This window comes from Vidua chalybeata, chromosome 3 (genome assembly GCF_026979565.1).
Source record: "Vidua chalybeata isolate OUT-0048 chromosome 3, bVidCha1 merged haplotype, whole genome shotgun sequence".
NCBI classification, from domain to species: Eukaryota; Metazoa; Chordata; class Aves; order Passeriformes; family Viduidae; genus Vidua; species Vidua chalybeata.
The window spans coordinates 97512404-97584492 of NC_071532.1; positions in this window are offsets into that span (position 1 = coordinate 97512404).

A 72089-nucleotide genomic window follows, 5' to 3' on the forward strand; every position below is an offset into this window, starting at 1 on the left:
TAATCTGGGGATATTGGAGGCTCCAGTAAAAATCACACACACAGATGAAGCCACATTCTTTATTTTGTCCTCTATTTTAATTGCAATGAACTTCAGGTGGCTAAGAGTTTGCAACTTTGAAGATTGTTTCCTTCTGGAAGCCAAACTGATATAAGGGTGACTAAAGGCACTCTAGTAGATCGATTTTTCCTAAGCAACTCTCCCTACTAGGCCTGCAAATTAAGACAAAAATTGAGAAAGCTGGTCTACTAGAAAGTGTCCTTGCCCATGGCAGAGGGGTTGGAACTAGATGATTTTTAAGGTCTCTTTGAATCCAAACTATTTTATGATTCTACAAAAAATGAAGCTTCATTGTGTGCTACATTGTGATTAACTGACATCTCCTAGAGTAAAATAAGAAACCTCTACAATTTCCATCTCTAAAGTCTTGCAGAGTATAACAGCTATAGTCTTTAGTAATTCAGTTTTAAGTCATACTGATAGACTTGTCTCTTTCAAGAGAGCATTTTTTCACAGGACTGTTCTACAAAATAGCTGAAATTCTTCCAGGAAATACCTTTCTCTCAGTTCCCCATCAACTTTCTTTCTGTTTTGCTTAAGTCTTCATGTCATCTGTCCACAGGAACAACTTCATTACATAGCAACTGAAATTCATCTTTATAAAAAGAAAAATATAATTCATTTGCACAAGGAATGTCATGGAATTTTGGTTAAAGATTAGCAGAGAAAATGACATGGAAATTGCAAGCCCGGCCATTTAGCAACTGACTAGCCTGACCAGGCTTGACACCCAAAAGTGATCTGGCTGTAATCTGTGAATATGTTATGTCTTGCACAATGCTCCTTCTGCCTTTGGTAATCATTTCTGTATTGTGATCAAGAAACTTTGATAGAAGCTGGACACTCTTGTGCTAGGCCTATGTGCGATCATCCAGACTCCTGAACTGCTACATAGATGCAGAAAAAACAATAAAATATTAGACCAATGTAAGTTTTTGTTCCAAAGGGATGTATTCCAAAGTGTGATCATTTGTCAGACTGAGTGGTCTCCAGCTTGCCATTTTCTACAGCAGTACTACATCCAGCACAGAGACTGCCTTCTAAATGAAATTTGAAAGTGTTTTAAACAGATTTCAATGAGGCAAGGATGACTCTAGCTCACTGAATTGTCACTTCCATTGAGTAGTATCTGGAGAATTCATTCATATGCATAAGTACAGTAAAAAAGCACCAATCACTTCCTGTTCCACAAGTTTATAGTTAGCAGTGAATAACTGATATGAATTACTAAGCATTCAAAATCGTAGTTAGAAGAAGTAGAACTTCGTATTTGGGAAAAAAAGAAATCCACCATGTGTTCAAGGCTATTTCACAAAAAATGGACTAATTTCCAGTCAAGCATGATTAAAAGCCCTAAAATGTTACATCCATTTTATGAAGACAAGTTTCTTCGGTCACATAAAGCTTCTGGTAGTAAATGTAACTTCTGTTTCAGACTAATATAAAATTGGATCTGCAAAATAATTCTCTGTATAAGGAGAACTTCGCTGTCACTCTTTTTCCATTAAACCATTTGTAATAGAGATCAGATAAAGTGTAGTCTTATGGAGGACAACGCTTTATTCTTTTTTACTGAAAATAACACTGAAGCACTAAAGCACTATCTTCCACATGATGTGCATTCATTGGAATAATTTGATACAGATTCATTGATTCAAAACACATGCAAACCCATTTCACATCCAGTACGTTGTTGCAAACAACCCACCAACAGACCTAACATCTGGTTTTGCAACCTGTATTTTGGTCTAGTTTTGTGCATAATGCATCATTAACAAATCTACGATATCAGTTTCCTGATCTGTGTACTGTTAAACACTTCAGAAGAGCTTTTACTTTGAAATTTGCAATTGCAAAAACTATCATTTCCAGAAGCCCATAGGCAAAAACTCTGTTCCTCTATGGCTTTACAGACTGAACATTTCCTGCTACATTCAAGAAACACCGAGTCCAGTAGGGTGTGGTACACAGGCACATTGTTTTGTTAAAATAATTTTCTAGTGTCCATCAAATAAAGCATAAAAGTAAAATCATGCCTTGAGACCTAATGGAACCAGTGGTTTTTATAGTAATAAATACATTTACCAAAAAAAAAATCAAAACTGATTTTCTGGGGTTTTTTCTTTGTTGATTTTTTTGTTTTACTTTGGTGGTTTTGGGTTTGGGAGGGTTTTGTTGCTGTTGTTGGTTTGGTTTGGGGTTTCTTTTGTTAATCCTTCCTTTCCCAATCTATTGAAGAGAATGGAAGGATTGATTACTACATAAAAGTATCTGCTAAAAATCTGAGGTCTCCAAAAACATAGGCAATCTCTAAATCCTTAAGGTCTGTCTCACAGTTTCTTCAATACTTTCCTGGTTTTTTTTGTTTTGTTTTTTTTTTTTTTATTTAACTGAGACTTGGAACAGAACTTCTTTGGAGTGTAGAACAAGTCAATTCATGCAAACCTGTGCAGGTTTACACCTCCTATTTTTCTGTGCAGAGCTTAGAGTAAAATCCTTACTATCTTAGAGTAAAATCCATATGCATTACTTTTTCCTCTGTTAGTAGTTTTGATAGTCATGCAGCCACAGTACATCAACACAAATTTCTACATAGGCATCAAGAAAAACTGGAATTGCACCACCCAGGGAAACTGTATAACCCACACACTCACTTTTCCCGTTATGCAAATTTTCAAATTATTGAATGAGGTATAAATTTTGAGGTAACAGGGATCAAAGACAAAATATACTACCCAAAGTGGAAAGGCTAAAGGTCAAAGTGGAAAGAGAGAATTGTTTTCTTGGGGACACACCCATTTTTTCTTTGAGGAAGTCTTTTCCATATTAGTAAGATTTGCAATGCTGACCATGCTACTACAGATACTACTAAGACAAATCATTATGAAAGGTCTCCAGCCCTAATATGCCTTATATTTTAACACTGGTTGTGACAGTCACTCTATGATTAGTTTTTATCACAGGTGCACTTCTATCTGTTGAAAGAAAGCTGCAATTCAGCTTGCAATAAATATAACCCTCTAATAGGTTGATTTTCTAATTTTCACTTTAGATGTAATTTATAAGGATTAGATGCTATACATCATGGTTCATAGAAACAATATAGAAAAGGCAATTATTAGAACTAATTAAAAATTCACACATCTGGGACTATGGAAAAACACTTCAAAATAACTATTTATCTACCCAAATTGATATTAGACACAGTGAGAATGCAAGAAAGACAGATGGATTTTATGTTTCTGGGAACATATATATTGCTAGTGGGTAAAATTATTTTGCTCATATCTCTGTGTATAGTTGTAAAAAAACCAGCCCTCGGGTTCCAGTAGAGAATGACACAAAATGCGACTTGTGCAAATGTAACATGTTGGTGCAATTGAGAAGACCTCACATATGTTGAATTGACTACAACACGGCGTAAGCCACTGGGGGCATTTGGTTAACACACTTAATTTAGCACAGTAATTGCTGTATGAGAACAAACAAATTGCCAAGCTATTTCTTATACTGTGTTTAAGAATAGTTATTTTCCTTTCTTTTACCATGTCCTATTTACTATTTTTTTTCTCTCTTATCTTTATTTTAAGGAAGTTTTCTGTGACTGTAGTAAAAACTTAGGCTCTGCGCTACACTCAGACATAGGAAAGCGTTCTTTTCTGACTATGGTTTCTCAGGTCCATGAAATTGACTGCATTGTAGTTTGAGTAATCCAGCAGTTTTCCCGCGTAATTTTTTTCTGACATAACTTTATGTTTATTTGTTAGAATTAAATCAGCAGATACAATCTCCTACCACATTAGTCAAGTCAAAAGGAATGCTCGGAAGTAACAACAATTTGTTTCATTAATATTTATCTCATGAAAACATTTTTCTAACAGCTGAAAGTACTAAGTAATTCTGCACATGCTTCATAAGGATGAATGTGTCAAGTCCCCTGTTTGAGCTCCTTGGCTGCTTTGTATATTATCACTGTGAAAAACTATGAAAATAAGCCATGAGATATGGCTTATGGTTTAACCATGATGGGAAAATAGAAAGTTCCTACTCTAGAGTTGACAACCAAGGAAAAATAATACTAATAGCTGAACTGAAATAACAGAAAATAGGGGGATAAATAGAATTAGTATAATAAGCTAATCCTATGTATACTTAATGGGTTTCATATATCTGTGATGTCTGCACAGGAACCATCTGCTTACTTCTCTTTACCATCAGTGTAGAGAGATGCATGTGAACTTTAGAATAAATCCATGATTCCCATCTGACTTGACTACTGAGTGTGCTGGGACTAGCTCAGACATAGCTTCCATGTGAGAAACACTAACATTTGAGCAGGTGTATCCCACTCAGGCTGCCAAATCATTCCTATGGTTTTTGTAGGTTTCTCAGCAGAGGAAGGTGGTTTCTTTTTAGAGAGAAGATTTGGAGGAGGACAAGGACATTTTACTGATGAGGATTATGTTTTTTTCCTCCATGTACAAAGAAGTCTTTAGGAAAAAAAGCACACAAAAAATTCAAACATGGACAGTACAAAGATTGACATCAACTGCTAAGGCCAGAAATCAACTTCTCTCCAGCAAATATGAATCAAGCAGGGAGAATCTGGGAAGGGCTTTAAAGATCAAGTAAGTGATTTAAAAGAAAAAGAGAAACCACTGAATTGATGTAATTTCCTTAGCACAGTTAAAATGAAATGCAGAATCTATGTACCTTTTCAACAGAAGAGAGGGGATAGAAACAAAAGGGCAAAACCGTAACTCTGAAGTAAAAATATTAATTGAGATTAAAGATGCTGGTATTAATTAGGAATGAGGATGTAAGCAAAAGTGCTTGTAAAAGGTTTTCACAGCGAGGAACAATGAACAAGAATATAGCTTACACACCTTCCAGATGTTCCGGGAAAGCATTCACAAGACCTGGTGATACTCAAGATGGTAGAACATGGAGAGAGGGCCAAGTGAAGAACAACACTGAATTATATCAGAGACAAACAGGATGACGTCACAGTGATGAAGAAAAGAAATATTGTGGACAGTTAAGGAGTTAGAATTCTTTTTTTTAGTCAGATTGACCTTTAAAAAAATATAGTGTAATAGTTGAGTATTTTCTTCTGTTTGTAGAATAGGAGAGAAATCTGAAGGAGAGCTCTGTCTGTGAGTCATCTGAAAAGAAACAGCAGCTGATTTTGCATGTGTTATTCAGAGGTACAACATAGAAGGAAAGAAAAATAGGAACAAAGAGTCTTATTAATAGATAATCAGTAACAAGAAACTATAAAAGAAAATACTCGAGGAATTATCAGAAATGGAAGAGGGAAAACCAACATATGTTGATACCTCAAAAGCCAATGAATGATAGAATTTTAAGAAGAGCATACCTGATATATCTATGACATCTGATGAAAATTGATAGCACAGGGTATTGAGTATGAGATTTGGCTAACAAGAAGGTGTTTGAAATTTTGCAAGAGTAATTTCAGCTGAATGAGACTGGTCTGTGCTGGGCTTGGGTGTAGCAACGTGGGAGTTTAGATGGTGGTTGCTGCTACCTATTTCCAAATAAGCATCTCCTGTGAAAAAGCTGCTTGGGTAAACATTCAGACAAGGTAGTCAACACACCACACTCACCATGTCTAGCTCCGTGAAGAGAGGCAGAAAGGCCTTTTGTATGTGGTCAGTTCCAGCAAGGTTTATTTCAACACACCAAAGAGGAAGCAGAGACAAAAGACAAACTGTGTGTTTTGCACAAGGTTTAAGTAGGGCCAGGTACGGGGGCCATACCAAGGGGCAGGGCAAAGGGAATTTGCCTTTGGGGAAGAAGGGGCCAGCCACCAGGGGCACCACAACCAATGAGGCAGCAGAGAAAGGAGAGACCAGGGGAAGTTAGGACATATGGGGAAAGGAACTGGGATGGATCAGTGTTGTGCAAGACTCCATGGGCAAGTCTTTTCTGTCTGCCCAGGTAGGGAGAACTCTATGGTAAGTCTCTCCAAGAGAGGGCTCTGGGGAATTCCCTGAGGGGGACAGATCCTAAGGATTCCACACTTGGGGAACAAAAATGGAGTGACAGGACACAGCATACACAGAAGTGAAGTATAAAGCAGTGCAGTAACTGGAAAAGGAAATGGGGACAAAAATGAATTTTTTTGATTAGGACATATTAGCACAGTTCACAAGACGAATAGGAGAGGAACCATCCCTACCTTTGTTTCTTCAAGAGAAGAGAGAAATTTCTGTCCCTCTATTCCTGTCTGGTCACTTGGTACCAAATTTCTTTAGAAAAAAAACTATTTTTTTAGCCAAGCTACTTTATTACACTAACATAGCAAAGGGACATCCCAGTACTTTGCTATTGATTTTTAGCCCCTTCCTCCCAGAGGAAGTTCATGGCAGTAAGGTGCTTTTGCACACAGATTGCCCACTAGCAGTTGCTGATAGTCAAATATGCCCCTCTTTGGGTGGTTATATGAATATAACCTGTCCCTGTCCTGTCAGCAGTGTCTATCCCGGTCAGCAAGCTTCTGGCTCTCTAGCCACAGATGGTCTCTCTGGTAGCATAGCTACTGACTCTGATTTTTATTGATCAGCAGCAAACAAACCTCGCTGTGCACACAAGCTCAACAGCTGCTATTTCTTGAGCAGTTCATAATTCATGCTTTCTAACTTACTTTACCTGTAGCAAGCTAACAGATCTGCACTTAGATTTTGTTGAAAGCAGAAGAGAGGGCAACAACACTGATGGCACTGGAAATGATGACAGGCAGATTTACAATATACAAGTGGAAAGCTGGCAAAGTCATGCTGAGGTAAGACCAGGAGAGGGTCAAATTCAATGAATGTTGAAATAGCCCCTTGTACATGACCAGAGGCCAAAAAGGGAACATCACTTGAAGATTGAGTTATGTAAACAACCCTTTGACATGTGGGAGAGTTGTACCAAAGCTGGGGGTTGAACAAAGAGCTGAAAGAAGCAGCAAATATTTGAGGCCTTAGGTGGGTCATGAGTATGAAATAATGTCAGCGATGGTGCAGAGAAAAAGACTACAAAGGAAGAAAGAACAAAATTGAGTTGGCATGTAGATGAGTAGAATGAGGTAAAGAACAAAAGGCATCAACATGTTACAACAGTGGAAACTAGAGTCAAACACAGAGGAGTACGAGGGAGGGAACTTGGTGATATAAACCAATAATGGATATCCTTCAGCACTGTGCTTGAGCTCTGGGGTTTGTTTCATACCATATTAAAACATAGTACTTTGCATGATGGTGCTTTATGTTATTTGCATGATCTCAGTTCCCCTTCCTGGATATCAAGAAATAACATATAATAACAATAACATTGTTTTCTGCCCTTCCACCATACACCAGCATGACTGCAAGTTCACTCCCTCTTTTTTGTTAGGCTCTTTGTGGGTCAAACTTCTCTTTTTCTTTTTTCTTTTTCTTTCTTTATTTTAAATAAAGATAATAGATTTGTTACATTTTTCTGTCCTTGTATTTGTTTCCATGTTACCTCTCTGATGTCATTCTCTGCACAGTGTTAACCTCAGTACTCTTAAGAGTGTCTGTTCTATTAAATTGAGTCTGAATCTGTCCCAGTCCAAGAGTGGTTGAAAATTATTACCATTCTGAAGGCTGCTCAGTGTCCTTTTTGAAATGAACTGTGATCATGGTCCAACTCCTAGTGGATGGTCCACATCTCCCAAGCACTGTTACAGTTGGCACTAATTGGCACCCTCAGTCTTAGTAGGCAGGTTAAGCACCAGATTGTGCAATGAATTATTTTCTCACTCCTGGGTGTGATCTACCTGTGTCCAAATTGAAGCAGAATACAGAAACAGCAAAGGAAAGCCCAAGTAATTACTGCTTTTGCTGTGCCATCTCTGTGACTCACACTGACAGGGCTTTTCACATTTTGCAATCTTGGAGTCAAATGTGAAACAAAGTCATTTATGAGATGCCCTTGAAAAACTATTTCTATTTTTATAATTCTTCAGTGAAAGATAGAAATCTGAATGCTAACACAATAACAGGTTGGCAGAAATATTTTATTACCTTGATTGTGGATGGGAAGTAATTCTCCAAAAAAAGAAAGAGGGAACTTATCATCCCACGCTTCAGTGGGATTCTCAGACATATTCCGTTAGAAGCTGAGTGCTATAATGTCAGATGGTGGGTCCCCCAGGCTCCCTGGCAACCTGCATGCGACTAAGAAAGAGGCAACAGCTTGCTTCAAGTATCCTTCCTAGAGATGACATAGTTAGATAAACCCAACAGGGAGTATAGCACGTGGAGGGAGCAGTCTGGTAAGAGGAAACCATTCCCTGTGGGACTGGCTCCATATTGCCACATGAAATGTTCAAAACACTGCTAGCCAGGAAAGTTGAATTTATTGCTTAATGAGCAGAGGACCCGGAAAAGATCATTGACAACTGCAGTGTAAACACAGCTACTTAATAGGGTGTTACTGAATGCCAAGAGGAAATTAAAAAAATCTGTCCTACAAGCAGCACTTTCTACCATATAGAATATGATTGGAATAAATAGAGAACACAGAAAGCAGCTGTAGAGAACAGATGAGATATTGGATGTGGTGGAAAGAAGAGAAGAACTTATATCTAGAGGGCATTTTTTAGACTGCATTGAGTATAAGAGTTGTGTAAAAGAAAAGATGAAGGAAGACAAGTTAGCCTAACGGCAGCAGTGACAGAAGTAACGCAAAATGACACTGTGACATTATTAAGAAGCTCAGCAACACACTCAACCTCCATCACAATGTCATCAGGACAGATGGCAACAATTGGCAAAGACAAGGCACAGCATGTCTGGAAAGCAATAAGAGCCTATAGAAGAAAAGAAATCATGTGAGCAGCTATTCTCTAACAAGAGAATACTATGGATTTTTGTAGAGGTAAAACAACAATTTACCATCCACCCTATGTGTATTTGTCACAACTGCCTAGTATATATGACATAATTTCCCAATTTGTCAAAGATTTGCAAAGAATCGGGGCTTTCAAAGAACTCATTACTATAATTTATTTTTCTTTTTAGTACCTGTGAGACTGATTGTGAAGGACTGCATCATGCTAGGTACTTATTTAAATAGGAATTTAAAAATAATCTCTGCAAAATGAGCTTACAATCAAAATCAGCATGAAATAAAGTATTTGGGTGCAGATGCAAGGAGGTGCAGATGCAAAGAGATATAATGAAAAAGGTTGGTCTTCTAGGAGTGTCAGCAAAGGTCAGAGAGAAATGACAAGAGGAAAGTAAATCTACGGAGAATGTGGCAGCATTGGGTCATAAAGATCTCACTTTTAAAATTAATTGAAAAAAAACACCAGGACAGCAACAACATACATGAAGGACAAAAATAATAAACCTCAGATAGGAAGTAGAAACTTTAGGAAAATAATGTCAAAGGTACAATTATAGCTGTATTATCTAATACTGCAACATCTGAGACCAGGAAAGAACTAAATAAACAAATTTTTGAGAAACAGACCAGTTCAGCCAGAGTGGTGTATGCCAAGCAAGACACATGAAGCTTGTTCTTCCTGCACCAGGGTCATCTGTCAATGAAGTTCCCTCAGTATCGCTGGGCATTATCACAAAAAATTGAGCCTCCATATGTTGAGCTCCCACTGGAGGAGAAAGTTAAACTCATCTGGCCAATTGAGCTCCTGGAAAAAAGTTCAAAAAAATCTTCACATGTTTGGGCAGTGGGTGCAAGAGGGTTGAAGAAAGAATATTTTACTAGCCGGTAGAATTGCATGGGCTTTGGCTGGACACCTTTTGTCTGACAAGGGCTATCCACATTTTATTATTAGTAGAATTTCATATTATTTATTTTTCCTCTATTTTTGCTCAAAGACACATTTTGAACATGAGTTAGGAAAAATTTACAGAAAGGTTGAGAGTGGCAATAGATAAAAAAGGAATGTGAGAAGCCGTATGTGGCACTAAGCCCTGCTGTTCCATTCCCTGTGTGTTGGGTATTTGTTTGACCCTTCCCAGCTGTTGTGTACTTCCTGATCCCCCGGATAATATGAGCCCCTTGCCTGATCAGCTTCCAGATGCTATACTGTTCCCAGTTCCTCCTGATCATAAGTCTCAACACCAACTCAGTTCCAGCTGCCATAACTCTCATCCTTCCTCACCGAAGAGCTCCCTACTCAATAGTTCCCCCAAATGTCATAACCTGCCTGACCCTCCCCAGCTGTTGCAATCCTCCTGATCCCACACTGTAAAACCTCTTTGATTTGTCCCTTCCCAGCTGCTCTGCCCATTACCACTGAAGGCTGTGGTCCAGATCCCATCTCCTTGAAGTGTCCTACAAGTGCAAAAATTTACTATTATAGCTCACAGATTCTTTACAGGATATAACTTTTCAGCCAGATTTCAGAAAAAAATTCCTGCTGCAGTAGATTTACAGGGATAAAAAATCTTGACTTAATGTAGATTTATCAGCACCTGGCATATGATAAAATTACATGCTATAATACATATTTTGAATAATACAATATCAATATTATATTAATTGCATGTGATATAGCCAATATAAAATGTTGTTATTGGAAGATTACATAGGCTACACACATAAATATATGAAATTTAATAATGAGCATAGTATAATGCAATCAACATCCTTAAAATTTAGTTACCATTTATGTATTATATACCATTATGTATGGTAACTAAAATTTAGTTACCATTTATGTATGGTAACTAAAATGAAACTGCACAGAAAACTGAAGCTCCCTTTACTTTACTTAAGAGCTGACCACCAAACCTAGGCCTCAGACATCTTTATCCCATTCTAGCAGCATAATCAAAATCTTCTTAACTTGTTTCAATTTCACATTGTAAAACTGATCCAAAGAAATACTGGCATAAAGGGAATTCAGAGGTCCTCACAATTTAGTACTGGAATACAGAATTATTTTTTAATACAGATTGTTACAAGTCAAGAAAAAGATCACTGATTTTTCAAACAAAACTATTAAACACATTAAGGGAATAAGCTCATTTTTTAAAAGATTTTGGTATCTCTTGAATATACATTTAAAGGATCACAAGTCACATTTTGATACTGTTTCACTTGAATAGTTCTCTCCAGAATTGCTAAAGAGTTTTCTATATATCAGTTGTTATGGTCTTCTTCTAAAAGATTCAATTATGTGTTTGGAAGAAGAGGGGTAAAAACAAAACAAGACAAAATGTGTAACTCCGATCACCTCTCCTCTAACTCAAATAATCTGTATTGAGTATATGGAGAAAGGATCTGTGCTTCAATATCTATCCAAGTCAGCCATACCAAGGTAAATAGCAGCCAACATAATAATGTCTTCAGCTTTTCAGCAGTGGGGCTATTCCACCTTTACCCACAATTTCTCTGTGGTCCCATATACACTGTTAAAGGTGCTTTGGTAGTTCTATTAGCTGTCCTACCACGTTTCCTGTCATTTCACATCTACTTCATGACCCTTAACCACATGTTGACTAAGTAAACCCTTGTACCAGCTATGGTATTCCCAGCTGGGGATGTGATGATTCAATGCAATGTACAAGCCACAATAGTAGCTACAGGTATCAGGAACACCAGTTTAGATAAAAGAATAATGGATCAGTGCATAGTCTTAAAAGCATGCCTATGCTATCCTCTAGACTTTATAGAGATCATAGATTTGGCTACATGGAGTCAACTGAGAGACTGATGCCTGAAATAATTACTCTAAGTAGCTCTAGACATGAGGAACTTATAGATATGAAAAACTGATTTTCGATGATACAGAGGAAATACAACAATGTAACCTTTCAGGATTTTGAAGAGATTCTTGCTTTTTTAAATTATTTTTAAAAGCATGGATTTGCTAATGATGCTGCACAGAAGTCCCTAGTAATCTAAAACCCATGCCTTCATGCTCTTCTGTATATACTGGGAAGAAATAAAATAAATTTCTCTCAGAATCACTAAGAGTAATTGTATTGTCTAATTTCACACATTTGCAAAACTGTGCTGTTAATCTCATGATAGACATTTCTGAAACACTTCCATTTCAGTACAGTCATCAGTATGACAAAGGCAAAAATACAAAACAGGAAACTGTAAAACAAAAATGACAGCAAAATATTTTAAGTCAGACACACTTAGGTCTTCTTCAAAACTGACAAATTAATTTGTTGCCCTATAATTCTGAATTTGTAGCAAAGTACAAAATAACTTTAACAAGGTTTTCTGTGTTTGCTTTTTTCCCAGTAACAAGATATCCTAAAACAAATAATATTAATGATATAGCAAAGTGGACAAGCTAGTAAAGACAGAATGCCTCCGTGTCAATTTAGAGAGGCAACTATGGGGAAGTGTGAAAAACAGGTAACATTTCTTTTTCAGGGAAAGATACTTTCAGATACTTTTCCTCTATGCCAAATTCAAATGGAATGCTTTCTACCTTATTCCCTAATAAGGACAAGGGTTAGTCATTAAATGGTTTCTTTCAGTTAGTAGCCAGAGTAGCATTTTAACATCTTCATTGTATAAGGACACAATTTCCAGTAGAAGTTCTCAAAAGAAAATGTCTGACAAGGACAATGAAGAGCAGGCAAAAGGTGAGGGTAGAGATGCAAAGGAGATGCACACTCACAGCTGGTAGGTTAAATGTCTGCTTCAGACTTGACAGTTTCTATTAGCAGCAGTCCTGTGGATGGCAGTTTTATATATATAGGAGTCTCAAGACAAGTGCAGTTCACAAATTTGGAACAAATGCAGGAAAAATAAACACCCATTTTCCTTTGTGTGTGTAAGAGAGAAAAAGAGAAATCTCTAGTAAATCATATCTCTATGCCTCAGTTTCCCATTCATAAAAGAAACAGTTGGGTAATTTTCTTCCTATCATAGCATGTATAATTCCTGATGCACAAATATTTGTCATCACCTTTCTTAATGCATTTGTTCTGCATAAAATTGAAAATAATTGTTCATTTCATTAATAGAATGTGTTTTGTAGCATCAGGTACTCCATTAATTTTAATCTCAATTCCTGCATTTGAGTTACTGCTGATTACTTCTTTTCTAGATAAATTACTTCATTTCTATCTTTTCCTATCCCATTTGTGTAGACTAGTTACACAGAATCCCTGGGGTCAGAAGAGACCAGAAAGACAGCCTGATTTGTTTGGCCCCAAGGCCTGGCCTCAGGCACAAGTATTTACGGTCTGAGAGGTTCATTCTCATCCTGAGCACATATATAATGTTTTTTATTGCTAACGGAAGTGATGCACTTACACTGAAAGACCTGATATTCTGTTGTTTCTCCATTAAGAATATAAGAAATAGAGAGCAGAATTATCCAACCAGGCAAGGAAATCTCTCCCCAGGGTTTGCTCCTCCTCTGCAGAGGAGTAACCTGGTATCCAACTTTTGAAATGAGAACTGTGATGTGTTCTTAAACTGAAATATGCTTGAAATATATTAGTGGTGAAAGCTTCTCCCAAAACCTGGAGCCGTGCCAATGGACCATTGAAAGAGAACCACACCAGCCAGGTTCTGGCACAGTAGGTGTAGTTGACATTGACACAGTAAAGTTGTTCACAAATGAGAGCAGGAAGTATAGATATTACATCTCAAGAGGAGTTGCTCTGAACTGGATTTTGCTCTATTATGCTTAAGGATCTATTTCCTGCAAAGCAGATATATTCTCAATTTCTGTTCATCCAGGTGAGGCTACCTTAAGTTTGCCACCCAAGTGAGGGAGTAAAAGGAATTACTACAGGCTACACAAAGTTATATTCAAAACCTGATACACAACCCTTTAAAATCACTGTGTTCCTTTTAGATCAAATCCCTGATGTCTCATGGTACAAACACTCATTTTCCACTTCTGTAAACTTTAGTCAGAGGCCTATGTATATGTTTGAAAAATATCCACAGCAGAGATATCAGGATTGCTACTGGCTCAGTTCAAATCATCCTTAAGTGTTTTCTGCTTCACACTCGCCTCACTTATTTTAAGGCAGCCCAGTTCCATACTTCATTGTTCATTCATGCAGTCTGAGACAAGGAAGAGGAAGATGAGCAGAGTGGCAGCACTAACCAGTGACTCCCGTGTACATGCTGTGAGCAAAACAAGACTGTCCTGGGCTGGAAGGTGCTATTCCACAGCATAGCTTAGTTTGCAGTAGTTCATCGTGGACTGAACTGGCTGTTTCCAACTCACAAGCCTGCCAGATGGCTGTAGCTGTCTGGGCACCCCAATCATAAGATGACTGGGACAGCGATCAGCTCTGCTGGTGAGTCACTGAAGATGGGACAAATGGGAGCTGATCAGGATGGCAACTCCACTGAAGTGAGGACTGCAGGCTTGGATCAATAGCTCTCAGCCAGCTGTCATAGCACAGGCATTTATTGTTGGTGAAGGAAGGGTTTGAATATGGTTTGAATGAAAGGTGAGATTTTCTAAAAATTTGGAAATAGAATTTCCTTGGAAAATAGGATTCAGTAGTTTTATAAGCCCTTGGATGTAAAAATAATAATTTTTAAGAATTGTCTCATTATTTCACTGACAGGATTTAAACAATTAACAGAGAGGCAGACAGAAGTGCTATATTTGTGACCCTATACTTCATGGCTCCATGAGAGTTTCATCAATCTAACAAAGTGTTTTTGAATAAAAGTCCAGCATTTTCTGGCAACTAGTCCACAGAGAATAAATTACATAAGTAATTTCTTTGCCTCTTCAGGATTCAGGAAGAACGATGTTTACCAAGGGACAGGGTAGTTGTATATAGGTTTGGAAATATTATTCATATTGTTGTTAGCAGTGTTGGTGTTACTGCTGTTGTCATTATTATTCAAATTTTTCCCTCAAAGTGAACCCCCCCACACACATTTGGATGATTAGACCACATTTGGCCAACACTCCACCAGCTAGAAGAGCCTTCCTCCTTTGTATATTCAGAACAAGTTTCATGAGAAGTATCTCAGAAACATCTGCCTTCATTATAATTATATTTCTATTTCAGCTGCACCAAGCTATTTACAGATGAGCCTGTTCATAAAGAGCTTTATAATTAAGCAAACAGAAATATCTTTTTATAGGATGCAGATCTAGGGGTGATAATCACACACAAAATACACAGCAACAGTTGCAAATAGAGTGTTTAATGCTAGTTATATAGTTAGTGATGTGCTCAATAAAGACTGACATGTCTTTGTTCCTAAATGTAAGAAAATATGGTCTTTACTATACAACTGTGTAAACTGCCTTTTTCATATACAAAAGGCTATACATTTCAGGGGGTATGGCTTGAAAACCTTCATGAAAACAAGACCTCATGTCTCCAATGCAATATAATTATTAAGCTCTTGGTGGAAAAAGGAGCTGACAACACACGTATGAATTTCAGATATGTGACATCTTCCTTATGCGTGAACTGTGACCTGATATTTCCGCTGATGGACACCAAAAGACAGAGAAGTGAAATGAGAAAGTACTGGCAGAAGGAAAAAAGACAATCTATTATTTACCAAAATTACTGTCTAAGATATTTTCACAGTGCATGTGCTCCAGAAATTAAACTTTATCTCTTCTGAAGAACATATTTGTCACTTACTTCCCTCAAGATTGCAAACTTGCTCTTTTGCAGCATTTTCTTGGAATTTTTATAACCATTTGTAGAGCAACAAGTGGGTTTGTAAACTGAACTGCTGTGATACACCATATGAATCCCAAGTGTGAGCAACATGCCAAAGAAAACCACACAAAGATTAAATTAAACTATACATGACACCTCATTTTTCAAAAAAAGACTTTATTTGTAGGAATTTTTATAGTGGGTTTTTTTTCCATCCTCACATTTAAATCAGCCAAAATAGATGTCTGAAAGAAGACAGCAGAAAGCAGGCCCCTAGATACAACCTAAAAAACAGTTATGAACAGAAGTGATGAGTACAATAACATACTTGCTAAGATGTTTGCTAAATCATGTGGAATCACTTTAATATATATATTCCAGGTAAACTAAATAGTCTAATTTGGTTTAGAAATGGCTTTACTTTCAAAGTAAATATTATAAATATTTATAAATTATAAATATTATAAATATTCTAGTGAGATATTCCTAGAAGGATTTGAAAGAAAAATGTGTGGGAAATTTCAGTATTTATCAATATCCTTTAGTATGAGTTCTTACAACGGTTATTCATGCTTTCTACTTCACGTTGATTTTACATGGGTACTTTGCCTCATTGGAGCACCTCTCCTTTGTCTGTTGACTACACAGAGTGAGGTACAGAGCTACAGGTATGCAATGAAAATACTCTCTTGCATTCAACTGCACCATCTCTAAATTGGTTTCTTCATTGCTATACCAGGGATTTCAGAAAGCATTAAGTGGTTCTTATAATCATGTTAGACAAACAATCTGAATCTCAATGATGGAATTACGAAAGTGTTCTGATGCCCCATTTGTACTTCTGTTTAACTTCTGTTTAAAGGGTCTCCCAGTAAGCATCCAAAAACTACTTCATTAAATTCCTTGAAACCAAAATCTAAATGTAGTTAAGCACTGGGTAAGTTGTGACATTCCCTTCTTTCTCCAATCAGCATGTTATTCTCATTTCTCCAGGCTTCTCAACCAAGCTCTTAGAGAGCATCTAGAGGGACATCTTGCCATTGTTTCCATGCAATGAAGCATAATAGAGTCAAGAACTGTCACTCTTAGGTGCCACGACAATACAAATAACAAAGAATACCATATTTCTTCATCTGCAGAACTGCACAGAGCAAGGGATTCAAATGGAGAAAATTATTATGTAAACAAGAATACTATTTTTCTATTATGTTTTCATGCACTAAAAGCAAGCTTGTTTGTTCATTATCAAGGGGTTTCTGGTTTAAATTACAGAGGGGCGATAGAAATATGTCTAAGTGAGGTTACAAGATGTTTCCTGAGTACAATGTGGACAGCAAAATCTCAGAGAAAATAGTGTCCCAAGGGATTGATGCTATTAAAAATATGATAGAAACCATATCTCAAGTAAAATTGGGCAAGAACCAGGCAATCTCCTGATGATCAACATGATCAATCCCTGAAGCCTGGCTCAATGTGTGACTGTTAAGCTGTGGGAATGCGTGAAATTTGGCAGCCCTGAAATCTCAAGTCACACACAGAGAAAACTGAAAGCATCATTGCTGTCTGTTTCAGGTCTGTTTCCAGTTGTAGCTGCCTAGCATCATTGTCCCTGTCAAACAGATTCCAAATGAACTGATTTTTCTAAAATTAGAGCTACATTTTACTAACTTCTTAGTCTGCAGCTTATGAGGCTAATAACACAGTCCTAGATTTTAGTTGAAATTCCCAACTGGTTAAAGTGTGGAAAGAGAAATGTTAAAGAAGAAATTAAAATTGATTTTATTGATGGTTTCCATCATCTCTCTCCATACTCCAATATGAAGTTGGAAGGAGTGCAAATGCAAAACATCTGATTCTTGAAGTCTTTGCTCCCAGAGGTGCTGGTTCTGGGTTAAGCATTCACTTTCTGGCTCATTCCCAGCTTGCTATCAACTCACATTACTGCATTGTTCCAGACCAAAATCCAACTCCACATAAGAATGTTTGATAAAAATGGAGGAATTATAATGAAGCAGCTTTCTATCAATTGTTTTGATTGTGTCTGACAGCTGAATTTAAATGACTGCTGGCAAGCGTCAATTACTGGTGACTACTGGATAGCCTTTCTAGCTGAACAAGTAATACAGCTAACTGTGTGCACATCAGGTGGGCTAAAGATTTCATGATAATCTCAAAGCTTCAAATGAAGATCTGTCACTATTAAGCCTGAAATGTTGGTAGTCTGTGTGAGATGCAAGTGTCAGTACTGTAAGTGCTGTCTTGGGGCCAGCAACATGGCAGGAGGTGTCGTATTCTCATGTGTCAAATCATCTCCTCCATGTTGTCCTTATGATATGGTCAGAACCTTATAATAGAACTCTTTGATGCAGTTTAGTACGGGCTGGATGAAAGAATAACTTGTAGTAGACAAATACAAAGCCTCTTAACTAGGATTGTGATGTGTTCTGTGTGGGTTATGTTTCATCAGCATATTCATAGCATGCACCTCGGACAGATCTGAGTTTGAGTCTTAAGGTGTCACAGTGTCAAGCTATCATCAAGTCCCATTTTCCCATGCATCAAGTTTCTCATGTTTATCAGGAGAGGAGAGCCATAAAGCTCCCCAGGGTGGGTATCTTCTACTGTGACTGTAAAAAGGAAGAATAAGGATGAGAGTTGTAGCTGCCTTTATCAGTCTTCTCAGCCAAACAACAGGTTTTCACTTAGTTCCTCTGCAAGAACCTGGCAATGGAGCTCCCAACTTCTTGTCAGAATCAGAAGGAAAGGGATCTAGTTTCCCCATGTCCTTTAAAATGACAGAAAATCCTTATGATAGGAAAAAAGGCATGGAAAGAATTAGCTTGGACAATGCACGTTGTTAACAGTCCATCATCCAATTGTTAATGTGATGTGTGTGATCTCCAATATCTGAACTGTGGGAATAAAAGCAGTATAGCAAAGATAATAACTTTTATAATATCTAATTCTTGGATTTCATTTCAATAGTTTTTAAACTATCCTCACAAGAGAAAAAAAAAAGAGTTAATTAAGACTTCAGCTGAAGACTTGGGGAAAATGAATAGGGATAGTCAGAATCTAAGATTGAAAGATAGCCAAGTCAAAATAACTCTTAAAATCAAGCTTTGTTTATAAGCTGTCAAAATTATGTTGCCATTGGCTAAGGGAAAAAAAAAAAAAAAGGTAAATTACCAAAATACATTGTTCTCTGTCTAAGGAAGTTTAATTTTAGAAGCAAGAGAGGAGTAAGAAAAGGGCAGACAGACTGTCATCTTGAAAGCAAAGGATGAGCTCAAAAGGGAAGCCCATCTGTCTTCTGGAGTACCTTTAAACCTAGATCCTTAAAAAGCCCAGCATTCAGATCACAAGATGAACAGTGGTCTGTTTAGACATAGCTCAAGATGAGGGGGATAAAAAAAGTAAAAACATGTCTTATTATTCTATTATTCTACAATAGAAACTGACGTTTTATTTACCTTTTCTAAATGTCTCTACAAATTTTTTTTCTGGAGAGCTTAACCCATTGCTAGGCTAATTGTTCTTGTCCCTAGGCAAGTCCACGTAAAACTGAAAAATGGGATACAGAATAGTAAACGATCATTGCAGGCAATAAATATTCAGCTGAACTGAGATGGACATACAGAATAGTTGAGTGCAGTGAGAGGCAAGGGAGCAATGCCTTGTTGTCTAAAATGTCACTTTCCCCCTGACATTTGGAGCTCCAGGTTTTTAGGAGCAACACGTCCAGCTGCAGGAAGGCAATACATCTGCTCCTGCTCCTTCGCTCCATCTCCCCAGCTCCCTGTTCTGGCACTACCATGGCATGACAACAGTCAGTCCCCCACAACACTTGCTCTACACCATGGTCAGAAACTGGGAGACACAGTTCCTTTTCCCCATGGTCAGACAGACTCAGCCCCTGCTGAACCCTGAACATGAGCAACTCGTGAGTCAGGGACAGAGGGAACCCCAATGAGTTCATCAGGACAGGGGAAGACACAAGCTTGGCGAACAAGAAAGAAGTTGCGGCAAGACGGTCAAAAGAACTTTTCTGGACTGCATTAGCCAAAATCCTTTGTGAAAGAAATTATTAATAACAGATGCATCTGTACAGCAGAAAATAAAATCCTATTTTATCTATAAATATTTGTTTTAAAAGAGCAGAAGGCTATTCAAAGCCGAACCAATAGTGGTACTACTGGAACTCATTTGGAATGGACAATGTTTGGCCTATTGTGTTAAATTCCTGAGGGTTTGCCTATTTTTGTATCAGATTACAGCTTTATTAGGTACAACTGTTTTTACATTGCATTTTTGTGATTAATGATGCTAAAAGGATTTTGGCATTTCAAATGTTGTACACAAACCTAATGGGCAAAATCTGTAAACTTCTTCTAAGCTCTTGGCAAACTTTCCTTGGGAGCAAATATTAACTCCAGATAGTGTTTATTAGCTTTTATAAAATAATCACTGTAATAGTGGCATGTAATTGCTAGGTAAGGGAACATCCAGGCCAAGAATTAATCAAGTTTGAGCTCCTTAATAGATAAAGGTCAGGAACAATTTATTTCTTGCTCAGTTTGTATTTAAAATAATGTATTTTTCCTCTGATTTTTGTTTCATATACCAAGAATGATTTCATACACAACATTCCCTGAATAAATTGTGTTCTTAACTAGAGATATGTCTGAACACCAGAGTTCAGGACCCACTTCTTACTCTGAAAAAGTATAGAGGTATTTGAACTTTAGATTTTAATTTGCATATTATATGAGGCAGAACAAGCAAAACATTCAGATCTGACTCCAGTTCCATTGCCTTTTTTACCCTCTGCCCAATTTTTGCATGTTTCTGTAGGCAGGTTTTTATTTGAGGGTGTCCTGACAGCATCAGGCAAATGAGAACTTGTTCTTCAAAGGGATCATAGTGAGTATCCAGACTCATTAAGGTTTTACTTGTAATAAATTATAGGGTACAGTTGATTAAAAAAAGTCACATCAGGAGGAATACCATCATGGCTTCTTGTATGTGGTGCTATTCATGTAACAGGCATAAAAGTCTCTTGCAATTGCACTCTAGAAAGTAAGAGACACCTTCCTACTGAACAAGTGTGCATCAGTAACTCCTTGATCAGAAACAGTCTTTTGACTGAAGAGACATGAGGAAGGGTTAAAACATGAATATAGACATATATAAGATGATACCAGGTGGAAAAAAAAGCCTGGAATTGCCCTCAAAGTTGGACTTCTGTGTTTAGTCCAGTATAAACACCACTATATAACCTCACAATTTGGGATACTAAGTAAGGTAGATTTATCATTTAGGGTTGATGTTACTTCAGACACCCCTAGTTCCCACTCTGTGTGCAGTGAAGCCGTTAGTCATGCTTTTCTTTGAAGTTAAAGCCATAGCATAAGTTGCCTATCAAGAGATGTGATCTCTCAGGCGTATCAAGCTGCATTAAGATGTCCAAGTTCAGCTTCAACACAGACAAGTTCTTCTTGTTATCTCAGCTGACATCTCTGCAAAATTAAATATGCTTGGAACCTTTGAGCACTGAGGATGACAAACTTGGAATGGTCTGTGTCGGTATTTGGCTCTCTTACCCTCTAAAGCAAGGTGGTTGCATCTAAAATGCTTTCTGAGTAAAGTCAACTCTGCATTCCTATCTGGAAGTTATCTGGGAGAATGCCAGTTTGCTCAGGCAAAATCTATGCCTCTGATCAGCCTAACGATTTAACAGCACGGATAACTGAGTCCTGGTAACTGGTTTTGTATGCTGAAGCTGGTAATTCACTAGGAAACAGAAGCTTCATGCATAATTATTCATAGGGTATTGTTTTGTCAGTTTGTTCTGGAAAAAAAGGCATCCTTAGTCACAGGTCAGACCTGGAATCTGCCATTTTTCTGTTTGAAAACAGTGAGAGACTTGCCATGGAAGTTTTAAGGCATGGGTCTTACAAACAGCATGAAGTGTTCTGCAGGAATAAACAGGAATCAAAAGCATGACACTCGCATGTGGAAATCCATCCATTCTCAAGTGCTAAATTTCATATTTCTATTTAAAAGAGCTCACAGAAACTAGTCCATTCTCCTTTTATAATCTGTTGAACATCAGCCATCAATCTTATTTAATGTATATAAACCTCTGCACAAAATCATAGGGGATTCTAATTCAAATAAAACTATTAGCTATAAGCTTTGAAACTCCTTTTTTTATAATCATAAGATTTGCCTTTAGATTTGTTCTGATGAAATCAAAGTTATTTCAATGTTATTATTTTCCTAACCCTAGCTTTCTAGCATATACTGTGAAATCAAAATACTGTACAGAGAAACATTGTAAATGGATAATGACTTGCAGTTGTTGTGCATTACGTCATGGAAAGCAGCGTTTCCCACTTCTTGATTCTGGAGCTTCACTTAGAAAACCTTCTATTTCAGTGCCTCATGGGGCTCCCCAGCTCCACAGGTGTCAGAGCCTTCTATTTATCTAAATCACTTCTGCTATCAGCTGTGGAAAAGCTGTGGAAAAGCTGTGGAAAATCCAAATATATAAGTCTTTCCAGACCTGGACTTCATCCAACTCCATGCAGACCCACACAGGTGTCTCTGAACGCTGATCTCCAGGGCTCCAAGGGAATACAGATCAGAAAAGCCCACGCTGACCCTCTCCAAAACCAGCACAGGCTAAAGATTAGTTGATTTACATGGGCTGTATATTTAATGATTGCCCTGCAAGGTACACCTGACTGGATAAAATACAGTGATAACTTTTATAAACTTTCATGTTGGATGGTCTTTTTGGAGAACAAAATGTGGGTATGTAACTACTATCCAAAAATATAATCACTTAGCTACCACAATGTACCACTTACATAGAAAGAGGGAGAGAGTGGAGTACTTCACAGGAGTACTATTAAGTAATATTTACAAAAGTCCAGAGTAACACAATTGTTTTCAGTGTTCCTCAGAAAAATCTTTAACAGGCCTTGAAGAAACAAAAGGAGTTTTCTTGCTTCTCTTCACAAATTGACTAACCACCATAGCAGCCTAAGTAAAGAATTTTCCTTCTGGTAAGAATCTCTGCAAGAGAAATTAAAAAATGTAAGAGAGAAAAGGACCCTCCCCTCCCACTGCAGCTGGCCAGAGAGCAAGCCAGCATTTCCAACATCAGGACCACAGCACATGGCAGCATGCAACAGATAGCCTGAGTTCTCACTCCACCATATAAACCAGCATTCAAAAAAGTTCATTTTCATCCCAAATAATGGCCCTAGTGCCAAATGCCACAGAATTTTTATCGTAATGCAATTTTATTTTGCATATATAAAAATACGGTGCTCACTGTACAGTTGAGTAAAGCTAAAATTCATCCCTAGAAAATCTGTGTAATGTTGTGTTTGACAGTACAGGACAAATAAATTCATGAATAGAAAAAGACAGAAGAAATGCAGAGAAAGGGCAAAGGAGAAAAATGATAACATGAGATATTCACCTGAAAAGGCATTCATCAAAAATTATAGGTTTCATCCATTTCTGGTCTCTTCATGAAAAAAAATAGCTTTTAAAATGAAAACACACATCTTCAAAGTAAATACAGTTTTCTGACAGGAACAGGCTACACAGAAGAAGCACAAAGACAGAACCAGAAATACATGTAGGACAAGACAAAGTTTGCTTCCGTCTAGACATGATCTGTGGAGAAGGACAAGGCCTCCTTTCTCTAACCATCCTGGAGACCATTTTCGTGGGATCCTAGAAAAGAGTTATACCTGCTGGCATGTGTACCTCTGCATCTTCACCACTGGCAATAAATTATGAGAAGGAAAAAAAAAAACTAACTTGATTTCCAGTCCCTAAGGAATCTGCTCTGATTCAGTAAGTCTCAAGTGTGATGTCCAAAGTATCATGGGGAGCAGGCTTGCACAATGAGGTGCGCACACAGAGACACACAGCAAAGCCACACTTCTGGGATTGTGCCTGTTCACTTCCACCAGTCAGGCAGCACTTTTGTGTGTTGCCTTTGCCAGTGATGGTGTTAGATACATGTGTTTCAGACATAAAGTGAACCTTAGGATGAAACTCTAGCTGTAATTTTATAATCACTCATACAGAAGCATATTGTTATGTCAGTGTGACACTTACTCCAGTAAGTAAATACTGTTTTCAAAATCTTTTTCTAAATGTGCAATATCTACAGGGCACCGAACAATTTACTAATGATTAAAAACCGAAGTCCTTGTTTTAAAGGTTCATAATCTAAACCAAAAGCATAGGCTCAAGAGAGATTATGTGATATAAGAAGAAAGCTAGTAGACAAAAAACTCTAGATAGAGCTCTTTGTATTTGGTACTTTTTAGAGAAAAATAAAAATCAAGATTTCCTAAAAAAATAGAGAACAATCCGACCTATTAAAGCCATAACAAAAGAAAGCATTTTGGAATGTTCCACATTTCTCAGTTATGTTCTTTTGGCGTCTATTTTCATTCACTTTTTTGCAGAGCTTTCAGGCTGTGACTGAACTGAAACCAGCCAATCTTTCTTTCTGGTTCATCTATATTAGCTTGGTGCTGTTAGGTTTGTTTCTCCAAAACAGCAGGGTGCTGGGATTTTTTAAGGTCTCCACAGAAATTAAGAGGAGAGGCATATAATACCTTCAACTCAAATTTATTTCTTTTAATTCATTTTATATGCACTTGGGGCCTAAATAACTCAAGAGTAATTACTGAAAAGTAGCCTATTGTGTGACTTGCACCCCTTTGTGAGCAGCTATTGCCTTAACTCCAGATGCAGAGGGTTTTGTAACATGACTACGCTCCGTATTTCCTTTGTGGAGCATACAGACAAGAAGTGGATCCATTTTTCACTTACATGCCAGAATAGCTAAGCATGTGTGTACAGTTACCAATTTATATAAAGGCCAGCAATCAATTACTGCTACTAGAAGGAGTACAGATGCAACTCCTCACAACTGCCTCTCTAAATAGTAGTACTTCCCAAGCCTACCCCAATAACAGATTAAAGTTGCTCCTGATAACACAATGAGTCCTTAATATTTTGACTAATAAATGCCAACCTCTGGAAATGTGGTCTTGCATAACAATAACAATAACAGGCAAGAAATTTTAAGCATTCATTCAAGTTGCTGTTCTCTGTCCAAATCATTACCACTAGTAGTGTGGCTTGAAAACTTTAAAACATACATTTGTTTAAACAGAATTCACTTTGTGCAGGATGAAAAAGGCATCTCACCCCAAAAATTTAGGCAGCTGCACAATGTACTTATCATTATTACAGGTATACAAGGTTTGTGTGAAATACAAATCAATGTGCAAGGGTTTTCAGAGTAAAAGGGCAGAAATGAGAAAAATCTGGAACCAGCTAGCCACATTTCTCTGAGCTAGATAACTGCATCTTTCATCTCTTCATTTTTCCTCTCCAACACAAGAGTCTGGAAAAAAAATTAATAAGGTGTGTTGGGAGGGGAGTCATGTCTGATACCTTTTTCCTTTTCTTCAATAAGCTGGAAATCTAAGGATCTCTAACAGCTGAGATTTTTTCCTCCTCCATTCAAAGAAAGGGGGATGGGCTTTTCCTTCCTTAGCACAATGATTTTTTTTTTTTTTAGTACAGAAAATGACACCTCTTTCTCTTAGAAACATTATTTGATCAGAAACCATTTTTTAGGAAATTAGATTTTAGATAAAAGAAGATTAGATTTTAGATAAAAGAAATAAACTAGTACTGTTCTTGGGATGTTTTTTGTTTAGATTTTCCATGTAATTCTGAATCCATATTGCATTATGTAATATAGATGGACACATTTGGCTGAACACTGTAATGTAGTCTCAGAATTAAATTTCTTTAATATATGTATTCAAATATATATAAAAGACACAAAGACACAACCTACAACTCAAAAAATAGTAAATGTCAGAATTAGCATTGTTTATGAAAACTTAATTCATCCTCCCTTTGGGAGTATATATCATGAGACATTATAAGATTTTATAACTGCACCACCTTCTATTTTTGCGTGGGACCTTGACTCATTCTCCTTGCCTTCTTCACTCAGTATGTGATGGCATGAAATCATGTGCTGGGTATAGGATTATTAACTTCTTTCTGAGCATTATGGCCATCCTGTCACCAGAGTAACTGAATTATTCTCAAACATGAGTGAATATATCTACCTGACACCACAAGAGTATTAAAAAACAAAGAAAAAATAGCTATAATAATACTACTATACAACTTAGGAACTAATGAGATATTAAAACTGAAATTTTCTATTTAGAAGGGTTTGTCAGCTGAAGAATCTAATTTAAGACATATAGAACCAGATGTCTCAGAATAACAAATTTTTTAGACAACTTCATGTATTCAAATACAGCAACAATTACTTGTGTCTGTAGGCAGTCAACATTCCTGTAAACCTATAACAGCATCCTATGTTAAGCTCCCTGTATACAAGAAGGGCCAAGAATGGCCTATACAAGAATGGACAACAGTAAAACTGTAGGTTTAAACAATGCTTGCTTAGGCACAGAAGAACTCCATGGAGAACTGTAATCACAGAGTAAAATTGCATTACTTTGCACCTCTTGGGCCAGAGAGTTTTTCATCTTTGCTGCAACTCCTTGGGGCTTTGTCCACGCCCACTTACAAGATTAGGTTATTTAGAGAATGCTCTTTAACATATATGTTTCAAACAAGTGTATAACCTATCTGATGCACTAAATAAAAATGATGCTGAAGCAAAATAATTTTTTTAAAGTTTTATACTTGTTTAAATAAACAGCAATATTTTTAAAATAAAAGATACAAATACCCTGTAATTAAACAGGGTTATATAATCATAGAACCATATAAATGCTTGGGTTGGAAAATTCTTCTAATTTTATCCCCCCTTCCATAGACAGGGGCACCTTTCACTAGACCAACTTGCTCAGAGCCCCATCTAACCTGGCCTTGAACACTTGTAGAGAGGGGGCAGCCACAACATCTCTGGACAACTTCTCCCAGTCTGGACTCATGTCTAGGATTGCCCCAAACCAGGTGCAGTACCTTACACTTGGATTTGTTAAAGTTCATGATGTTCTCATGGGCCCACTTCTCAAGTTTTTCTGTCATACTGTTACACCATATCAATTTGGAAAAACAATTTCCTGATAAAGAGGCATGTTTCAATGGTAAATGTACTTTCTATAATATTCCGTAATTGGGGCATCTTTGAACACCAGATTCAAAACTTCTAAGAGTTTATAAGAGATAGGTAGTTGGTTTCTAGTCAACTGTCTTAATTAACGTACAGAAAAAAAGGTGAATTAAAATTATGTAAATACCTTAAAATGGTATTTTATTGCTTTTCAGACCTTCTACTCACAAAATTAAAATTCTTCCATGTCCCACAGATAGGATTACAACCTATCAAATGGAACTAAACTTGTCCAACATGGTTTTTGACAAGTCCACAGTATGAACTTCGCTCATTTGGGTCAAACAAGTAACCAAGCATTACAGTAAACAATCTGTTTTTATGTAAATGTGATATACATTTTACAAGGGCATTGCAGAGCAAACAAACATGGAGTTTCAGGAAGACTGAACTAGGATGAAATTTTCATAGACTCACAGAATCATTTATGTTGGAAAAAAACTTCAAGTTCATCAAGTCTCCATAAACCTAACACTGACAAGTCCTCCATTAACCATGCTCCTAAGCACCACTACCCTCTATCAGTCTAAACATTCAGCCCTGAGTAATTTCTGCAATCTTCTTCTATCTGTGATTCCTGTAAATGCACAAGACAGTGCCTAAACCAGGGCTCCAGCTCTCTCCCCAGCACCTCTTCTGGGAAAAAGCAAGGCATCTGGACATGCCTGCCATGTGCTGAATTTGATGTCCATTTAGAGAAAAGGCTTATATGACTTGTTAATATCTATTTTCCATGTTCGCTTGGAGTGCGAGTTTTTACAATAGAGTAGCCAATTTAAGAAAGGCCATCAGTGTCTCTGTGAGAAACTGATGTTTCCCTTTTCTAAGCCATAGTACCTTAGGGCTTTATAGGTCAACTTCCTACTGAATAAGAAGTAAAAAATCAGGGACAATCTGGGAATATTAGAGTTTACATATTTACTTCCATACATTCACAAACACCAAATGAGTAGTGGCTAAATTCGATATAGGTTCTGTACATCTTTACTTCAGAGTTCTTTATATGATGGCAAAGCATGGTTGGCTGAAAGCAACTTTGTCTGAAAACTTTAGGATATTGCAGCAGCATAAAGCAAACAGCTCTTTCATCCCTGTCATTTCCTCCAATGAGGTATAATGGGTTTTGCATTTCTTCCCAAGACTGTACATTTGCTCAAACACAGAAAAAATAACTTGGCAGACGTGTACAACAGCACCACCTGGTGATTCCCTGCAAGAGCCACCTGCTATCCCAGCACTGGTGTTACAAAACTAAAATTATCTGAGAAGCTTTTCAAATACTTAAACACTGATGCTAATCTATATAAACTATTCTACAACTTAAATTGTTTGCATACTCTTTTGAAATTAATTATTCTCAGAATAATGTGTTCTTTCAATGATTCATGAGTAAGCTCAAGGGAGAAACAAATTTTTGAAACAGAATTGAATATATTGAAAAAAAGGGTTTTGCACTATTAAGAGATTCACTGACACCATTAAAATGAAGATATTTTTAATGACTTAACTGAAAATATATCATCATTGTTTAAATTAGTGTCTTGAACCAAAAAGATTCTTATTTCATTTAAAAGAAAAATGTTTATGATAAATTTGGCCTGAGTCTGAGCAAAGAAGCCTTTGCAATGACATGTATTCCATGTATTCCATGAATGTAAAAAAATGGTAAGATTGTACCTAGCACAAAGTTCCCAGGTCGGCAAAAATTGCCAGGAATGAACTTCCCACACGAACAAAAAACATATATTTTTTAAATATGTCACACCCCAAGTAGTGAAATATCTTAGCTATTCCTTAAGCATTTTTTTTTCTGTCTGTACAAAGATATTTTACACAATACATGTCTAAATTTGAATGTGACCTTAGGGATATAAATGCTTCAGATGCCAAAACTTGGGCATATATAGAACACACAGAATTTCACTTTTAAAAGGAAGGTAACATCAATGAGCACAAAGATTAGATAGATTCTAAGTCCTTGACCTCACTTGCCGAAGACAATGGAAATCTCCATTAACCAAACTAAGGCCAAAAAATGCACATATGTAAACAGACACATATGTCCGTGTGTGTCTACATACCCCTACATATGCATATGTACATTTACTTCCATGGGTATGTGTATATAAGTGTAGAGCGACCTTAGAAGAATTCAGGGTTTCTAAAATTAGGATGATGATGGATGATGGTTGTACAATGGGTTCCTTTGCTTCTCCAAAATTTGTGTGTCACAGTGTACTAAAAAGCATGAAAAATAATTAAGATTAACCTTTTAAAAAATGGAAATGTCTAAGCCCTACTTCTTGACAGCAGTCCTAACCCTCACCAGAGACAGATCAATCTGCAGCAGCAGCAGGCAGCTATTTAATGCCAGCGGATGGGGCCAGAGCCATGGGAAGTGCAGGGCTGTAGCTCTCGCATCTGCAGCTGCTGCAATCCTGTGCTCAGGACTGAGCCACACACAATACTTGTGAGCAAGGCTACCATCAGTTTGACTTTTTGTCTCTTTATCTGTGGTATCTTCATTTACATAGATCCCAATTATCCCCTCTGCATGTGTGCATTATCTTAAATGTCTGGAGTTTGTTTTGTTTTAACTTAAATTTTTGATTCTAAAGATTCACTGGAAATGCCTTGAGGTAAGGGGTAAGAACCAAAACCTGAGTAGGATAAATGGTGTTCTAAAGCGTGTGTGATGGTTTTTCTTTCCTGAGTGGATAACCCCTCTTTAGTGAGACCTAAGGCATGGTTATATCATGCCATCCAACCAGGACAAAGTGGCCTGAACTAATATTGCTCTAAGATGAAAATTCCTTCAGTGCAGCACAACATTATGAAGGGATCCATGCTTCATCTGGAAGAAGCAAAACAGAATCAGCACCACATTAATTGGCACACCTGCTAATCCCAGACCCACACTATGCTGACTGCTGCACTACCTGAGATTGTGAAGCTATCCTGAATCCTGCAGCTTCAACCTGACCTGCACCGTGGTTGGGAGTGGGAGCTTATAGTACCATATAATGTAATAGTCTCCTCTCAGATATAGCCCAGTTGCTTTATTTTCTTTGAGAAAAGAAGTAGCCTCATCTCTACTGCAATTCCCAACTCTTTCTGTGACATTTACAGGAGTAGATTCAACCTGGCTGCCAGATAGAGGTGCCTGTATGATACCAGCGTTGCTCTTCACCCTACAGCTGAGCTCCATAAGGACAGCAAGTGATCCCAGGGCACTGACTGCTCATGCTGTGGTACCCACAGTGGGCTTCAAGACCTATGTGGCAATAGGAAAATAAAAAATCTAAAATATTTCATTTTCTTCTGTGGCCGTGGGACTTAGCACTTAGACACTGGAGACAAAATGTGAGCTGCATGGAAAATGTGGGGTCTGCTGCCCTGTGTGGACATATGGCTTTTCGATTGTTCTCCTTCAGGTAACTCATCTCCCCTTGCTACTTTTGGAAACATTAAAATAACTTAATCTAGGATATAGACTGTACCAACTTCATTTTAGTAGTCTAGAGTATACAGAAATCTTAAATGTGGATCTGCATTTTTCTAATATTTTTGTGTGTCACCTCTCTCACTCACATTCTGTTGTCATCTACGTTTTCTACGCTCTGTTTTCACAACTCATTTTCACCTTCCCACATGCAGGATATCTCTGGCAAGGGACATTTATATTGTAAGTAACCTGAAAGTTTGAGTTTGCACTTATTGCACTAAAACTGTCAGAAGTCTTATAGCAATAGGGAAATGCACGGCCCTCGATGGCCTTGAAAACACATTGTAATGTACATGGGACCTTACATCCCCCAAGTACACAATTCTGCCATTCTCTACATTCATGTGTGGCTATAAAACTTAAACTTTTATTTTGTTCTACAGAACAAACTTGAAATGCAAATGAAGGCCTAGAAGAGAGCACAGGTCTGTTTGCACATGATTCAATGGTGACTTGGAGGAAGAGAACTGTCTTATTTTAAGATAGGAAAGAAAAAGTGTCACTGAGACTCACCACCTGATTTGATCAGGGAACCAGTTTTAATGCTAATGTGGCACTACTTTGTATGTTTCCCTTTTAAAAAAATAAATCAATAAAAAGTACAAGTAGGTAAACACAAAAGAGACTTGGGTTTGGCAGTAAGAAGACCTTCTGGGGAAATCAAAAAGTATATAGTGTATGCTTAATAAAAATGTTTCTTCTTAAGAAAAAGAGTTGCTGTACTCTGGTTGGGCACTTCCCTTGAGGATCTTCAAAGATCCTGGCAGATGAAGTGCAAACTCACAAGGGAGCCTCAGTAGATGGCACTCCTCCCCCTGAGTCAACACAGGGGCTCAGATATGGATTAGAAGCTGGTCTTCTAAGGGGAAGGGGTCAAATTGTCTTCTATGAGATTTGGGATTTAATATACACATATTCACAAAAACACTTATATTCAAGCTGTAATAATGTACAAAACTTAAACAATCTAGGACCCAACTTGCCTGGAGATACCTTTCTCCATATGTCTCTGTGTGACCCATTTCCTTCTAACTCCAGCTGTGGTGGTTGGAGTAACAGATGCTGTGGGGCCTGGAAAGAACCAGAGGAGTAGACCACAGGCTATTGCAATACAAAATTGCTTTTGAATATGAAGGGAATCTGTTCAATCTTCCTGTTTGCACAGGACATGACAAATGCAGTTCTTTAGTTGCCCTATTTGGATAACTTCTCTATGAAAATATAAAATCACCCTCTTGTTCTACACAGGAGATGACTGCAAGCTTTAGATAGGTAATTTTTGTAGCTGTACAGGACTTTTTATTTATTTTATTATGTTTAAAACCAAAAATCCACAACAAGCAGTTACTATTAATATATACAAGGGAAATAATAGATTTAAATCTAGCTAAGTCAGTTCTCATGTCAGAAATACTAATTTACACTGCAGTTCCTTCAGGATGAATTTTCCATACATTTTACTCAGCTGAACATTTTCTTAATACTTGCTGAAGGACTTACCAATCCATAAACGTAGTTCACATACTTCTGTGTTATCTTCCATATCAGAGTTTGGAAGAAAATTTTAAAGTCTAATGACAAATAATCTCAAGAGGGAAAAGTAAGAAGATCTAGAAAATAAAGAATTGTTGGAACAGATATTAGAATTTTCCATTGCAAATTATCGCCACAAACCGGCTGTCTGGGAAGCACTCCAACCTGATGTTGGGTTCTCTTTGATAACGTGGTGTTTCTAAGCAACATTTCTAGTCAGTCCGTATGTATGAGTGGTCAGCCACCACTTGGAAACTTCAAAACATGAATTTCTTTTGTTAGATGCAGATCCAATTTGCTGTTTGGTTTTCATATGAAAAATACAGCCGGCTTTTTAAGATACAGTTTTTACAAAAGGAAATAAAGGAAGCAGTGCTAAATATTGTAACATGTTTCAACACATATAGCAGCACATTTAATTTATTCAACTACATTAATGAACCCCTTTTTAGTTCTTAAGCTAAGCAGATGGGTATTCAGGTAGCATGTGTTAAAGTTGTCAAGAATTTATGTTCTAATTCCTTTTGCATAGCAGCTGAAGGCACTTCTTACATAAGAATGACAGTGATAACAACTAGCTGGTCTCTTCAGTCAATATGTTTCCACCACAATCCTAGATTAAATATTTTTCAGCAATTGGACCTCCTGAACCAGAATTTCTGAAGTTCATTTCTTTCAAACCTTGTATGTGAAAAATATGTGCATTCCAATCCTACAGAGTCCACAGACTGTCTGTCCAGCTTGCATCTATTCTTTGCACACATTCAAGTGCAAGGCATATATAATGATTAGGTAATTCATAATTTAATTTGGAAACTGTTCCTATCTCAACCAAAAATAATTATAGTTTGATATGCAGGGTTCATCTCACTGATAAATAAAGAACAGGCATGTTCTTGTGAAGCAAGCAATAATCAGTTCTGCAGCAGACAGGCTCTCTCATTGTGACAGTAGAAGGGACCCAGACCAGTCCCTGGCTTGTGGACCTAGACAGAGACTTGTAGACTGCTGACAAGGATGGAAATACAGTGGAGCCACAGGAGATCACAGTGTTTTGTGAAGTTAGGCACCATTTCCTGTGACTGTGCTTGCACCTCAAAGACTGACTGCAGATCACTGGCAAGGACAGTTGCATTCCACACTCATTGCACTCCACATTCAGGCAGAAAATATTTTAGATTTCTATAAAATCATCCTATCAAAATGAATATATTTTATCAACTCAGATCTGGAATACATGCATCCTATAGTGCTAATTATAACAAGACATATGGTGAAACAGCATTTCAGATTGAGACAGTTTGGGGAATTTCTCTACTATGATTTCTTCTTGACACTGGAATCTTATGGACATCTGTCAGGATGTAAGTTCCAGCAGGAATGTGGCACACTCTGCTCCTTCTGATCCTTTTCTTCCATATTGACATAAAACCCACAGTAGGTGACAGAAAAGTTGCTTGCACCTGGTTCATGGCTAAAAATACTGAGCCATTAAACTTTGATGATCTTCCATTTAAATGGAGCACACTTGGATAAGAGATGGCAGCTATCCAGAGCAAATGGTTATTTCAAGTCTGATTCCCAGGAAAGATAGTAATTGAACTACAGATTAGTTACCAAGAAGCAGATCATCTGATACACCTTTATCTAAAGATACCTGAGGTATAGCAAGGGACTTAAAGAAGTTGTTTCCTCTGAGATTACTTCAGAAGAAAGAAAGAGGGAGCAGACAGGACAGAGAAAAACTAAGTGGTTCAGACTTGAAACTGGAGAAATGTCATGGACAACCCAGAAAATCCTGACCAAAGGACAAAACCATCCAAGATAAAAAGGAAACTTAAGCAGAAGGCTAAATGCGGAAATGTTTTGTCCACAGATGTATGCTTCTAATGCTAGCTGACAGAAAATGACATAATCTTTGTCACAGATTTGTTCACCTCAGCTATTTCATATCTTAGAGAAAATGAACTGTGGGTTTATGTCGACCATAATGTGGAGTTCTGGGAAAAGATATGCATGGAGAAGTAGGGGAGGAGGCAATGGGCTCTAGGAGTCTTCCTTTTCTGAAACAATAGTAGATAAAGAACATATCAAAGAAGTCTGCCAGAAAGAGAGGCTAAATCATACTGAGGCTAAATCATAAGAAAGCTTAAAACATTTAGATATCTTGTAATATTACCCAAACACAGCAGTTTGGAATGTACAAAGAGAACTGAGCTTTATCAAGGCTATGACACACACAGTCCTAGCAAAATTAATTCATCTAGCCTGCAGCTATGTGTTCCTTTCTTAACACACTGGCTCCCCTTGTTATAAGTCACAAGAGTATTTCTGTCACAGGCTCTCCCTTTCACAACAGTCAGTCTTCACAGAGGCCTGAATTTTGACTGCTTTTGGGAATCATCCCAAGGTGCAATAGATGGAGAGAGGGGCCTTTTTGACCTTCTCTGAAGCATCCATCAGAGACCCAAGCAGTCCATGGACTTCCTGAGTGCAGCAGGAAAACCACCTAGTGCAACTTTTTGCATTTCATGGCCATGTGAAAACATGACCAGATGGATCACAGGTGCAGGCAGCTTCCCTCCCTTGGTCTGGCTGCAGGCACTGGGGACACCCGTCACTATAGCACCAGTGGAATGGCATTTTATGCCTTTCTCCACCGTGCTGGGTGTTTTTCTCAATGTGCCTGGAGTGCCCTGTATCTTCATGCAGAAAGACACAGTTGTCCTCTGGAAACTTACGAAACTGTGGAAGATCTGTATCATGCAGTCAACATGTCATCTTTTAACATTGAGCATAAGCAGAAACTTAGGTGGCATAGAATTTAAAATCCTGAAGTAAAAAAAAAAAAAAAAAACAAAAAACAAAAAAAAAAACAGAAAACAACCAAAAAAGCAAAAAAAAAAAAAAAAAAAAAAAAAAAAAAACCACCCCAAAAAAGAAAAAAAAAAAAACAAAAACAAAAAAAAAAAAAAACACACACAAAAAAAAAAAAAAAAACCAAAAAAAAACAAACAAAACAAAAAAAAAAAAACAAACAACAAAACAAAAAAAAAAAACACCAAAAGGATGTTGATTTAAGATGACAAACATTTAAGACCACAACCACTGGGAAATACAGGTGGAGCTTCACCAACAAAAGTCATAAAAGAAATCAATCTGTAGAAAATTCATCACAAAGACACTGAATGAATTCTCAAATAAAGGAAGCTTTCCCAGACATTAATTAATCTATGAAAATTATTCTTCAACTTTTTTTTAAGCTGATGCTGAGTTCCATGAGCTGTAGGTGATTGCCCACAAATACGTTTGTACCAAATGCTGTGAAGAGATCTGTGTGACAGGGACTTCCCAGGACAGACCTCGAGAACAGCACAGAAATCAAACCCAAGGTCCATCTAGGAGTTTCTTTAAAGAGCAGCGAAAAGTAGATGGTTAAAGAAAGTACAAGTGCTAGGAAAACAATATAATATTTTGTCTATTACATCATTCCAGCTTCTAGTGCCATGTAGATAAGTGACTTCATAAGCCAGATGTTCTAACTTTGTGGTTAACACTGCTTGATTGATTTTCTGCTCAGGATTTTAACTGGTCACTACATCTGTGGTTCAGACCATGGGCGCATTTCATTTCCTTCTCTCATGAGCATTTCCATGCTTTCTACCATGCAGACCACTACACTTGAAGTAACTTTTGCCTATTACTTCATTTGATTCTTCCCATCTTAAAACTCAACATTGCTGCAGAAAACATCTGGGAAAGTAGCAAAGAAAAGATTAATGAATGTAACTTTCAAATTGTGCGTATGCTCAAAAGCTTGATTCAAAATCCCTTTGCTGACTAAGCAGAAACCAACATAGATTTGAGTCAGATATAGACTACCTTCAATGTGATCTTGTTGTGAGAAATGCCAAAAAATCTCATGGCACTTGAAAACTCAAAAGTGATATAAATTAGGCTTGAACATGCGATCCTATATTACCAGGGTTTGTTCCCTGATTTAATTAAAGCAATAGTGTTTTCATTGCAAATACAAACAGTTCTAATTTGACAATAACATTTGGAATTATATTTACACAATGCGCATCAAAATATTTTTGCCAGTTAACATGCTTGGTGAATACTCACAAAAATCCAGTATATAGCCAGATCAGAGTTTAATATCATAGTACCAATAAACATTACAGTCCCTTTTGATAATCTTCATAAATCTCACCAGTCCATGATTATACCATTCAATGCTGTGAAAAGAATAGCAGAATCATCAATTGTTCACAAAGTCATTCAAACATCTTTGGGTGTTTGATAGATCTGTCTCTTGCCGTTGAGTCTATAAATATGAAATCAAGAGATCAGCTTTCTATACCATAAACAACACCCAAACTTTAGGTTCACAAGATGGATCAGAGTCTTAAAAGACTATTTTACATCTTTGAAAATGGAGTCAAAATTATCTATGTCACAACTGATCAGTCCAACAGGACTGCTATTTGTCATTCCCATTCTTTATTTCCTCCAAAATTTCTTGATCAGATGGCATAGGATGAAGCCGTCCTTACTGGGAGCTTTTCATTTCCTTTACCTGACAATTGTTGCAGTTTCAGAACAAAGCCATTTTCTTGGTCTGTACCCCTAGATGCCCCAGCATGTACATCAACACACTATCCCAAGTATCAGCTCTTCCTGCTTGGTTCCTCTAGCTTCTTTTAAGCTGTTATTTTAAGACAGTCTGAAGACCTTGATTATCTTTCCTTGCTCACTTTAGTATTCATCATGACATTGTCCTTCCTCTCTCCAGGACCCTTAAGCCCTTCAGTGACTCTTCATAGCCTGCAACGAGAAGCTTCTTGAGGATGCCAACATGGCAGCTAGCCTGCCTTCTGGTTTATCCAATTATTCTTCCAGGGAGAAGCCTGTATACACACTGTGCTCCTGCTCTCCCACTTCAAGCCTTTTCCTGCACTTAACTGTCCTGTTCTGTTGTTCTCCCTTGTAAGCTTTAAAAGGTTCATTACTCCTCCTATCTTTCTTATCCTACTCTCCCACCTCCCAGATTTTGCCAAAATATCTTCTGATGTCTCCAGAGAGTCTCCTCTCCAGCAACTGAGTTTTCAAAAAAATTTCTGCAAGCCTGTGTCCATCCTGCCCCTCTTTTTCCAGTTATTGGATTCAACATTCTTAATCAGTTCCAGTTGAGGTGCAAATGTTCAACCACAGGAAATTACACTTTAGTTTATTTGGCATCTCTCTGACAAAGACTCCTCTACTTCATAGGATTGTATAGGGTGAGTCCTTGCAGGATCAGAACACTTTCCAAAATCTTGGTTTGATTACCTAAAATATTTCAGGATGCAGAATCAAATTTTATTCTTAAAGTGTTCCTAACATTTCATAGGACAGGACAGTCAGGACATACTTTACTTGAACCGTCCACCTCGATGATCAAGAGTTGTGTCCTACACACATTGTGAAAGATCCTTGGAGTTCCTTATTGGATGGAGTCAATTAGAGCATGGGCAGGTGGGGCTCAGCACCTTCAGGCTCCCTTTGCTGTGGTGAGGTGGTACATGTCCTGACAGTGCCTTTGCAAACTGCACTGCTTTCATTGTATGGCTTTCTTTTTAAAAAAGGAATCCCATTGCAGGCTTGGCCCTTCAATGTACTTAAGGTTAAGCATGTAAATATTTTAACTGATGTGAAAGAAATGGCCTACATGCCTGCACATGTGATTAAATGCTTTGGTGGATCAGGTCAGAATGCTGAACACATTGTTGAATCAAGCAATGAGTATGTACATAAACAAGATCTTTACAAACTGACACAAACATAGCACTTGCATTTCTTTAAGAATCTCATAACTGAGTTCAGCCCTGGCTTAAATGCACTGCTTTTAGTAGGAAAAGGCTAGCAATTCTTACTTCTAGCCTTACTTCATTTTTGATGTGAAGACATATTCCTTAAGTGAAATTTTGTGGTGTTAATTTGTTACAGACATATTTTCATCATTTGCTATACAACATTTAATGATGATTTACAGTATTGACAATATGCAAAAACTTTAAAAATATTTGGATTTCTATTTTTACTAAGCTTCAGTTGCTTTTATGAAGGATGGTGTTTGTGTTATTGGCCACTGGAGCCCAGCTAAGAACATCAGAACATTATCCTGCCCTGCCCCTGCAAGTAGTGAACTCTTTTCCAGCCTATAAAACATTGGTGTTTTGTGGTTTTCTGAAAGGGAGATAGCAGCTAGCTGTTCCTGCTCCCACTGAACATGGTGTCAGGGTTGTCAGCTTGTATCAGAATTTGCAGGCCCCTGCAAGCATCAGTGCAGAATTAGGGAAGAAGCATCCCTTTATTTTATTTTACCATCATGACTACACTACTGCAAGTAATCTCCAACCTGATAGCTCCATTAATAGTCAGCCTGCTAGCCACAACTTCATGCTTCAGGACAAGTAGCAGTGAGGCTTTTAAAATATCAAAAGTAAACAGGGATTTACACATTCTATTTTTATCTTGATTCTATTTCCTTTAGTAGGTTTTTTTTTTAAGTAGGTTTTTTTAGTAGGGTGTTTTTTTTTTTTTTTTTCTTTTAGTAGATTCTGTTTCTTCTTTCTTTGGTCCTACTTCCATACTGAAACATCACAAACCATTTTAAATGGCATTAAACTTGTCCCTCCAGAAGCCTCCCATTAGAATTCCTACTTTATTTAGTCATTTATTCTGCACTTTGAGAAGACACAGCTTCCATTGATTGCTACATCTTCATATAACTGGGATTTTTTGTGTGGGGTAAGAAAACTGATAAAAAATTAGAAGCGACTATTTTGGTAAATGGATGTGAAAATATCTCAGCCTCTCCAGTACTGATCTCCTGGCTACAAGTGGAGGTTCCATGCACCTCAAACATGCTAGCAGTAATGAGAATGATCTCTGCAAATGTGCTGCATGCAGCTGGGAAAGGAAAAGACTCCAATGCTCTTGCTTATTAACATTCTTCTTTGTTTCTGCCCTCTCCAAGTCAAACGTTTTCTAGATATTTTTCTGGCAGCTTGAGCAGTATTAATGTGTTCCAAACTAGAAAAGTTTCTACTTCAATATCTTACAACTAACTCAATATGTACTGACCTCAAACCCAGGATAGTAGTAATTTGATATTGTAGCTCATTATTGTTACTCCCAGCAAGTTTCCCCTTGGAAATGCCTTATGCTTCCCCCTCCCTCTCACACACCCTTCCACCCTCCATTCAGAATTTGTTTTTAATTGTTTGGGAGAAAAAATTCAGACTGTGAGCCAACGATATATTTCCAGGGGGTACAAGATATTAATAGAGCTACATCGTGGCCCCATATATTGTAATAAACTGTGCTGTAATTTGTTTACCCACTGTAGACAGTAACTAACATTCAGATAAATGGAGTTGGCGCCTGTGAGATTTATGATATACTTCTGTGCTTAGCAATGTTTAATCAGGGAGTTAAAATATTACAGTGTAAAATCCTTTACAAGCATGCACAAACAGAGAACTACCATTAGAGGCTTGGCAGACATACTCAGTGTCAAATAGTACCTCCAGACACTCTCAAAACACAAAGAGGAATATTCAAAGCAGCTACTAACTGACTAGCATTATTTGAGAACCACGTCAGAGCTCATTTTTTTAGGGGGACTTGCTTTTGAAGTGACAGAATGATAGGCATGGACAAGTGGGCTTGTCTGCAGAGCCCATCAAGCTGAAAGAAGTTGGGGTGGGTGGAAAGCATTGAGGTTGGCGGGGGAAGGGAGGTGAATTTTGGTCAAAAAGGTGGTAGATGCCTGTCACAGAGCTTAGACTGTTTGGATAAGACAGGCTAGCATGTGGGGGGATCAGCATGAAGCATCACACCTGGAGGAAAAGACAACTAGCTCCAGCCTCAGTGCCATAAGCCTGGCTCCACAAAGTCTAGCCAACATCTGGAATGGATATCAAGAGACACAGTGCAGCCCTGACTGGCGCTCTACTCTACCTTTGTACTTTTCACTGCAAATTGAAAAGCAAAACAGACATCAAGGATATATTTATATAACTGTCTTCAAGCTGCATTTTCTACTCCCATCTGCTGCACATGATAAGTTTCAAGTGTTTTCTAATAAAAAAAAGGAATTTTTTTTTTTTTTACTCCTTTTTCAGTATACAGACTGACCTTTTTTTATTCACAGTTTTAAAGGAACAGTAAATATTTTACAGCAAGAGGAAGTGTCAGCACTGTAAGACTTTCTGCTATTGACATTATTTAACCACGCTGGCTATTGAGCCAAATGTGACAGGGTGTGAGTCTGTGCGTGTGCAGATGCCTGCATTTGCCTCAGTGTGCAAACGAGCTCGTTTGTGAGCATTTGTATCAGCACACGTGCTTTGAAGAGGAATGTGACTGAGAGTTTTTCACTTTATTTTCACATCATGCTTTTGTTATGTCACTCAAAGGGGGAGGTGAGCCCTTATGTTCAAACAAGAGACCCCGTGTAAAATGCTCTTCAGGAGGGACATGCTGAAGGAATGCAGCCTCCATATCAAAAAGGCTCTGGTTTTGCTCTCTGCTTCCCAGCTATGTAGCAGATGAGACCAGCTCAGCCTTCTAGTCAGGTTGATTAATTATGAGGGAAATAACCAGGATGAGAAATGGTTACATTTGACTGTGAAAATTTGCCTTCTGACCATAAGACACCAAGCTGGGCCCAGCCATACATGGGTTTTGGCAGAGACACAAACAGCATAGATTGATGCCCTCCTCAACAGAACCAGAAAGACTCAAATATTACAAAATATATTCTGGATCACATGGGCAGTGATATGTATGAGTAGCCATGAGACAGTACAGTTATCTGAAGCAGTGAAGTTCAATCTATGAGACAGTAGGAACCAGAGATACACATCCAACCCTAAGAAATATCTCCTCTTTAGTACAGAGCCTGATCCCTATCTACCTCATCTATTGGTATAAATTAGAGGCAGCTGCATTAATTGGAGTTATACTTCATGTAAAATGTTCAGAAAAAAAAAAAAAAAGGCTTTTTGAGTTCAAAGGTGAGAAGTTTCAGCAATACTAGTAACAGAAATAATAATCCTAGAGAAATTGGCTGGAACATCAAAACTATTATTTGCTATTACTTGTTGCTCTCATTAGAAAGGGGAATCATACTGGGAAAAGCTCCAGTTTCTCCCCATATTGAAAAATTCCAATTTTCAGCTGTTTTAATACTGTGAACAGGAGATAGGGATGTAAAACATGCCGTTCTGTTTTGACTGCACAATTCACTTTATAAGCCTGGAGAACCAGTAATATCTCTATCCACTCCTTTGTGAAATACATATTATTCACATATTACATGGAGAACATGAGGCTTAAACAGTGCTCCTAATTAAAATAATCCTGAATGTTGTCTTGGAAATTTACTCATGTGTTATGTGCATCTATTGAAGGAGAAATATTTTTTTCTTTTCCTCAATGGGAAACAGTACCCTTTTTTCCATAAAATAGCATTCAAGGAAAAATATGTTTTCTTTAAAAGAAATTTTATTTTTTAGTAAGATATTTTTAAAAGTTAAAAATTCTGTTTTCATCAACATTTCTTATATGAAAAACCCCATCATTTCTAATCCACTTTACTTGTAATATGCTTCAGAATTTTCAGTTTAAAAGTGCTATATAAAATAATATATTAATAGCATGGTAAGAAGGTATACATTGTGAGACCCCATGAATTTCAAAAGAGATAGATGTTTTTAGCTGAACTTGTGTAAAGTAATATCTCAATCAGTGCAATCTGAAAAGTAGATCATTCTATTCAATATCTATTGATAATCTTTCTGTGTTAGCTAATTAAACATTTGCTCTCTTCTACATTATGGAATATCTGATTTTCGTTTGCTGCTGTGTTATCAACAGCAATTATTTTATTAGACAGCTTAGAGATTTTTGTAATTGTGGGGTTTTTTACCATTTAAAAGCCTATGCCTTCACACCATTTGGAAAATGGGGTAACATAGGATCTGTGAAGTGAAACTCAAAAGAAAAAGTCAAGCTGGTGAGAAATCACAAAAAGGAGAAGCCTATTCTTTAACTGAAACCAGTCACTCTGAATGAATCAGGCAAATTTCACAGCCAAAAAAAATTAATAATGCTTGCTCTCTTAATTTTGAAAATATGTTTTTCCTTTGAAATCTCACTGGTGAAATTCAGGCATCTTCCCAATGTAATTTTAGAATTTACTACTTCTGAAGCTATGGTCCCAAGTGAATTTATCACAACAAAAGTAGCATATGACAAAAGAATTGCATGTGCTTTTAGTATAGAAACTCTGTGGAAAGAAACTCCAGGCCGGTGTTTGGACATAAAGAAGGAAGTGCCATTTCACAGCAGTATTTGAGATCTGTTTTGTCATATATATCCATTCAAAATAAAAGCTCCATGAGTTTGCTTTCTGGATAGTAGGACATTTCATTTCCCTTTTAACAGAAGGGATCACAGATCAAAGGAAAGCAGCCAGGTGGGTCAGAGGGAAACACCAGCATATCCTGACCCCATTACTTGTTTACAGATAAACACCAGACAGCTGTAAAAGTGGCAATATGTTTTCACAAGAGCAAGAAGGAAATAGAATTGAATAAATTTAAAGAAACAAAAGTATATGTCTAAATTTGAAAGTCTTGAGTTTGTTTAATAATGTTGCCATAGTGATTTAGAATACGTTCAATATTATGTCTCTATCATTTATTTGTATTGTCTCATTTGTTAAATTCAAATGAAATAAGTTTTACTCTACAGAAGGTCTAAAGAAACCAGAAAGTAATCTCTATGTAGTTTGTAGTGACTTTTCAGTGAGGGTCTGCAGCAGACCATACTACCAGGTCACCTCATACGACATAGAGAGAGTAATGACATTTGCACACTGTAGAGTTAGACATCCCACATTGAAAAGCCCTGACTGCAATTTCCACATCAAAATTACATTAAACTCCTAAAATATGCTGAATGACGTTCAGTTTCTTAGTTTGTTCCTCCTTCATATTTCATGTGGCATATTTCTCAAACAGGGAACCTGCTCATTCTCTCTGTTTACCAGTCTGCGTGATAAAGTAGAACTGAAAACACTGTGTTGTGCTGGAATGTGAAGAAGTTCAGAGTTCAAAACAATTGCTTGCTACAAAAATAAAGGAAGGCCTCTCCTATGAAATCTATGAACTCAAAACAGGGATACAGAACTAGTCGTTGCCAATAACTTTAACTTCATTTATCTATATTTGGCAAAAATTGTGCTGCAGCTGGAGATGAAATGCTGAGCTAAATAACTGCAGCAATGTGAGTTCCAAAACAGCAATTACTAAGCTGTGCTGCCTTGTGTAAGATTTTACTTTTATTTATTGTATTTAAAGAAACTCTGTATCTATGTACAGTACAACAAGAACTGCCTGATCAAATAATGCCTGATTGCAAGGCATCTCAGCTTCACTGTCAATATAACTCAGTGTTTAGCAAGAAGAACATGTTTTTCATGAAGCCAGACTACAATGCTGTACATGGCAGTTTTCTAGTTCTACATACCTTTATATTGTCTCTAATTGCAAGGAGTAACTCATATTAAACCTAAATTTGGCTTATCACAAATGATGAATGTATTTTCTTCTTAGTGTTAGAAAAGCTAGTAGTTTTAAAAAGCTAAAGAAAGATGCACACAATCTCTTTCTTCATGGTAACAAGAACAAAAAAAATCCATACTAATAATGTCGTTGGAGGAACTGCTCACCAACACTATTTCTAGCATAATTTTAAAAAAGAGAACAAGAAAGCTTGGGGGCATATTCCAGGCAGATGTTTTTGTTCTTAAAAGAGAAGCCCAAGTAGCTGTAATAATGGGTTTTCTGTGGTACTAACTCCACAGAAAACTATCTACTATCTACTATCACAGTGGAGCCTCACAGTGGCCTCCCTCTTAAGCACTTCATCCAGGGACATGTTGACATTTCGGAGAAAGAAAAGGAGAAAATGAAGTGACATATGAGTATTCATCTAGTTGTCCAAGAAAATGGATTCTGACACCATAAATCTAGCTCCTTCCCAAAAAGTAATGTGACTGAAATAATATCACAACGCCAGAAAAGCTGACTAATTGTCTGGTTTCCAAAACTGACATAATTTTTCCAAGATGACATAGTATTATTAGTAGTATCCAGTCCCTCAAACAGTGAGTTTTGTCCTCGTTGACCATATTTTTAACTCCCTTTCTCTTTACTCCCACAGACAGAAATTCTGATACAGAATCCTCCCTGCTTTCAATTTCTTGGTCATTCATGAGATTTTTAACCCTAACCAATACAAACTCTTTTGATCTCAGTCACTTTCTAGATGCAGTCAGCAGCATTTCTTTGGGACAAACTGCCTTTCAGCAGATGGTTCCCAAACATTTAGGGCCAGTGGATCATTGCTACCCTTCAAATTAATCAAAATTACCCTGCACTCTTATAATTTACTTGAAGGTAATAGAAAAATTCTTAATACTTTTCCAGATTTCATTTGCAGATTATCTCCCATTCTCCATTGACTGACCATGAGTCACTGGTGAATACAAATCAACTGACCTATTAGAACTCGTGACATTTTTCCCTCATCATCTGCCTCCTGGAAGCATCTAAGTCAGAGAAAGTAGCCACATGGGTTATAGTAAGTCATATTGCTTAATTTCTTGCTAACTTTATCAATGTTAGATTTTTCTGTGCTTAGGGAGAACCAAACTGTATGTTTATATGTCCTGGAATGCTTCTATATTTATTTCAACATACTGGTAAAGGCAAGAGATGGAGATTAGCCTCTTGTCACCTCCTCTGAAATTTTGGGCCTGCCTTGTTTCATGAATAAATGAAACCTTAGTCCAGCACTATACATAGAGATACATCTTTTGCTCTGATCTTTTTTTTTTTACTATAGATTTTGTGATTCCTCTGTTAAATTGCTTCATTTCTGAATGGAAAGGAAATCAAAGCAAGGCAAAGCAAGCCAAGGAAAGGGATAGGAGTCCAGTATGGAACTTTAGAATTTTTGATGGAATTTATCCACCTTTTATTAGTGGGTACAGTTTGTCAAAGCCTGGCTTCTCTCTTCATTTATCCATACTACAGGTTACTCTTGCAGTTCCACAGACATAATGTAGAACTATTGCAGTGTTAACCTACCACTGCATCGCCACCAAAGTCATCTATAGTGGTTGTCATAGTATTTGATAGCATAGGAGACCTTTCAGAATGGAAATGAAGCATTGCTAAGCACATGCATCTAGCAGCCATTGCATCCCTATTAGCTCTGCTGAATTGACTGAGAAGCTAATTCCAAAATCCCTCTAACCTGATATTCCAGCCTGAGCAGGTCAGTGGTTAGCTAGCTGCTTTTCACAGCCAGGTCCTTGTACCTTGAAGGACGTGAAAACCACATTGTAGTTTACTCTTCCTTTGCAGAGTCACTAAGAATGGCAGAGTTAAACATTTCAACAGCTATTTTAAATTCAGTAAACCAAATGAGCTGAAGCATTCCAACATCAGTGCTAATGCTTTTAAAATACAGTTTGTTTTCTGTTTTTACATCAGAAAGCTCATACTTACATGGACATCCTGCTAAAAGAGAGAGACTGCACACATATTTCCAGGGTAATCTAACTTGTACCAGAGGCTGCTAGGGATTAAGTGAGTGGATGTTAATGATGTTGACACTCTGATATATGGCTCTGCTTCTACTTTAACATCTTACAGCCATCGCACATGTTCAGTGTTGTTTGGGCTGTGGTGCTTCAACATAACACAAAGCAGGAACTACAGCAACATATAATTTACAATGGAGAGTCTACATTTTACTTTCACATATAGAACACATAGAGAATTCTTCCTTTTAAAGTAAAGTTTCCTTGTTCATTCATCACACACCACTAATCACCACCACTTAGGCATCTTAAAGAAAATGATGTACCATGTATCAGAAAAACTGACAGGGCAAACGACTGAAATTGAACACATCTGTACAAATTGTGAAGAAACTACAGGACTCTTAAACAAACAATAATAATGGCAGTCACATTTCTTTTCTAAAAATGGAATCATTTCCCTGCCATTTACAACAGTTCAGTATTTATGCACGTCCACAATTCTTCAAACCACTCTTTTTGAGTTGTTCAAGGCCTAGATTGTGGTTCTGTCACTTTGGAAAGATCAACAACTAGACAAGAACATAACAAAATAACATCCTGGCTAACTCTTTGTGTTCAGCAGGATAATAGCACTAAGGAATCTTCTCTTTGCTCACAAGGTTACATTCTGCTTCAGAAAGATCTTTATGCACACTGATGTCTGATTGCACTTACTCTTTGCACTGAGCTTACTCTCCATTATCTAATTCACTGCCCTGAAGCAAATTAGATAATTATCTTCTGTTCCATTCTTAGCTATTAAATAGAAAAGACTATGGTGTTGAAATTTGTGTTAATGTATATATCACCTTGGTAATGGAATCATTTGGTATCTTCTTCAAGTTGCTGATATGTATTGGCTGTTCTTTGTCTGCTATAGAGTTTTCCTCCTCTGGACTACAGTGTCCCATGTTCTCTGCAGCAGACTAGACATAAAGTTTATGTCACCTCCATAATCACTCAGATAGAGACACGAGAAAATAATGTCTTCTAAAACAAGGAGCTTCTTCTGGAGCAGAAAGCCTTTCAGCTGAAATTCATGTAATAAAATATAGGTTGCTCATGGTTTTTCCCACTCCTGCCTCAAGTAGACATTGTGCTTTGCCCTTCTAGAGACATGCATTCTGATTCACATGAGGTGCTGACATTTTCATAAGATAGCTGCAGTGCAGGTAAATTACTGTCAAAGCAGTAAGGCAATTCCCATTTCCACATTCTTCTAATCTGCCTCTGCCTCACTTCAGCTCCTTATGCTGATTTGAGACAGTAATTCTTTCATTTTTAATGCCAGCTGAGGGCCAGGCTCACCAGCCTCTTAGCTTATGGTGTATCACTTCTGTGAAGCTCATGGGGTTTTTTGTTTATACCACAGAGTTCACTTTTACCTGTTAAAAGAATAACTTAGCTCCATACATGGGAACAACCTGCATATTTCAACCAAGCACAGCATTGCTGTCATTCTGGCCTGACTAATGCCAGTGACTATTCAGGCACCAGGCAGCGATATACCTCATATTGAAGTTAAAGTATCTTTTACAAGCAAGTGCACTATTGTTTGCTTGTAACCTGCAATCATCTAAAAGGACCAACAAAATCATATTGCACATCATGACTTGTGGTTTCAGCAAGGAAACAACTGAGTAGTTCATACTATTTGACAGCAAACAATTTCTGAAGAGAAACTTTTCTAAATAAGAAAAAATAAAATACATGGAAAACAATTTATCATGCTTACTAGACTCAAGGCTGTCAATTTTTATTTTGTTGGTTGGCCTGTTGGGACTTTTTGGTTGTTATGGAGATATTTTCTTTCGTTATAGAGAGTGCAATATATAACAATTGATCTAATTGATTATAGATCTGGCCTGAATATCATTCAACTAACTTTCACTATAAGGTCAGAAATAACATATGCTGTTATTAAATCCATATTCTAGCACAAATACTTTGCTAGCACTTTTCTTCATATGGCAAACAGGAACTGAGGGAAGGCAATAGTGAGGGACAATAAGAGTGGAGTCTTATTCATCCTAAAACATTGCATAAAACTTAGTTTGTAATTTTCATCTGCCATGATGTACTGCTTTCCCCTAGACTCCCAAGAGCAGCCAGGTGAATCAGGAAAGATTCACTAAACAGATTTCCTTTCATGCACTTGTACTCAGATGAGAGGGAAGGGCTCCAAAAAACAGTTATTTTAACTGCATTTTTTTTGAGAAAAAAAAAATTAAATTGAGATTGTGCCTTTTAATTTGCTAATTAACAACTTTTACTGTGGAGAATACTGCCAAAATGGCTGAGATTATTTGATAAAGATTCATTAGAGAAGAAGAAAATTCAGAATGTTCCACTGAAGCCAAAAGAGCCAAGGATGCAATTTAGGGTACATAGTTTCCAAATTTTTGTTTCCTGTATTTTCACATATTGCCTACTAAACCAGCCATTACGAGCAACTTGATAGGTGCTGTGGGCTGATTATATGGCAAATCAAGATCAGGTGAAATAACACACAGCATTTGCCAAGAAGTATAATTTCAGGAATCCTGAAATTATTCTGGATTTACACTGAACAAGTACAATTAGGGTTTGAGAGCTAGATGCTGATAACGTTGCTAACTATCATTCTGGTTACTTGCTCTATTCCAATTATTACAGCCCTACCCAGACACATGAGACCGGTTCAATTCTGTCTTTCACTAAACACAATTTTAACCCAAACAACTTTTCTCCAAAGAGAATGCCCAAAGACATTGAACTAGGCATTTAGACTATTCAGACACTCTCTACTGTTATTTTAATATTCCTTGAGTTGACAAGAAAATAGCCCAGTAGCCTAGTGGCTACTGAGCCTGTAGACTACCTTAGCCTCAGGCAATGTTCTGAACCAGTCATAGCATGACCTGAATATTATGTTAAAATCTTCCAATTTTTTCAAACGAATGTCTTAACAAGAGACTGCCAATCAATCTAAACACTAACCTCCTCAATCTGTTTCTGGTGATGTCTCACATTTATTGGTTATTTATCAATCCAGTGAGTAAATCACAGTTTAGCTCAGTGGTCAGGGCATTGCTCTAAGAAACATGAAATTGTCTTTTCATCCTCTTCCACTGATAGTCATTAATGTAATTGAAACAGTAATGACTTAAGAGCATTTTTACCAGGACACCTTAACCAGATGGCTCACATTTTCTACTGTTAGTAAGACACCAGGATTCAGTCTTCACTAGGAGAAAAGAGGGAATGTCTCCCACACTGAATAAATACATGATCAATACTTAACAGACTAAGCATGGAGGAAGAAGAGGGGTAAAAAGGAGATAATAATGGAAAATGACCCTGTCTCAGGTCAAATAGACAGTCAGTTAAAAGTGGAATTAAAATTCAACCTCCTGTCAGCCAAAGACAGGCTCAGTTACTACAAAGCCTTGCCTGCCCTCACTACTTTTTCTGCTAATTTTCCTACCTTGTCAGACACATTCATCAAGCCACTTCATGTCACCTGGCTTTAGAGCTCAAACATGCATTGACAAATTGTCCCTAAGCTCCATTTCTGGAGACATTTCTTCCTCTTAACCTGGGATAAGTTTTAAGATAGCTGAGGTGAAACATCCCTCCAGATTACAGGGTTTGACTAAAAGAGTGGCCTATAGTGGTGAAACTGAACTAGGATGACTTATTTTCAGATGCCTGAACTAGCAGGAGAAACCTCTATAATCCAGCTGCTCTGTCCATGTACAACACCTGTTTACCCTACAGATATATCATGATAATTACAGCATGTTCCAAAATCTTCAGAAAAGGTATCAAGTATGCACTATTTTCACCACTTTGCAGTCAGATTCAAATTCATTTATAGGTTGCTATTACTCTTCAGTTCTTAAGAAACCCATCCTAAATTTTTACAAAAGTTTCATTTAACAAAGACTAAGTTCCAACAATACAGTAACCATCTTCAATAGCTGGCTTTTTAATGGTATCCAAGACAAAAAATAGAAAATGTTTCAGTGATGCTGACCAAAGAGATGTGCCGTCTCTTCATGAATAAGAGAAGGCAAAAAACACTCCACAACTGAGCATACTCACCAGCTGGAAGAGATGGACAGTCAGCAGGCAGGTGCAAAAAAAGTCATTTTGGGGCTCTCGCTGGTTTTCTCTGTGTTCCAAAGGACAAAGAGCAGAAAAGGTTTCTGTGAAAAGAAACTAATCTAGATTTAACTAATTGACTAGAAGTGACTAGTCGATTTAAAGGGACCAGTATCCAAACTCACTCGTTTTTAAGGACTAGGCCAATCACACACACACTGATTTTCAATATTGTTGTCTGCAATAAAAATTGAGATTGTTTTCTGAACAGGATGCCAACTGCTTCCTGTTCATGTTACTAATACATAACACTGCCATTGTATCACATCAAGGGATCCTCACTCTGATCACCAGCCAGCAGAAAAAATGCACTATATTAAGTAAATCCTCATAAAAGGCCACAGAATGATCGGTGTAATTCAGCCTAGTCACACTGACTTCAGCAACATTTTACTCCTGCTTATGACCTAATCTGATTTGTCATTTATCTTTCATATGATTAACTAATTGCTGTACATTTATACATAGGAAATCCAATTCCATAGGTTATGCACGGATCCCATGGTTAGTCACACTTACATATTATGAACTCTCAGGTGCATTTGCAATGAAAAGGTACAAAAACAGAAGAAACCTTCCTGTGGCATGAGTTGTCTTGCTGTCCCTTGCAATAAAGAAGCAATCTCCGCAGCTCTTACTGTGAACATTCCCTTCCTTCCCAAGAGATGATCTTCCCCAAGAAGCCACGGCCTCATTCCATGTAACTCAAAACTGCTGTTACCATGGTTAATATTTCTGACTTGATTGGCACCACTAGTAATTGAACTGCAGTCTCTTGAGCACAGCAAGCTCTATTCATTAGCCCCTATTGTGTTAGGACACTGCATCAACCCACATTATTTATCTGTGTAAAGGGGAAAAATCAGCCATGAATACAAAGTTATGTTGCCGCACAAAATTTTGCAGTTTTGCTCTTGGATTAATTTTATGAGATTAAATAAAATATTGCATATAAATTTTATTTATATCTATAACAGTACAATATGGGAAAAGGAACCTTCATTTTGACTGCATAATATTATGTATATCTAAAACCCAAAATAGATTAGTATCAGCTTTATGAGAAGACTTTTGGTTTCATCACAAATTAACAAAACCTTTGCAGTCTTCTGTCTCCTTTTCTCCCACTTTATATAGAGTTACACTTCCTATGAATTTTCTGATTTGAGTCAATATGTGACAGAATGCTATATAAGTAATGAAAAGAGCAATATACCAGAAACTTTCCTTCTGGTAAGGAAACAAGACAGATAAGCTTTAAAATGCAACTTTCAACTACCTACTCAGACAAAGACATTATGTATTTGATATATTTTTGTAGATTTTATAGATGACACTATTGGATAGGCAAAGAAATTAGACCAATTAGAAATAACTTAATAAACCCTGTCAATTTGGAGCTGACATTTTAATAGAAGTAGACAAAATCTGAGAAATATTTTGTTTTCTGATCCCATAAACACTTCCATAAATTAATAACCTCCAACATCAAGGAGATGGCCATAGCAGCAAGTTGTCCCAGAGTTATCCTTCTGTTCATCCTGCTGCATTTTTAGTGTAATAATTACCCTCTTGGTTTCATCTTTGCAAAAGTTTTCATATTTTGTCTGTTTTATCTCTTCTTCCTTTCTCCCTTAGACAGGACCATGAGAGATGTCTGAGATATATTCATAACATAGATTCTTTCCCATGGGGAAAAGGGAAAAAAAAGAACACAGTAAGAGAAATAGAGGTGCTAAAGGAAAAAGTTTTGCTTTACCCCATCAGCCCTGCTTTGGCATTATGAGATGGATCTTGGAAGACTGAAGAGCTTGCAGGGCTTCAGGAATGTGAGCTAGAGAAAGGTGGATGCAAGAGAGAACAAGAGACAATGTCAGACATTGACAGTGGACAAACTACTTTTCATTGTAGCTTGTTATTAAGTGGAGTAAGATATTCTTCACACTCTCAATGCCAAGATTCTCACCTTTCCAAAATTCACACTCTGAAAAAGCAGTAATTTATTCCCAATTACTTCAGTTTCCAGAGTCACCTGAGTCCACTGTATTATGTAGAGACAAATAAGTTTACAAGGACAAGTCACACAAAATCACACATGCTCCAGCAGAGACTCACTCATACAACAAAACAGTGCAAAAGGTCAACACTGAAAGATTTGCCTCCCCAAGGGATGGATGTCCCTGTCAGTGTTCTGACTTGTTTTAGCTCTCTCTGAGAGTGTTCAGTGCTAGGAACATCAGAAAAATCTAGTTGTGTCCCATTTTACACAAATGTCTATAGAAGCACACAAAATTGGTGGCACTGTATATTTAGATCCTTTTTCATAGCAAATAGATAATAACACTTATCTTTCCCTTTATCATTGTGAAGCTTATTTGCAAGGTACTTGGTTTATAAGACCAGCAGCTGCCAAAAGAAAATTCATGGCACTGTGAAAATTCCTTATCTGGTGCATGCCTGCTGCTGGGACTGCATATGAGGAGTATTAAGAGTGACAAACAGATTGTGAAATGCAGTATTAACTGAACCTGTTTCATTCTGAGTGAGTGAGTGATTTTCTGATACCTGATATGCTGGTTGAGATAACCTAGTAAGGTTCTGAGGACAGACAGTATTTCCCCCTTCCCCACATCAAGTTTAGTTTAGATGGCCCAATAGATTTAAAGTCATTAGAGAGAGTACTGGCCAGCAGAAAAAATACTCATTTCTCAAGAAAAAAAGTTTAAAACTAATTATTGATCATCTGTCTCATCCATCAGTCTCTGTCCATGCCATTCAATAACCAATGTAGGCACCCTTTGGAAAGCCATTATATGTGATCAAGTAATAGTTTTCATAGCACACGTGCCAATGGATATGCCTGCAGGAATCAGATCAAGGCCTGTGGATCTCACAATACTAATGCATTCACACCTCTGATTACCTCATTTCCCAACTGTAAGTTGTTCTAAATGTAATCGTCCATTAATTTATCTTTGAGCGCGCATAATCTATACAGCTACATGTCTTCTTATATTTAGTCTGCATTTCTAGGTTAAACTGGTGACTTGATGCACCAGCCCACACTCAGTACCAACAGCCATGTGTTCCCAGAGCACGGCCATACGTGTTCCTGTAGCTTTCTGAGTTCTTTCTTTATTTCTCCAGGGCCCTATTAGGAAGAGCATTGCCAGCAAGTAGAAGGAGGTGATCCTGCCCCTCTGCTCAGCCCAGGTGAGGCCACACCTGGAGTGCCGTGTCCATTTCTGGGCTTCTGAGTACAAGAGAGGCATGGAGCTCCTGAAGCAGATCCAGTGGAGGCTACAAAAATGATTACTTGACAGGAGCATCTCTCTTACGAGGAAAGGTTGAGGGAGCTGGGCCTGTAGACTCAAGAAGAGGTGACTGGGAGTGGATCTCATCAATATCTATATTGATCTATATTGATCTATATCTATAATTATATGAAGGGAGGGTGCCAAAAGGTTGAAGCCAGTCTTTATTCATTGGTGCTGGGCAACAGGACAAGAGCTAATGGGCAGAAACAGGTGCACAGGGAGGTTCCATCTCAACATGAGAAAGAACTCTATTGTCCAAGTGACCATGCACTAGAACAGGTTTCCTGGAGGGGTTGTGGAGTCTCCCTCACTGGACATATTCAAGAACTATCTGGACACAATCCTATGCAATGGGGATCACATTGTCTCATCACCATGTGGGATTTCTAGCATTAAGTAGCCCCACAAATGGTCATTTCTGGCATGCACTAACTATACATGCTTGTGTTTCACAATTTACACAGTCCTCTTCAAGCTCCTGCTAGGACCACTACAAGCAAATCTCATGTATGAGCAGACTGGTTATTTTCATGCCCATCAGCTTCCTTTCTTTGTGTTGGCCAACACATCTGCTACATAAATAATCATAGTTTAAGAATAGCGCTAAATTCTATTTCTCTGTTTGACATGCTGAACTAACTGCAAATATTCTCAGCTCGGCTTTTTAGAGCAGTTTGTAAACAGCACAAAAACCAGATGTGACTCAAAGGACACTCTCATGTAAATATAAAAAGTCATAATTCAAAGTACAACATTAAGTCTCAGTAATTCACACCAATTTGAGCTATCCACTTCAATGACAACAACCCTGACCTGACAAATACTACTGTGTAAATTTGTATAAAACTGAGTACATTACAGGATCTCAAAATCATAGTCACATTATAATAATAGCACTGGACTTTTCCCTGGAGCCTAGTACATACACACAGACTTTCTAGAGCTCCTGAGGAATGTAGGTGCATAGGCACTACTGAAGGTCAGTGAGATTTCCATGGCTAAGACGTGTTGGAATTGGTCCCTTGCAATTACTAATTCAGGTACCATATACAGCCATTCATTTCTCTATTTTAATATAGATAAAATAATAGGCTTCATTTGGACACATCCTGAATCACACCTGCTTACATGCCTTTACAGTGAGGTAATACATGTTGGTAAAGTCATCTCTAATGGGACAGAGAACATCTGAGTCTGGCTGTGGCTGTTTATTATCTTTGCTTCTATTCTCTTGGGTTCTGTCTCTTTATCTTCAGCATTTCCCATTCTTGAGATATTTTTTTCATGTGTGCTTCATTATATACAGTGTTTTTATTCTTGGCCACACTCTTTTCTCTTTGCATCATCACACTGGATTCAGAAGGAATTAGTGACTTAGCTATTTCCTTCTCCAAGTTGTATTTACGATCATGACAATGGCATTTGTGTTAAATCCTTCTTGTTTTCTGATAGAACTGAAGCAAAATTAAATGTGTTTGTTAGCCAGACACTAGGGAAGTTTTTGGAGTCAGAGGTATGTCTGTGATACCAGAATGTGGGAATCCAGGGCATCCCTCTGGCTGCCCTGGAAGGTCTGGGACCCTGGCAGGGGGTCAGAAACCCCCCTGTACAGAGCCCCGAGAGACACTGTCTCTGATCTCTGTCCATGGAAAAGAGTTTTCAATCTTACAGGATGAATTACAAGCTCTGAGTGTTTGATATAAGTAGTAATTAGTGTGGCACGGGTGCAAAAGTAGAATTTTAGAATTCTAGGTAAGGGGGTCAAAGGGGCAAGATGGAGGAAATTGGGTGTGCCTTGTCCTTTTTCTTATTCTTCATGCCCTCCATGTTTCACTGTAGTGTTGGCATTTTCCTATTGGTTTAGGCTGGGGACACACTGTTCAACATGGGTGATAGATATTGGCACGTTATTGTAAATATAGCACACGTAGTTTTTAGTATATAATGTTTGTAACATCTCACTGAGGGGCAGAGCCCCGCACGCTGTCCTGCACGACAGACCTGCTGCAGGGACAAAGAGACAGTCACACAACCCCTATAACCCTCTACCCATACCCATCCAGATTTACTCTCCCTCACATTCTCCAACATGTAATTAGGATTCTATCCTAGACAGCCTTGCAGAGCTCACTGATCAGCAGCATTCATTACATTAGAACACTTCTATCCATTACAGCAAAAATTCCATCAGTGAAGGAGCAAATCATTGATATAACATGAGGCAATACTGTGCCTGCCTTATGGAAAGGGAGTGATCCTTGAGCAAACATCAGGTGCTGGAGAGAAACCCCCAGCAGGAGGCTGCACATGAGGTCTTCTCCCTGTGAGCCCCTGAGAGATGACAGACATGGATAGCGAACAGTGCTGCGCAAGGGTGCTACACAAAGGCTACACAAAGAGATGTGCACTGGAGAGCAGCTGCTTGGACACGCTGCTCACTGCTACATATTGGATTCCAGTGAATAAAATGGGCACTCTTTCATATCACAAATGTGAGGAACAAGTGCAGCAGACTCCAGGTGTATGAAAACTGTTCACTGCATTGATATTGAATCAAAACATTTGAAACTCTTCAGTTTGAGTATTCAAACAAACAATAAAAATAAGTCATTTTAGTAAAATATTATCTTAATGTTTGACCCAGAGTCCCAAAGATATAGGCCATGTGAGGATTGAATCCTCATTGTTCAGCTCCTTCACAACTGGAAAGCAGTAAGATTTAATTATTTTATGGCTGGAAGATAAATAACAGTCCCTGTAGGAAACTGCAAGTAGCATTGCAAAAGATTAGCCTTATTTGGTTTTGTTTTCTTTTACACATGGTGATATAGTTGCTGAATCATTATTAATAATTGTTTATGTCACAGTAATGCCTGAAGCAACCCTCCAGGACAAATACTAAAAAGGATAAACCCTAAGCAATAGCTCCAGCAGAGAAAGGGAGATTTTGTTTTCCCTGAAGCTGGAGCCTCTTGCACCTGCAGTTGAGCTACTCCCCAAACTGCCAATGCCACCCATGCATGTGATACATGGGGTGCTACTGAACAGGTGGTACTACTTTTCTTTCTTCTGCTGTGGAAGCTCAATCACCCCTCAGATCCTTAAGTCCTCCACAGATCTGTCAAGGAAAATAAAAGAAGCCTGGCATGCACTATGATAGTCAATCTGAATAATTCCCTAGCTTTGGTATCAGGCACCATGCAGCTCTCACTCACCTCAGTAGGAGGGAACTGGCCCTGTGCATTGCCCAATTTATCAACATGATACATGAAGTCTGTCTGGAAGATAAACAAGGGGACATATTGCAGTGACATACAAACTCTTCTCAAGTTGTGCATCCTAGGAGATAGATTACATGATGAACATGTACAGTATGCCTTTTCCAGCTTGTGCTTCTGAGCTGAAGTGTGATGTCCTTCCTGAAGAAAAGCTGCATTTTATCTCACAGATAAAGCTGGCTATCCTTTCAGGAGAAGCCTCTCAAAATTCAGTTTTAACGTACTTGAGTGCCTAATGAGAAGAGCTTCATAACCCTTTGGCTGATGACATTTTGTGTTGTCTTTCTCTTTGGGGACAGGTGAAATCGTACATTTCCATTCAGATGAAGTTAAAGGAAAAGGAACAAGCCTTATGATGTAAAACCATCACCGACCCTTCCTGCCTCCTACCAAAGCTGTTTGCAAAGGCAAATCCACCTCAGTTCCATGCTTCCCCTCTAATTCACCATCACTTGAGAGAGAAGAGCAGACAACACACAGTAATTTTTAAAAGGCATTAGGAGTAATATTGTGACAAACAAGTCAGCAGCATTTCAACACCTCCAAACATATAATGGCAGAAATGCGCCTGTCAAAGCACAGCTACAGAACAATTTCTGGACTTGCCATCCACAGTGTAAGGTACGAAGGTGGGAAATCTCCAGGAACCTGCAATACACATAAAGACAGCTTCCCTTCTCCCAGCCAAATTGACCTGGGGATTTTTTCACTACTTATGCCTTTGAAAACTTACCCTCCAAATGTAGTGGATGTTAGAGCTATTATGAAATCTGCTACACCTGGACTGCACTATTGCTGAAACCAGATTATCTGTAGATAGTAATCTTTTAATAACATATTTTTAATTTATCTGTTCTTCTTTTGTCATTGATATGTTGTCATATGCTCAAAATTCATTATAAGTATTGATGCTAATCTTGTGTCACCTGGCTGAAGAAAACAGGTTAGCATGGGAGTTTTTAAGAAATCAGTCACAAAAAATAGCCCTCTTAAAAATAAATATATTAATATATGGGGAATATACAATCCAGATAGCTAGACAAAGAGGTTGGCACTGGATATACATTTAGACTGTGTTGATTATTTAAAATGCTAGATGCCTTAATCCAGCTTCTTACATTCACACCAGTTACTCCAAGGCTACATGAATTTGTATCTGGTCAGTCCCAGGAACAGGCAAAAGTCAGTGTCCTGAGACCCTCAAATCACAGCAATTCTTCTGATGAATCAGGTTGCCTACTGCTCCCTTGGAACCTTGCTCCCCTAACGCTGGGGTCTCTCTAGGTAGCACATTTGGGCGGGTGGCTCAGACTTGCTCAGACACTGGGTCAGCTGGATGCTATCGCCAAGTACAAAGCATCCAGTCCATGTGGAGTATCCTTTTGCCCTAAAACGTACAATTCAGCCCTTGAGATCTTAGGTCCTCAGTGGTAGCCAGTGGGTTACCCCAGGGCTACGAGGCTGGTACCTGAGTTTGACTCTACAGGGCTCCAAGGAAAAAGCAAAATGTATTGGTAATGACCTATCTCTGCTCCAGCTGCATCTGTTTTATGTTACAGCTATGCAGATATGAGCAAACTAGAGACCTTTTTCTCACTAGAGATCTTTCCTTAAGCATGGCCCAGCCCTCATTCAAACATAGTCAAGACCTGAACAGGATGGCCATATCCTAATTGCTTTTTAGGGATAATTCTTGTTGCATGTTCTATCGCCATCCATCTCCACCTATGTGCTGATTAAATCCATTACAGGGGCCTTGCTTGGCAGTTTATTTGTGGACAATCACATACCAGTGACTGAGCATACACTGTTAATCCAGGTGAGATGTAGCTTCTCTGTCCTCAGCTGCCAAGGGAGAGATGAACCCAAGGTACCCACTCTTGTCCTGGGCTGCCAGGACAAAGTCTGACTGGAGCCCACTCCATTCAATATTCAAAAAAAATTTGGGTCTACTTTTTGCCCAAGACACACACACACATGGTGCTCAGGAAAGCCTGGGTGGCATTTAACACTGTGCTTGGTAAACTGAGACTTGGAAAGTGGTTAGAACTAGGACTAGCTAAGGTGTTGTACTTTAAAGTGTGTATCAAGAGACTCCAAAAGAAGCAAAAGTAATGGGGTCTCCACATAATGTCAATAGATGTCAGAGCAGCCTAAAGGATTAATGAAACAGAAGGCACAGTTTTATTACTTGGATACTCAGCTTCCATGCAACCTTTTGAATTAGCCTCCTCAAAATCAAACACACTCCCCTCTGCACAGAGCCACAACATACACAAAAATGAATACGCAATGCAATTTGGAGAGACAATATTAGGCTGGAAATTTTTGGACTCTTTCTCTTACAGACACAATCAGTGCCAGTGTTGTGTATCTGTCTACCTGCACGAACGAAATAATTACGAGACTACAGCATTCTGCAGTAATGATCATTAACTGCAGTAGCAATATTGCAGACTCTAGGGCCTTATTGTAATCCTCCTCATTTCAGTGTTAAACTACTCTAACTTCATTAGCATCACTGGAGATACTCCACTTTACACCTACGCAATTGAGAGCAGAATCAAGCCTCCACTGCTGTGGAAAATACTGGGTAGTGCAGCACTTTTCAAATAAAATGTAATTAACATGAAATTCTAGATCCATATTGCAATTTGCAGAATGATCACTGTGGGTGCAACATGACTTCCAACTCCCTCTCTCATCTTAATTTAGTTAGAAATAGGGCTGCTTGTGTAATATTTTCTCCATAGCAGGAAACAGAGGCATATTTCTTTTTCTTTTCCTATTGTTGTTTTTTTCTCTTTATAAATCTTTGTCAACAAAGGATTACTAGCTCACCTGAGAGGCAGTTAAAGTCAGATACTTGCCCATAATTAGGGAAACTTGGAATCCTTGACAGTGAACACCTGGCTTCTCATTACTACCTGAATTTTATACTTCCAAGTGTTAATCTCTCCTCAGGGTTTGCCTTGGAGTTTCATTCTGGTATTCAATGAAACCATCAGGTTTTCCAGGCACTGACACCTTTGGAATGTTTTCCACATGGGAACCAATATGAAACATGTGTGATTATTACTGATTTCACTGTGTTGATTTCTATTATGGTAGCACCCTGGAAAAATAGTACAGACAGCAGTAATAAAATCTTTCATTGAATAACTTCATACAGCAGGAAGAGTTGTGTTTAAATGGGCTGGCTGGATGCAAAGAAGGGGTGGGCATTGCTATGATGAATGGTGTTATCATGATTATAACTTGGTTTAAAGGACTCTAAGAACTTTAGCCTTGGGAGTAAGTTCTACCAGCACTTCTTTCCTCTTAAAAGCTATCACTGCTGCCATTCCTCATAGCTTTAGATGAAATATGTGGGCTTGCTGGAACCAGGGAGCATGCTGATTGTGAACTCCCAGCTAACAGGGCTACAGTTCAGGCAGATTACTGTAATTTCCTTTACTTTACTGAGTACAGAGTTTTCTTCCCAACCTTTACCAGCCTTATAGGCAGGAAAATTTTCTCATTCCCACAAGACCAAATGTATTGGTAACGTTGTACTTTTTACTCCAGACATTGGAAAACCCAGGCAAAAAGGATATCTCTTGGGCTTTTCTTCTGTTAATCAGAAGGATTTAATATCATGTACCTGAATAAGAATTGTTTAAATCACTCCAGGCCCAAACCTCTTATTGACTACTGCAAGGCAATAGAGGTAATAAGAAGTCAAAATCCTCTGAAAGAAAAACACCAAAGTAAGAGTTTCCATGGAGCTGAAACTCACCCAGAAACATGAAAATAAATGATTTTTAAACAACAGTGCATTTAGTTCTGGAAAGCACCAGGTGCCAATGAGAAGAAAAACACACAGGTTGTCTTTCCTTGATGAAGTCCAAGCCCTGATGCACTTGATAATTTTTAAAGTTTTCAGTGAAGTCGGGAAGAGCAGACTTACTGCAGGACTAAGTAGCATGCTCAGTGAAAGAAAATATGTAAAACTTGTTTGGGATCTGAAGTGGGAAAAAAAAAAGGAAGCAAAGAAGTGAAAGATTTTGTGACTGATCTAAGCCTGAGCATCTGAATTAGTAGTATTTAACTGATAAAAGAACAGTTGTCATGAAATCCCAGAAAAAAAATACTGAAGAAAACTGAGAAACTTCAAGGTAACCTACGGTGAGCTTTATATGTGAAATGAAGAATGCAAAATGTAATCAAAACATCGAAAACACAGAAGTCCTCATCAAAGTAGTCTTTGTCTTGAAGTTCAGTAACAAAAAATGGAAAACACCTTTGAACTACAAGGTTCAACTCAGATTCCAATGTCTAATGTGTCAAAGATGCTAAAGATGAGCATCAAATATAGCCCAGTAGAGCAAGAGAGTTTGTTCTTCACAGGAGACACAGGAAATTTCATGTCCCTATTTCCCAGAACTCAGTTTCATTTAAAAGCAGCATGAGTCCAGTTCTTACCACTGACAAAAGACACCTGAAATATTTTTCCCTGGAAAATAACATTTTCTTTCTTTAGTTGCACAATTATTGGAGGTCTGAGTACAGGCCTGGGACACACTGCTGCATATACTTTGAAGGAGACTACATAAGCTTGTTATCAGAACTGGAATGCAAGCATGTTTCCCCAGACCTTTTGTGAGGTCCAAGATGCATGGCATTTCCCAAATTCCTTGGGGATATCCAATAATCTTACCAGTCTCCTGGTTGCTTGTGGAGTAGCTACAGAGTACTGACTCCTACTCAGCTGACCTCAGGAGGTTGAGAAAATAAGGAGATCGAAAAAATAAGTATGTCTTCATAAATATATTCTTCAGATTATTCAGAAAATAAAAATAAAATAAACCAAAAACAAACAAAAAGGCACAGATACCATAGGAAAAGTGTACATTATACACCTATATTTGTATGTCATGCAAGATAAAGTTTAACTTAGATGCTTCTTTCCTCAACACTTTTTCAAACCCATTGACTGTTTCATTTCCTGCATTAACCCCCTTCTCCTCAACTCCCTACAGTCTGTTTCCCCTCTCTGTTGTAATACCTTTCCTGTCTCTGCCTTTGATTTTATGCAAATTTGGGTTGTCTGGGGTGATTATTATAGAACTGAAAATAAAGTAATACAATAGTCCTGTGCTAGAGCTTTAGACTCAAAGCACATAGGATCACTACCTGCTCTGCTGGGAGCATTTCTGAGCACTCAGTGCACCTTGTGCAATTCTTCAGATCTTAATATTTGTCTTACAGTTATGTGTGTCAGGAATTGCCTCACAAGGCTACAGGGCAGATTTGTGCAACAGTCCAGGTCTCTGGGACTGCTGTCTTGCATCACAGAGATGTGTCCTGTCACAGGAATTACACAATGCCAGCTTTCCCACACTCAGTCTTCATATATTTAATTGTAGCTGCATATAGATGGTGGTATATGTCATTTGATACTTCTGCAAGGTCACACTTCCTTTGATATCAGCTTCTCTCATTATAGAAACTATAGTTTTTGTTAAAAAACTTCCATAGATGAAGTCATGAAATATGTTGTGGTGATGCCTCCTGTGAAGAGTTGATGACTCTGCCTCAGTAAAACTGACAAACTTCACTCATGAAGTTATAAGGCAAATTGTTGGGTTCTGAAATGTTTGTATGAATTCAACTCACGGGTTCTCACAAGACGAGGAATTCTGAGGAAATGCGAATCTTAACAGCCATGATTTTACCAATTTTGGCTGAAGAGACTAACTGATGAGCCAGCTTTTACTGTCTGTCAAAAGAAATGAGGAATAAAAAAAATCCCAGAAGGGTTTTAGAGACATGCACAAAAGCAATGAAGGAGAAGGGTCAAAAAACTCATAGGACAAAGAAACATATACACTCCTGTGATGGGAAGGATCTGATTTAGCTAATGGATCAGCTCAGGAGGTAGAAATGCTGTCTTGTACAGAAAACAACAAGAGAAATATCCAAACAGAAGCAAGAGTACCAGCTTCCAGCACAAATGCTGTACCAGGGAAATAAGGAAAAGGCAAAAAAATTTCTATAGGATTTATCTTATGCTAGTAAGTAAGGACTAAAAGAAAACCTGAACAGAGACCTGTGTGACATTATTAATAAATATACCCATGCCGCCCTGTATACTTGAAATATAAAATAGTGTGCTCACATACTTGCCACTAGTGATTTCTAGGAAAACATGTTTAAATTTGTGAAGTCTAAAGAGTTGGTGTTTTGTTTAGTGGAGGGAACAAAAAAATGTTGTTTTGGATGAGAACAAATGTTTCATTTTGTGTTTTCCAACTCAGTCAACGACAAAATATACTTCATTGCTAGCATCACTTGCGAGTCAGGCATATACACAAGAAAACAAAAACCATAGATTTATGTTGTCTATTCCACTGGAGAAACCCAAGGGGAAATTCTGTTTGACAGGTGAAAAAAGAAAACAGAGAGAAAAGAATTCTTATTTCAAAATCTCTAACTGGATTAAAATGACAGGGAACAAATGACTACAAGCCTCAGAAGATGAGGACTTCCATCTCTAGGTGTGCTGGTGTTTCTATTATGACCCTCCACTTCAAATATAACTACAGAGACGAAATCAATTTTCTGGTTTTATGACCTTTTTAAAGGCACATTAATGTTCTACATAACTGAGTATTTGCACAGTACTTTATTATGTGAAATACCATTAATTTCAATGGGAGTTTGTGTAGTATGGTAACGATGTCATTAAACAGTGTTGTTAAACTCATTGGGCTGTTTACCATCCTGAATTACACCTGGACAGCCCCTCCCCCTGAGCAGCATGGCCTCTCCCACACCTCTGTACCTGACTCATACAGTGTGCCCCTGCTTCCCCTGGCTAGCAGGGGCCAAAGACCAAAGCTCGGCAGCTGCAGGTAATGACTAACAGGAGGTTTTGAGACATGGCCCATGTTAAATCCATCTGCACAACAGCAAGATTCGTCCAAAAGACACTTACAGGCCTTTACCGTGTGGCTATGCCACGAGCTGGAATGGTTTAGTTTATCGCTCTATCCTAAAATATCCCAGATATATTGCCACAAGACCTTTGTGAAGAAGAAAAAGAGCAATTTAATTCCCTGGGATTAAACTGATGCACACACAGAAGATATGGCCTGCACACAGCAAATTCCTCCATCAGCCTGAGCCCTGAGCAGCATCCTGGCCCGAAACTGCTTTACAGACACATTACTCCTGAAACCAGTGGGAATGTCAATATATGACATGTTTTATAAGTGATTATTTCCATTTTAATCCATGGATAATAACTTGCATGTCAAGAATTTGCAAGACTTTGTCCCTTTAATGTTGAGGCATTACACTGTATCTTCAGGAAATGCTTGGAATAGGGGAGTTGAGTAAACGACACCATCTTTGAAGTAGCTCGAGGAAGTATTGTGCTCAGCATCACTGCTCTAAAGTATTGTCAAGCCTCTTTCCTGTGTGTGCCAAGCTGAGACAAGACCTGTTTTCCTTACTATTCTGTCCATGCTGGCTGCCTTGAGAGAAGCTGATGCACAGATAGATTAGGGAATGAGAGGCTGGAGTGCAGCCCTGCAGGAGGAGATCTGAGGCTTTTGATTGATGGTAAACTCAGTTTGAATCAACAATGTTCAGTCAAAAGGACCAACCATATACTTGGAGTGCACTGAGCATTATGTAGCTAACTGATCTAAAGTGATTGTCCCACTCAGCACTGCTGAGGCCTCACCTCAAGTATTGTGTGTGGTTTTGGGCTTCACGATATCAGAAGAATATAAAAACTTTAGAAAGTGCCCAAAGGAGGGCAACAGAGATGGCCAAAGGACAGTTGGACATGACTTAGGAGGATTGGCTGGGGATCCTAGGTTTGTTCAGCTTAGGAAAGAGGAGACTGAGCAGTGACCACATTGCTGTCTGCAACCCCTCAAGTTGCAAGACACTGATCTCTTTTGCCTAGTGTCTGGTGATAGAACACAAGGGAATGACTTTAAAATGCATCAGATGAAGCTTGGACTGAATATGAGGAAAAGGTTCTTCCCTGAGACCAAGCACTGAAACTCCCCAAGGAATCACCGTTGCCCCAGGCCCATTGAGTATTGAAGAAGCATTTGAACAATGCACTTAGACACCTGATTTAAGTTTCAGGTTCTCCTGTGTGGAATAAAGGGTTGGACTCAATGATCATTATGGACCCCTTCCAACTCAGGATCTTTCATAAATTTATGAAAATACAGACAGTCCCATCCTCAGCTTTCTACTTGTTCTACAGTCAGCATGCCAGAGCAGGCCAGAAACCAGCAAGAGCCTGATATGAAGGAAGCTCTCATTTTCCATCTTCACATCACAGCTTGTAGCCCAAATCATCTCTTTGACTTTAACCTCTGTCATTTTCTCTCTTTCTCAGAAATGGGTTTTTTCTTTACAATGGTTTCTTCCTGTCCCACTGAAGTCAATGAGAAATAAGATCAAGCTCTTTTCTTTTTGTTTTTTTTTTTGTCTTTTGGTATCTAATTTGGATTGCAGTTGTACTGATTGACAGCTCTACTACAACTGCATTCAATTGCTGCCCAACTCAGTAATCTACTTTGGTGTCTTAATTAACTAGAATCAAATTTGAATTGAATTGCTTTTCTTGGAGATCTTTTAGAGTGTTGTCAATCCAAAGGTAAAGACTTTTATAAAATAGCTGCTGCTTTTTATTTTGTACAATTGCTTTAGATAAAGATATTTTTCTTCATCTCTTACCTCTCAGTACTTGCATTTTCTTATTTCATATTTCCTTCTATTTCATTTTTCCATTTTTAATGTATTCTTTTCTCTCTCTTATTTTTAATTAGCTTTCTATTTGAATTTAATTATTTTTTTCTCTTTCAGTTAACTCCTGTCTTACACAGAGCACTATCTCACCAGCCCCTTCAATAAAGCTCTGTCTCTCAGCTTCACCTGCCTCTTTGAATTCTCAACTCTCTAATTTATTTTCTCCTTTTCTAATTCCCCTCCCCCCAATAATTCTTTTTTAACTCATGAGTTTCCATTCCAGACACAGAGCCTAGGTTTCTCCCCTTTCGCTTCCCTTACATCAATGCAATTCTGAGGGTCCCAAATGAACAATACCAGATCTGTACCCTTCTGGTGTAGAGAAGAATCAGTCCCATAAAGCAAACCCACTTAAGATAACTGAGATGTCTCCTTTTGAACACACTGGGAAGCAACTGTTCAAAGTATGACAAATAATAGGAAAAATTTTCAAATTTCTGATCCTGTGAAGGGGAAAGCAGAGCAGATAATAAATATTCCTTGTCTTTATCCATTCCCTACCAACATTTCTCTTCCCACTCATCTTCTTTCTACAAAGTTTATACACGATGCCTCTCATGGGCAGAGATTCTGATCTTGTTTTTACTGCTTTTACACTGCCTCCACTGTTAATTTCTGTTCGCTTCTCTTGTGTTATTTAAGCATTAGCAAGAGCAGACTCTGGCTCTCTGTTGGGCTGGGATTTTCTCTCTTTTTTTCTTTTACTTTTTAAATTTGGTGTCCCAGCTGATCTTAAACAGATGGCTTTTTTCATTTCAGGAGTAGCTTAAGTCTGCACTCTCCAACATACAACAGTTATCAGTTAATGAGATGACTTGTACCCTTGTCCACACTTGCATCACTACAGCTGCTTAAATGAGCTGATGTGCTGCAACTGAGGATTAAACCATCTCTTTCAATCCTGCATGCACTGCAGCACAAGCTACTCACTCCAGCAATCACAGAAGCAATTGCAGTCCTGGGAAACCAAGATGAGCAGAAGCTCTTGTGCATTAAAGGTAAAGCAACTTCAACAGTAGAAAAATGAAAAGAGGAACATATCCTCTCCCTGCTGTTCAGATGCTGCTGAAATCCCCTACCATTTTCTTTTCAATTATGTACTGTTTTGTGTATTTTCACATCCTTTTTAAATCCACCCACCCATGCTTCATTTTTCTAAGGTGGACTGTGAACCTGCCAGAGTTAAAAAGGGTGCCCCAAAATTCATGTCTGTAGACTACACCATTCTACAGCCATGCATGTAGAGTATAGGAAACACATTCTAAAAAAGGAAGAAAATTCCTAATGTTGGAATACAATCTTTGGGAGTTCATGCTTCCAGGGTGAAGTAACCACTCTGGTACCATGAAGCTCAAAGTAGAGTTACTTTTATAATAATGCTGCATTTGTTGACACCACAAGGAACCCAGACATTTTGGCAAAAAGGTTACAGAGGTTTTAATCTAAGTTGCACCCACTCTAATATTCAGCTATAAATGACTACCTGGCCATTTCGACTGGGGAGCTGAAGATAATTACATACATCTTTTGCTTGTTATTGATTACAGAAACACCACAACCTAACTATTTTCACTGTGGGCTTAACTAGATTCAGATGTACCCTCTCCTTTCTATGCAGACCACAGAAAACAAAGATGCTTTAAGGAAGGCTTGGAAACTGGTGTCCATTTATCTCTGCAAAAGTATAATTTGTTCAGAGAACCTAAATTAATTGTTCCATTTCCCTTCTACATAGATAAAATAAATAATGCTTCTTCATATGGGAAGGTAACATTTGCACTGATGTGGTTATATATGCCAAAACAAGAAAAATCTTCACTGGACAAATATTTTTTCTGTAATATGCTATTACTCCCTCCTCTGAAAAAAATCTGGATTAGAATTCTTTGACTTATTGAAGTAGAGAGCTGAGGCACAATTCTTATAAGCAGCTTTATGTAGTACAAAGATTCGGCAAGATCCCAGCACAGCTCTAAGCACTGTGCAGACACTTACAGAAAGTCCATATACCCAGTCAGCCCTCAAAGATATTTATACTCATGCAAAATGAATGTATAACACTGTCATTCTGGTTTGACAGTACCTGAGGTCCATCAGCTAATTAATTGTGTGCAGCATCAAAATAGTGCTGAAAGGACACAACAGTCCCTGCCCTGGCGGCTTCGCAACTACTTTCCCATTCTTTCCTTGTTACACTTGTGTGAGCTCTACACACAGGCACCAAGTCTTCAGACTTAGAAAGGATTCAAAATAAAACACACCAAAACAAAAACCCCATTGTGTACTTTCTGATTAATTTTTGAGTGCACCTGAAGCAATTACAAGAGTAGTACTCTTCATAGAGTCTGTCCATTAATGTGCACCATAATTAGAGGAAACTTGGATCCCAACAGACATGGTCTCTAAAGATTTGAGAGATTGGTGAGGGGTGGGGGGAGCAGGGGGACAAGGAAGATCATTAAACATAGGCAAGGCACCTCCGCTTGCCCCTTTCAGCACAGACCAATGCAAATATGTGATCTGAAAATTAACACAGTTAGGAAATGATAATGGGAACTCTGTGCAAGCAGCTGTGATCTGCCCTCTGAACATTAGCACCTGTCAAGGACAGCAATCAATGCTGGTCAATGGGCAGCTCTCCTTACAACTCAATTCACAGTGATCGTTAGCTGGAACCAGTGTGGTGGCACCCCATGCTGCCAAATGGTGTCCCTTTCTTGCTAAATGCAGACAAACAATGACTTCCCCAAACAATTGGCATTGATCTTTTTAATCTTCTGATTTGGCTTTTTGCAGTATACAAGGAGGATCTGTAGAATCCACAACTAGAAATTAAGTTGTTCAGCCTAATTTCAGAATGTGTCACGGCATAACAGGCTCTTCAATTCAGCCACAGCAAGGAATTTGGGTTTAACCATTTCCATCAGTGCCATGTTTGTCTTGTACCTTATTATCATTATTAATGAACCTATTTATTACCTTTTCAAGAACAGTGGAAAAGCTGGACACACTCCAAGCAGGTTGGTATTTGAATTATTCTCCACAAGACCGAGAAATTTTGCAGGCAGTGACCTTTACATCTCAACTGCATCACTGAAGACTGTCTTGTCACAGCCTTTGTGCACATCTCTATACACTGGAGATCACACTGGAACATAGTAAAAAGGGAAAAAATAGATGTAAGCAAAGAATCATCTTTTTCATAGAGTCCATTAGATCAGATGAGGAATTAGCCTGATGTAGTCAGCAACAGGTCCTAAGAACATTTCTTTCATTCAGAAGTACCTCCTTGTCTCTGGTACAAGTAATAACAAACAATATTAAAGTCTGCAGATTTTTGAGAAATTTTAAACATGTCATTTTGACCCATGTCTGTATGAATCCTCCTAATAATTTCCAAATACTGTTGTACTTCAGTATCCCAAGACAGTGTGAAATACGTGCAGTAAACTGAACTCCAAGGAAATCAAAGCCTCATTCCTCTAACTGCTATGTGACTACTCACGTGTTCAAAACTAGCAGTGTGCTTCATTAGGAGTCTGGGAATCGTCTTTAAATACTAAAAGCCAGAAGAATGTCTCCAGAAGTTTGCAGGAAAACATAATAACCACCAAAAATTACTCCAGATCTCGTGGTTCCCAGTCCCTCGTTCTCAACATAATATTCTATTTCCCACTAGAGAACCCAGTAGCATTAACAAACACAGAAATGCAGATTGAGCTTACTGAGATGCCAGCAAGGGCGCTGAAAGGTAGACAGCTGAGCAGTGTACTGGAAAATGACCAGATAAATTTAAACTGGCACGATACAGTTAGCTACATTCTGAACTGATGCCAAAAGTTCAGGGGCATTGTGAGCACATCTTACATAAGGGACACACGTTTCTGCCATCTACTCCTGCTACTGAGCACAGCTGAGTGGAAAGCAGGGAGCAGAGGGCAGAGGATATCCTAGATTGTTCTTTCAAACCTGACACAGATTTCCATTTTGTCACATTCTTAGCATGTGTGTTTATTTTCCTTAAATATTCAAGCATTTGGTGCTTTACAGTTGCCAGAGCTTATGAAAAGTGCATATTTAGCTCAAAGAGTTCCCAGATGTGAATTTCAAAATGACACTGTGTTGATTAGCTATAGAAGGCAGCCAGTCAAAGAGCAGGAGCAATAACATGTGACTTGGCATTCCCCAGCCAGCCAGAAAATAGTCACCCATTTAATTTTTCATGAATTTTCCAAAATCTGGGAATACAGCTAAAGTTAAAGGCAGGAACAAATGTTTCTGTTTTCTAATCTGCTCTTAATATCTTACCTTATCATTACTACTATTTTGCCTTCTCCTTACGGGAAGGGGTCATGAGAAGACCTATGGGGTCACTGGAAAACGGTTTCCAGGATTTATTAAAGGTTCCTCTGTAACTAAAGTTATCCCACTATGAAGACACCTGGGGCTCTGCCCCACCTCTGGGAAAAAAAATGAAATTACAGTGAAATGCCTTTATTTTCTCTAAATGTTATGCATTGTTTGCAGCTGATCATTCATCATCAGAGCTCCCCCCATGAATGATTCATGAGGGGACAGCTGTTCCCAGGGCCTCTGCTCCTGAGCTGCACATAGCACAGGAGGCTTCCCCAGGCTGGTTATGCCAGAAGCTGAGCACCTGAGAAGTGCTAATGCTTCTTCAGCTCAAAGACCTTCATTTTTTCAAATGAAGGCAAGGCTACAATGCACCTGAACAGTTCAATTGAGGGATATGAAATGGGTAAGTGGGTTATATAGAGAAATAAAAAAAAATGGTTCAAAGTGTACAATAAGCCAGACTGCTGGAAATACTGGGATTAAATATCCTGTAGAGGATTCTTCTAGTTTCTGCATAATGCATGCATGAAACACACAAAACTGCATTAAAGTGTTGACATGATCTGCAGATACTCTTTGGTTTGTGTCTTATTTTTCAAGAAAAGGACAGAATTTAAGCTGTAGGCACTACAAAGGACAGAGTAAAGGCAGTTTTCGTATCAATTTCTGATTTTCTTCTGAATCTTGTCTTTGTATAACAAGCTCTATGTCTCACACTTTCATGAGTGGTGTATATAGCACTTTCTACTGCAGGCAGAACTAAACTTCTCCTAATGAGGCTTTGCTGCTTTCAGTTAATGGTAACTTAGAAACAATATATGCCCTGTCTCCTTACTATTATCTCAACTGAAGAAGAAAGGCTCAAGATAGAATTTTAAAAAATCGCAGTTGATAATATCACAGTAATTGTTATTATAAATCAGCTATTTTTTAATAAAATTACAATTATGCCCTAAGAAAATAGGAAACTGGCCGTAAAACTGAAGTGACAAACAATTTTTGCACTGTGTCTAATGTTGGACAAATCAGGAACATATCTGATACCTTCTTCTTCTCCTTTGTGTCCTTGCCCTTTAAAAAAAAAAAAGCAGGGATAAATTACTTCCAGGATTATACTCTTCTAGCAATTTTAGGAAATCCCTAGACCCCAACAACTGCACTGAAAAAAGAGTTGTGCAACTCTTTCAAGCTCTACCAAAAAAAAGAAAAAAAGAAAAGAAAAAAGATTGGATTGCCAAAATATGATGCCATTTCTAATAAACAACACAGATGTTTAAAATACAGAGAAAATGCTACTTAGAATTTGGGGTTTGAACTCTTTGAAACTGCTTTGATTGGAAAAAGCATCATGCAGTGATATTTCAGAATAATAGTTCCTAACTGGAAAGCTTCAAAACCTGCAGTCCAAGTTTGGAATTCACATGTCACTTCCTTCTTTAAGGAAGAGTAGTTGAGAACAACACAAAATGGGATTAACTATTTATTTTTAACCATATAGCTTTTGTCTAAGTGTTCTTTATCCTTTTTGGCTAGTGTTTTCTCTGAGCCTCATTCTGACCTTTCACTCATACCGCCATACTCAGTCTACAAAGTATTGAAGGTTATTTATACCACAATCATTTTTTATACACAAGTGGGCAAGGGAAACTCAGTTGTTTGCATATGCAGGAGGGCAATTTAAAATAGAATGAATTTCAGATGCAGTGCTGGGATTCTTTACCATGTCTTTATAAGAGATGTACAAACCACTTAGTCTGCAGCAAACAAGGTTACAAGTCACACATCATACATATACTGGAATTACATGGTTTGTGGTAGACCTCTCTGACAGAGCCAAACTCTGTTCTCAATCTCCGGAGACAATGGGCTTGTGTTGATATAAAGTTGCAGAATTTGACTTTAAATCAGTAAGCAGAAACATCAGACAAAAAACAACAAGCCTCTGCAGACATATGTAATTGATCAGTTATTACTTGCACGTGGAAACTTTTTTTAGTTACAGAATAAAACCTTTTGTTGACTCCAGAAAGATCAATACTATATCTAGGCAGTCAAATGTTAAGTATCACCCTGAAAGTAGCAATGGTCACCTTTGCTTAAGGGAAGAGAGACATGGGAGGGTTTCCCTGGGGAAGAGGCAACGTGTCCAGCCACCTTTTTTGCCATTAACAACACTTAGTGCAGTTCAAATTCCTCATCACTGAGATATATGACACCAACACCATCATACCTGCTTGCAGCTAGCCACCAGCTGGATTTGACTCCATTCAGCACCTCTCACTGAGTCCAGCTGTCCAGTCAGGTTTTACACAGTGGACAGTGCACCTATCTGAGACTTGAGCATCTAGTTTCTCCAGGAAAATGCTCTGGGAAACGGTGTCAAAGGCTTGACTAAAGTCCACGTAAGCAACACCCACAGCCTCTTCTTCATCCACTGATCACCTTGTCATAGAAAGAGATCAGGCTGGTCCAGAGGAGCTGCCTTGCATAAGGCAGCCTGACCACCT